The sequence below is a fragment of the Felis catus genome, chromosome E2 (genome assembly GCF_018350175.1).
Source record: "Felis catus isolate Fca126 chromosome E2, F.catus_Fca126_mat1.0, whole genome shotgun sequence".
NCBI lineage: Eukaryota > Metazoa > Chordata > Mammalia > Carnivora > Felidae > Felis > Felis catus.
Window position 1 is genome coordinate 23,414,301 of NC_058382.1, and position 72,089 is coordinate 23,486,389.

A 72,089-nucleotide genomic window follows, 5' to 3' on the forward strand; every position below is an offset into this window, starting at 1 on the left:
GCCAACACCAATATCAAGGAGCTTACCCAGTATGTTTTCTTCTAGTGGCTTTACGATTTCAAGTTTTATGTGTAAGTCTTTAATCTATTTTGAGTTTATTTTTATTTATGATGAGAGATGTGTCCAATTTCATTTCTCTGCATATGGATATACAGTTTTCCCAATCTATTTATTGAAGAAACTATCCCTTCCCCATTGTGTGTTCTTGGCACCCTTGTTGAAGATCAGTTTTGACCATACATGCATGGTTTATTTTGGGGCTTTCTATTCTGTTCCATTGGTCCATATGTCTATTTTTATGCTTGTAGCATACTTTGGAATATACTATGTTTTGATTACCATTCTTTCGTAATATATTTTGAAATCAGGAAGTGTAATACCTCCAGTTTTTTTCTTTCTTAAGATTGCTTTATGTATTTTGATTTTGATTCTTTTGTGGTCCCATATAAATTTTAAGATTTTTGTTATTGTTTGTTTTCTGTAAGGAATGCCATTGGGATTTTGATACGGATTATATTGAATCAGATCAGTTTGGGTAGTATGGACATTTTAGCAATCTTAATTCTTCCAGTTAATGGACACAGGATTTTTTTTGTATGTGTCTTCACTAATTTTCTTATCAATATTTTATAATTTCCAGTGTACAAGTGTTTCACCTCTTTGGTTAAGTTTGTTTCTAAGTATTGTATTTTTCCTATGCTATTATAAATGGAATTTGTTTCTTAATCTCTTTTTCAGATTGCTTGTTATTTGTATGTGGAAACACTATTGATTTGTCTGCTGATTTTGTATCCTGCAACTTTACTGAATTTATTTATTAGTTCTAACAGCTTCTTCTGATAAATCTTTAGTTCTCTACATAGATACTCCTGTCCTTTGCAAACAGATTATCTTACTTCTTTGTTTCTAATTTTAATGACTTTCCTCTTTTTCTTACCTAATTATTCTGGCTAGGACTTCTGGTACTATGTTGAATAGAAGACATGAAAGTGGGCATCCCTGTCTTGTACCAGATCTTAGAGGAAATACTTTCAGTTTTTCACCACTGATTATAAAGTTAGCTGTAGGCTTTCTATATTGGTCTTTATTATGTTGAGATAAGTTCCTTCTATACCTATTTTGTCGAGAGTTTTTATCATAAAAGGATGTTGAATTTTGTCAAATGATTTTCCTGCATATATTGGGATGATCATGTGATTTTAATCTTTCATTATCTTAATATAGTGCATCAGACTGATTGATTTGTGTATGTGGAGCCATTCTTACATCCCAAGGCTAAATCCCACTTAGTCATAGTGTATAATCCTTTCAATGTCCTGTTGAATTTGATGTGTAGTATTTTGTTGAGGATTTTTGCATCTCTGTTTTTCAGAGATCCTGCCCTGTAGTTTTTTTATCTTGTGGTGTGTGTGTCTGGCTTTGGTTTCAGTGTGATACTGGCCTTATAAGATGAGGTCAGAAGTATTCCCTCTTCTTTGATATTTTGGAAAAGTTTAGGGAAGACTGGTTTTAATAAATCTTTGAATATTTGATAGAATTCACTTGTGAAGCCATCTACTACTGTGCTTTCTTTCTTGGAGGTTTTTGATTACTGATTATATCCTATTTATTTGCCTGTTCATGTTTTCTATTTCTTCTTGTTTATTATTTTTTTAACGTTTATTTATTATTGAGAGAGAGAGACAGAGCATGAGCATGGGAGGGGCAGAGAGAGGGGGAGACACAGAATCCGAAGCAGGCTCCAGGCTCTGAGCTGTCAGCCCAGAGCCTGATGCAGGGCTCGAACTCACAAACCGTGAGATCATGACCTGAGTCGAAGTCGAACACTTAACCTACTGAGCCACCCAGGTGCCCCTCTATTTCTTCTTTATTCAGTTTTGAGAGGGCATATATTTCTAGATATTTATCCATCCATTCTAGGTTATACAATTTATTGATATATAATTGTCCATGACAATTTTTATACTTTTTATATATGAAGTATGTGTTATAATATCTCCCTTTAATTTCTGATTTTATTTATTTTAGTGTTCTTTCCTTTTTCTTAATCTATCAAAGTAATTGCCAATTTTGGTGATTTTTTCCAAAAGCCAACTCTTAGTTTTGTTGATTTTTCTATTGTTCTATTCTCTATTATTTCTGCTTTAATATTTATTATTTCCTTCCTCCCACTAACATTGGGCATAGTTTGTTCCTGTTTTCTAATTCCTTGAAGCGTAGGGTTGTTTATGAGATATTTCTTCTTTTTTTAACATGGGTATTTATCACTATAAACTTCCTTCTTATTACTGCTTTTGTTGCATCCTATCCCATGTGTCCTGGTATGTTGTATTTTTGTTTTCATTTGTCTTGAGATATATTTTAAATTCCCTTTTGTTTTCCTCTTTGACTCTTTTTGATTTCTAGTTTCTTTCTATTGTGCTCAGAAAAGGTATTTGGAATGTTTTCAATTTTCTTGAATTCCTAAGATTTGTTTTGTGACCTAACATGCATTATTTCCTGGAGAAACTTCTGTGTATGCTTGAGAAGAATGTGTATTCTTATGTTGGGTGGAAATTCTGTATATGTTAGGGTTATTCAGTTGTTTCTTTATTGATTTTCTCTGTGGATATTCTATCTGTTATTTAACTTGTGGTATTAAAGTCTCCTACTGCTATTACATTGCTGTCATTTTCTTCTTTCTGACTTGTCATTATTTGCTTTACATATTCAGGTACTCTGATGTTCGGTGTGTATGTATTTATAATTATTACATACTCCTGTTAAATTGACCCTTTTTATCATTATAGAATGGCCTTCATTGTCTCTACAGACAGTTTGGACTTAAAGTCTGTTTTGTCTGATATAAATATAACCTCTTCTTTTTTGGTTATCATGGAATATATCATGGAATATTTTTTCGTCCCTTCATTTTCATCCTATGTGTGCTCTTAAATCTAAAATGATTCATTAGTAGACAGTATGTGGCTGGATCTTTCCTCTTTTTAAAACTCATTCAGGGATTCTGTCTCACTCTGTAGTGAGGTACTTTGATTCTTTTCTACTTTTTGTGCTTATAGTTTCTTTTTCTTTGTGTTTACCTTAAAGATTGCATAAAATATCTTGTAGTTATAACCACCTATTTTAAGTTGATGACAACTTAATTTCATAATATATTTTTTAAACATTTATTCATTTCTGAGAGACAGAGACTGAGCATGAGTGGGGGAGGGGCTGAGAGAGAGGGAGACACAGAATCCAAAGCGAGTTCCATGCTCTGAGCTGGCAGCACAGAACCTGACACAGGACTGGAACTCACCAACCACAAGATCATGACTGGAGCTGAAGTCAGACTGAGTGACCCAGGTGCTCCTATAGCAACTTAATTTCAATTGCCTTCCCAAGCTACACTTTCACCCTCACCTGCCAGTCAGAGTTTACTTCTTTTTATATTGTGTATTATGACTTTTTTTCTTTTACCTTTTTTATTCGAGTTAAAAGTAACTCACATACCATCATCACAGTGCTACATTATTCTGTGTTTGTATATTTACCTTTACCGGTGAGATTTATGGTTTCATGTTGCTGTTTAGCATATTTTTGTTTCAATTTGAAGAAATTCCTGAAGTGTTTCTTTTAAGAAAGGTCTAGTGATTATGAGCTTCCTCAGTTTGTGTTTGTCTGGAAAGGCTTTATTCTTTTTAAAGAATAGTGTTTAGTATTCATGGCTGACAGTTTTTCCCTTCAGTACTTTGAATATGTCCTCCAGAAGTGGCACCAGACGCAGGGTCGAGAAGGTCAACCGGTTGCGACTTAATGACAGAATGTCTAGAATAAACACCCACATCCTGGAACTTGTTCCTTTATGTTGTTCCCATGTGCTAAGACAATGTGGTTGGGGCTGTAAAAACTCTACACGCTGGCTGTTTGGGGCCTCACTCTGATCAAGAGTGTCGGTCCCGATCGGTCGGCCTTGCCTCTCATTGCAATAAACTTTGCTGTGACTGTCACTGGTGCCCGTAGCATTCTGTTTCAGGAGTCATGTGGATGCAACATTTGGTGCATTGGCCAGGAAAGTTAAAGGTCTGAACAGGGCCCTTTCCTCGGATTGCTCCACCAACCCCTGGGAGGAGGCTCGGGATTGGGAGAGGTAAGGAATTCTTGGGGTGTGCCATTTGAATGACTCAAGAGGGTCTGCTGGACACAGCTATAGGCCCAGAGTAAGGGCTCCTAATGGGACACCGGTGGACCCCATTTGGTTTGATTTTTTTTTTTTTGTCAAAAAAGATCCTATTTTCAGGTGGCTGCCACGGCCTACTGGCCTCAAGATCTCGAACTTGTGTTCTCTTCGTGTCTTAATTGTTTTCTTCCTGTTGATTGTGTGTCCTTGTCAGTTTTGCCTATCTTTGTCATGGGTCAAAATCACAGTACCCCCACCCCTCTGGCTCTCATACTAACCCATTTCTAGGACTATAGGAGAGCTGCCTCAGTTTTTGGCTTCCACGTCAAGAAGCTTGTCCTTTGAACTCCCTGTGAGGTAGAATGGACCAGCTTTCAGGTCGAATACCCTCTGCAGGGGTCCTTTGACCTGACTTTGGTACATAACGTTCATGCTATTGTCTATTCCAGGCACGAACCAAGTCCCATATATTGAGGCATGGAGAACCCTCATCAAAACCATCCAGATTGGCTAAAACCTTTCCTTCCCCCTCGCCTCCCTAAGGTACAGGATGTGCTGCTCACTGGCCATCCACTTGAAGCTCAAAATCTGAGTCTTGACAGGACTAAGCGGCCACCCCCTCTACAATTGGCACCAGAGGAGGAAGAAGAAACTTACCCCTTGCCGCCCTATAGTTCTCACCTGGAGAATATGGGTCAGGATGCTTCAGACCAGGAGGCAAGCCTAAGTCAGGATACTCCCCTGAGCCCATCTCACACCCAGTCAGGAACCTCCTTCCATCCCTCTCCTGCTGCCCTACCCCTTCGGCCAGGGCCACCTCTGCAGGGTGATGTCTGACCCTTTATGACTTATGTACCCTTTTCCACTAGCGACCTTTATAATTGGAAGCTTCAAAACCCCCCGTTCTCAGAAAAACCACAAGCATTAATTTCTCTCCTTGAAACTATATTTGTGACCCATCAGCCAACTTGGGATGACTGCCAGCAGCTCTTGCAGGTTCTCTTCACTACTGAGGAATGGGATTAGACCTGTCGTGAGGCCTGGAAACTGGTGATGGGGCCAAACGGGTAACCAATGAGGATCCCGCCTTACTCGAGGAAGTCTTTCCTTCCTCGCACCCTGAAGATTGGGACCCAAACACTCCTCACAGTAGGCGATCATTGACCCTATTTCACCAGACTCTACTGGGAGGTCTCCGAGCAGCCGCCCACTGGCCCACAAACATGTCTAAGGTAACTGAAGTAGTTCAAGAAATTGAGGAGAGTCCCTCAGCTTTCTTAGAGAGGCTCATGGAGGCGTACCATACCTCTACCCCTGTAGACCCTGAGGCACCTGAAAATAGAAGGGCATTAAACCTGGCCTTTGTCTCACAGGCAGCCTCAGACATTTGAAAGAAATTACAAAAATTAGATGGGTTTGAAGGAAAAAATTTATCTGAACTAGTTGAAATTGCCCAAAAAGTCTTTAACAACAGAGACTCTCAGGAAGAAAGACAAACAGAAAAAGATGACTAAGGTGGTAGCAGACGTCCTGGATGCCTGTGAAGAAAAGGGACCCAAAGTGACTAGATTTTCAGTCTGGGCAAGAGAAAAAAGACAAACAAAAGATTAAAGCGCCACTAGGAAAAAACCAATGTGCATATTGCAAGCAAGAGGGACACTGGAAAAAAGATTGCCCCGACTTAGCCCAGCGCAAAACTTGGTCACACCAGGCATCTATCATGGAAGTCGATTCCGACTGATGGGGCCATGGCTTGGTGGCCCCTTCTGAGCCATTGGTTACTGTTAATATAGGGGGCCAGCCTAAGACTTTCTTGGTGGATACCGGGGCAAACTTTTCCGTTCTAAAATAGGATCCTGGACCCACCCGGTGAGGAGCAACCTTGGTACAGGGTCTCAGACTTGTAAATGGACCAATGAATGAAAAGTGGATTTGGGCTGCAAGATTGTTACACATTTTTTCTTAATCATGCCTGAATGCCCCTACCCTGGATTACTACGTAGGGACCTATTGCATAAACTAACTTCTTTGAGATTCACTGAAGGGGGTATGCATGTTAAAGTTGGCCAGGATGGCCCAACAAGTCATGGTGACTGTGCCACTTGGGGAAGAGGGCCTGCTCACTCCAGTGCCCAATGAAAGTGTCCATACAGTCGATCCTCTCCTTAAAAGCCTCCAGGTGCACTTTCCCCTGGTATGGGCTGAGACCAATCCACCTGGGCTGGAGATTCATCAAGCTCCGATAATAGTGGAACTTAAGGCGTCCGTGCTTCCAGTAAGACTGAAACAATATCCTATGTCCCGGGAGGCTAGGCGGGGCATCGCCTTTCACATCAAGCGTTTGCGCGACTCGGTCATTTTGATCCCATGCAAGTCTCCATGGAACACTCCACTTCTCCCTGTCCAGAAGCCTAACTCATCCAATTTCTCGCCAGTTCAGGACCTGAGAGCAGTAAACGTCAGGGTAATGGACATTCATCCCACTGTACCCAACCCTTATACTCTCCTTAGTTTGCTTCCCCCTTCTCAGGTGTATTATACAGTTCTAGACTTAAGAGATGCCTTCTTTGCCATCCCGCTGGCCCCACAAAGCCAGCCACTGTTTGCATTTGAATGGACCCATCCTGAAGAGGGAAAAGCCGGACAGCTCACCTGGACGCGACTCCCCCAGGGATTCAAAAATTCTACTACTTTTTTTTAATGAAGCCTTGCACCAGGATTTAGAACCATTTTGAATCTCCAAACCGCAGGTAACTCTGTTGCAGTATGTTGATGGTATCTTGCTGGCGGCCCCCTCTCATTCAGAATGTCTGAGAGCCACCAAAGGACTCTTAAATATCTTCTACAAAAACTGGGGTACCGAGTGTCAGCCAAAAAAGCGCAAATCTGTCGCACTATGGTCATCTATTTAATGTTACAATATTAAAAAAGGTAAGCGCTATCTCAGTGAACAAAGAATTCATGCTATACTTGATATTTCTCAGACTGAAACTCGCAAACAAGTCTGCGAGTTCCTTTGGGTGGCAGACTACTGCAGACTGTGGATACCTGGCTTTGCTGAACGTGGCAGCCCCCTTGTATGCCACTCTTAAGGGATCTCTGGAGTCCTTCACATGGGAAGAGACTCAAACTAAAGCCTGTCAAGCCTTATGAGATGCTCTCATGACCCCACCAGCCTTGGCCCTGCCAGATCCCACTAAGCCATTCCATTTGTTTGTAGCTGAAAAAGGGGGGATAGCCAAGGGAGTTCTGACTCAGAGCCTGGGACCTTGGCGCTAACCAGTGGCCTATTTATCCAAAAGGCTGGACCCAGTTGCTTCTGGGTGGCCCACATGCATTTGACAAATTGCTACCACCGCACTACTAGTCAAAGACGCAGATAAACTAACCCTGGGGCAGACATTGTCTGTTATGGGGCCGCATGAAGTGGAGGCTTTACTGCGGGTTCCCCCAGAATGGTGGCTGTCAAATGCTCGGATTACCCAGTATCAGGCATTGCTGCTCGACCAGCCCCGGATACGTTTTTGTGCCCCTGCAGCCTTAAACCTAGCTACTTTGCTGCCCAAAGGACTAGGTCCCCCTCTGCACTCTTGTCCAGAAACCTTAGTGATGGTCTCATCCCTCCCCTCCGATCTCATGGACATTCCCTTTTGGGACCCTGATATCAACACGTTTTCAGGCGGCAGTAGTTTTGTGTTTCAAGGGCAAAGGCATGCCGGCCCTGCAATTACAACAGACAGTGAAAGGGCGGGCCTACGCCAGCCGACTCCATCTTGTTCTGTGTCCTTCACCTTGACCACACCTCCTCCCCTTGACTCCATCTTGTTCTGTGTCCTTCACCTTGACCACACCTCCTCCCCTTGACTCCATCTTGTTCTGTGTCCTTCACCTTGACCACACCTCCTCCCCTCGAGTAAACCCTCCCTCACCTGCCGGACCCTTCCCCAGGACCCCTCCCCAGCCAATCGGCTGAGGCCATAGCCATTACCTCACCAACTGCCCCCAGGCCCCAATAAAACCTTTGTCCTTTTGAAACTCGCTCTCTTTCCCTAGTATCTCACCGCTGCATCGGTGCAGGTAGGGAATTGAGCTCGAGCTAGCTCGAATAAAGGCTCTTTGCTTTTGCATCGGACTCGGCTCCCTAGTGGTCTTTGGGGATCACGAATTCTGGGCATAACAACAGCAAGGTTTTATGGCAACAGACCCTTCCCCCAGGGAACATCAGCCCAGAGCGCAGAGTTCATCGTGCTAACTAAAGCCCTGAAACTTGGAAAAAACAAGTCAGTTAATATTTATACGGACAGCCTCTATGCCTTTGCAACTGCGCATGTGCACGGATCCATTTATCAAGAGTGCGGCCTCCTCACGGCAGAAGGCAAGGCCATCAAAAATAAAGCTGAAAATCTAGACCTTCTAGCAGCCATCTGGGAGCCTGCAAGACTCGTGATCATTCACTGCCTGGGACATCAAAAAGGTGACCTTAGAGGAAGTTGGAAACTGCCTTGCTGACATGGCAGCCCGAGAAGATGCCCTAACTAAAAGTACTTTGGCACTACCAATCTTGATAGACCCCTTGCTTCTGCTGGAGCCCAGTTACACTCCTGAAGATTTGGAGTGGGTTTCAAGAAAAGGGGGAAGTATGATACCAGGACAAAAGTGGTTTCAGGATCCTGAATGTAAGATATTCTTACCCGCAGCACTCTGGCGATGCATGGTGCATCAGCTCCACCAAGGGACTCATCTGGGAAAAACAAAGATGGCGGAATTGGTGCAGAAAAAGTTCAGGGCACAAGGGCTAGGAAAAGAGATAGAGGAGATAGTTGAAAGACGTGTAAGCTGTGCCCAAGTAAGTCAGGGTGAAAATAAGAAGGTTTTGGAAGCTAAAAGAGATAGAGGAACTGAGCCAGGCAGGTTTTGGGAAGTAGATTTTAGTAAAATTAAACCAGGGAAATACGGATACAAATACCTGCTCGTTTTTGTAGACACCTCCAGGTGGGTTGAAGCGTTCCCCACTAAATCAGAAATGGCTCAGGTGACAGTTAAGAAATTATTAAATGAAATAATTCCTAGATTTGGGCTGCCTCTGAGCATAGGAAGGGACAATGGCCCGGACTTCACAGCACAGGTATCACAGGGTCTAGCCCAGGCATTGGGAATAGATTGGAAATTACATTGCACATATAGACCCCAGAGCTCCGGTCAAGTAGAAAGGATGAATCAGACCCTAAAAGAGACCTTAACCAAATTGTCCCTTGAGATGGGCGAAAATTGGGTTGATGTTCTGCCTTTTACCCTTTTGCCAGTGCATTGTACTCCATTTGTCAAGGGATTTTCCCCTTATGAAATTTTATTTGGCAGACTCCACCTATCCTAGCGAGGCTAGAAGATGATGTAAAGGAACAGCTGGAACAGGACCACTAATACCACTGCGCCAAGTGGGGTTGTGAAACGCTAGCCCCTTGGCTAGCAGGACAGGGACTTGACCCTCTAATTACTCTCCTTAGAACCCTGAAACCCCAATGTGAGACCCCAAGAACCTGTAACCCAACAAAAGTATGTTTAAAAAAGGTTTCTAGTTCCAGTACTTTCTCCTCCTTTTGGGACACCGGACACACTTGCGGTCTCTGGATGTACACTTCAGGAATTGATAAGGTCACTTCCTTTACTATACAGAGGATTAAGAGAAAAACTCCACCCAATCCAATAGGGCCAAACAAGACATGATTTTATCCCCCCCCCCCCGCTCCTTCTGACTGTCCCTTCCCCACCTACCCTGCAATCAGGTGCCCCCACAAAGTCAGAATTACCGACTACAAGTCACCTCCAAAACCCATTCTCCCCTGAGACGCGTTGGTTAGATGTGGTAAATTCTATGTATGCCTCGCTGAATTCATTTCGCACCGAGATTGTACAAGATTGTTGGCTGTGTTTAAACCCTAAACCCCCATATTATGTGGGAGTGGCTACAAATGCTAGCATTGGACAAGACATAGAAAAGCATGTCATAAAATTGCAAAATCCGAGCATGTCATTGTGCCCTTGGGGTTTGCAACCAGTTTTAACCCTAGAAGACCTCCAAGGGCAGGGTTGGTGCATAGTGTCCCAAGAATATAATTGGCAGACCTCCCCTTACAAAAACTCTTGTGCAGAGTGTACGTTCCAAGTAGTTCAGATACCGATAGCACCCAAGATATAGCATGCCAAGCCCCTACTGGAGCCTGGTTTGCTTGTTCATCAGGAATTACCCCCTGCATTGCAGCTGCATACTTTGGAGTTAGCACCCGAGAGATTTGTATCCTAATTCATATTCTCCTGCAAATATACCTACATAGCAGAGAGGCAGGGAGAGAACATTTACTTCTACTAGAAGGACAATCCAGGAAAAAAAAAGGGCAGCCCCAATCCTTATTCCACTTCTGATGGGACTAGGAATTGCGGGATCCACAGCTGTTAGAACTGCTGGACTCATCGTAGGAGACCAAAATTTCAAAACCTTGAGCAAGCAAGTAGACCTAAACGTAGGCTACTTAGAAACTTCAATCTCTCAGCTAGAACAACAGGTGAATTCTTTAGCTGAGGTTGTGTTGCAAAACAGAAGAGGACTTGATTTACTCTTCATGAAGGAGGGAGGCCTTTGTGTGGCCCTCAGGGAAACATGCTGTTTTTATGGCAGTGATTCTGGAGTAATCTGAGACACTCTCAGCCTGGTCAGAGATAACCTTAGAGCTAGAGAACAGGCCAGACAGGCCAACAATAATTGGTACCAAAGCTTGTTCTCTTGGTCCCCCTGGCTCACATCATTGCTCGCTGCCATAGCTGGGCCACTGCTATTGTTACTTCTTGGGTTAATTATCAGCCTGTGCATTATCAATTGGGTAGTACAGTATGTCAAGAGACGAGTTGGTGAAGTAAAAATTATGATGATTAGATCCAATTATGTCCCCTTAGTCCCTAATAATGAATCAAGGGATTGATTCATTAACAAGACAAAGGGAATGTAAGGTTAAATTGTAGTTTAGGGTTAAACTGTAGCTTAACCGCTTTGTTCTGCTTCTGTAAGTAATGCTTCATTGCTCAAGGGATTAAGAGATAGGGGAAGAAGTGGCGCCAGATGCAGGGTCAAGAAGGTCAACCAGTTGCGGCTTAATGACAGAATGTCTAGAATAAACACCCACATCCTGGAACTTGTTCCTTTATGTTGTTCCCACGTGCTAAGACAATGTGTTTGGGGCTATAAAATCTCTATATGCTGGCTGTTCGGGGCCGCACTCTGATCAAGAGTGTCGGTCCTGATCGGTCGGCCTTGCTTCTCATTGCAATAAACTTTGGTGTGACTGTCACTGGTGCCCGTAGCATTGTTTCAGGAGTCGTGTGGATGCAACACTCCCACTCTCTCCAGCCCTACTAGTTTCTCCTGAGGAATCCACTGATAGTCTTATGGTATTCCCTTATATCTGGTGGGTCACTTTTATCTTGCTGTTTTAAAAATTCTTTGACTTCTGTCAATTTTATGCAGTGTCTCAGTGTAGACCTCTTTATGCTCATCCCTATTTGGGATCTTTAGACTTCTTGAATCTGGATATATTTCCTTCCACAGATTTGGGAAGTTTTCAGTCATTCTTTCTTTAAAAAGCTTTCTGCTGCTTTTTAGCTCTTCTTTTTCTGGAAATCTCATAATGTTGTGTTGGTTCATCCAAGAGTATCTCATCTTAGCCCCTTTTCACTCTTTTTCCTTCTTTGTTCTCCTCTGGAAAATTTCAACTATCTTTGTTGATTCTTTCTTCTGCTTGATCAAGTTTGCTTTGAAGCTCTTTATTGCATTTTAAAAATTTCATTTATTAGATTCTTCAGCTCTAGAATTTCTCTTTGGTTCCTTTTTTTAATGATTTCTATCTCTTGTTGAACTTTTCATTATTTTCATGTATAATTTTCCTGATCTCATTTACTTACCTATCTGTATTTTCTCAGTTTATGGGATTCTTTTTCTTCTTTTTTTCCAAGACTTAATTTTTTATAATAGTTTTAATTTTACAACAAAATTGAGAAGAATGTAGACAGATTTCCCATATAACCCTTGCCCCCATATATATGCATAGCACCCCCCATTAAAAACCACTCGTGGGGTGCCTGGGTGGCTCACTTGGTTAAACATCCAACTCTTGATTTTAGCCCAGGTCATAATATCATGGTTTGTGGGATCAACCCCACCTTGGGCTCTGCATTGACAGCACAGAGCCTGCTTGAGATTTGGATTCTCTCTCTCCCTCTTTCTGCTCCTCACCTCTCTCTCTGTTTCTCTCTCGCTATAAATAAATAAATAAACTTAAAATTTTTGAATAAAACAAAAATCGCTCATCAGAATGGTCCATTTGGTACCAAGGATGAACTTATGTTGACACACTGTAACCACTCAGTGTCCATAGTTTACCTTAAGTTTCATGTTTAGTGTTTACATTCATTCAAAGGGTTTGGATAAATATATAATGGCATACAAACATCATTATAATATACAGAGTATTTTCACTTCCCTAAAATTCCTCTGTTTTCTATTTACCTTCTTCCCTTCCCCACTTCTTTTTTTTAATGTTTATTTATTTTTGAAGGAGAGAGAGACAGAATGTGAGTTGGGGAGGGGCAGAGAGAGAGGGAGACACAGAATCCAAAGCAGGCTCCAGGCTCTGAGCTGTCAGCACAGAGCCAACGCAGGGCTCAAACTCACAACTGTGAGATCATGACCTGAGCCCAACTCGGACACTCAACCGACTGAGCCACCCAGGCGCCCCTTCCCTTCCCCACTTCTAGCCCCTGGCAGCCACTGATTTTCTTATTGTCTCCATAGTTTGTCCTTTCCCAGGATGTTATATAGTTGTAATTATACACTATATAGCCTTCTCAGTTTGGCTTTTTTCACTTAGTAATATGCATTTAAATGTCTTCCATGTTTTTCTGTGGCTTAATAGCTCACTTCTTTTTGGTGCTGAATAATATTTCATTGTCTGGATATATAGACATTTATATATCCATTCACCTATCAGAAGATGTCTTGGTTGTTTCTAAGTCTTGACAATTATAAATAAATTTGCTATAAACATGGTGTGTAGGCTTTCGTGTAGATATAAGATTTCAACTTATTTGGGCAAATACCAAGGACCACAAGGACTGGATCATATGATAATAGAGCAGGGGAGGGGCAGAGAGAGAGAGGGAGACACAGAATATGAAGCAGTTTCCAGGCTCTGAGCTGTCAGCACAGAGCCTGACGCGGGGTTCGAACTCAAACCGCGAGATTATGACCTGAGCCGAAGTCGGACGCTTAACCGACTGAGCCACCCAGGCGCCCCAAGAGTTGTTTGTTATTTTAGATAACAGACCTTTATCAGATGTATCTTTTGCAAATATATTCTCCCGGCTTGCTTGTCTTATCATTCTCTGGAGCCGAGCTATTTAAAAACAATTATTTTAAATTTTGTGTCAGATTATTTGTAAGACTCCATTCCTTTGGGATCAACTGCAGGAAATTTATTTTTTCCTTATTGGTGTCATATTTCTCTGATTTTTCATGTTCAGGTAGTCTTGCATTGATGTCTCCACAGTTGAAGAAGGAGTCACCTCTTAGATTTAACAGATTGGCTTTAGTGGGAAAGACCTTTACCAATGGGCAGGCACAATGTAGCAGCTGAGTGGGGTACATGGCAGTGTTAGGTCTTACACTGGTTCTGGAGGCCCATGGGCCACCATTTTCAGGGTTGTGTAATAGTGCCGGCTCCTGTGGCACATGGGGCACTGGGTCAAGAGCACATACTTTCCTTCTCTGAAAGTATCACCCATGAAACAAACCCCAGCTCCTCCTCTTTCATCTGGTGACCCCTGAGAGTCTCTGTTGATTCTGCCATTTATAGGAGATACTTCAGGAAATGAAGAATCTTTGGGGGAAACAATGGAATTGTTTGGCATGTTGACTGTGACAATAATTTCCAATATGCCTTCATCTGTCAAAATCATTGAATTATACAGTTCAAATGAATGCATTATATTATTTGTAAATCATACTTTAAAGAGTTAATTGAAAAATAAGGAAATACCACTCCTCACCTAAAAATATATAAATATTTTTTATTTGGAACTCAGCACTGATCTACAGCAAACTCGTTTCATAGAACTAAGCCAGAAAGTTCTTAATTATGCTGCATGACTTATAGCAGTTAGGAAGCCCTGTAAAGGAGAAGATAGGATTTTCTCTATTCTCTAATTGAGTGGGAGAGATGGAAGCAGAAAAAGTAGTTCTTTGTTCACCCATCAGACACTTGCCAAGACCCTCTTCTGGGCCAGAATGGCACTGGGCTTGTGGGAGCCTAAAAGGGACTAAGGCAAGGATATGCTTTTTAGGGCTTCCCTGTCCAGTGAGGGAGCAGAGTTGGCAACAAGTCCTGGGGAGGGTGTACTGACACTCCCTGGATGGAGAAACCACAGGCTAATGTTAGAAAGCTTCATGGAGGAGAGAGAAGACAAGTTGAGGTTTGAGCTATTATTCAAAAGACAGAGTGGAGGCAAAAGAACTCCTTGTGGATAAGTCAGTGAAGGGCACTAAGATAGAAAAAGGATAGTACCAGGAATATTAATGAAATGTGGTGTGTGGTGGGGGGGATAAAGAGAGGAAGAGAGAGAGAGAAAGAGAGAGAGAGAGAAAGGAGAGAGTGTAGTGGGTAACGAGAATAATGCTATCTGAGAATAAGATAAACATTCCATAAGGGGAGCCCTATTTGGCCTCTAAGTTATATGAACCCATCAACCAGAAAATAACTGATGTTTTCAGGAAGATATGTCACTAATTACCATAAAATCCCACATTGGTGACACATTTAGCATCTGTGCTAAGTGCTGGGTAAACTACAGAGGAATTAATCCTCACAAAAGCTCTACCAGGCACGTGTCATTATCTCATTCTATGACTAAATAACTTGGGGCTCCAGAGTAGGATCCCATAGCCTGAGACCCCATATCTAGGAAGTGGCCAAACCAGGTGTTTGATGCTGGGCTTCTGATCCTCAGCTACTTCTCATCCTCATCCCGGACCTTAGATTTTAGCTCCATTCCACAGTTATAGGGACCCAGGGCAGCTCTCAGCCCATGCCCTCCAAGAAACTTCCTCCTGATCTGTCAGAATCTTTAATAGTTCCCAACAATTAGTGTGCATAAAAATCATCTGGGAGCTCATTAAGTGACAATCCCTAGGGCATTTCCTTAGCAACTCTGACTTGGAGAGTTACACTCAGAGCCTGAGAACCAGCATTTTAGTAAGAATTGGGTGATTCTGCTGAGCTGGACCAGCCTTTGGAGAGCACCAGCCTAGAGTTACTGCTGCATCTGGTGCTAGTGTGGCCTTTATCCAGAGGTTGTCTGAAGAGATATCTGGCTGCAGTTTACATATTACACCCCAGGGTCACAATTTAGGAGGCAGAGATAGCAGAGTCCAGGCCACTGCAGTCATCCAGTTGAGGCAGGATGAGCCACCAGTCAGAGCAATGGAAGTGGTTGGATTGGATAGAAATTGTGCATGTGATATTGGTGTGCTTCTAATGGAATAGAGCAGCATGGAAGCAAAGGCCAACACTGAGATTTAGCCTGGTCATTGTATTGGGAGATTGTGGCACTTAGTGAGATGGAATGCTCCTGGATGAAGTCATTTAGGTATGAGGCAGAATAAAGTGCTGGGTTTGGGACATGTTGAGAGTGTGGGGAGGACAGGAAGGAGCCTAAGTTTAGTGAAGATGGGTGGGAGGTGGGAAACAGTTGAGAAGCTGGGTGACCATTTGTGGGTGAAGACTGGACTGAGAAGAAGTGGCAAATAGCCCAAGGAGAGGAGGGAGCCATATGATGAGATGCAGTGATAGTTGGTGGAGATTTAAAGTCATTGTTGAATAGGGAAAATAACATAGACTTGGGTGATGTCTTGGCTTTTCACCAACTCTGACCTTGAGCAGATTATTTGGGGACTCTGAGCTCAGGATTAATTTTCAACTACAAAAATGAGCTAAGCCTGCACTGTGGTTCCAGCAGGGCTATTGTGAGAATCCAATGTCAAAAAGTATGTAAAAGTTCTGAGAGTGTGTTGCCATGAGAGGACTTGCTCTATATGCACTCCACAGGACCTTTGCTATTAACACCATGGTTACCTCTGGCTGCAGAACCCTGAAATCCTCTGGAAGTGCAAATGGCTTAATCTCTTGGGAGGCAATGGGAGCAGTGCAATATGCTTGGGCTTCAAATCCAATGTGCTGTCTTCAAAGTCTAACTGTGTCTGAGTGAACTTGGGCCACTTTTTGTTTTACCTTTTCAGAGCTCTGGGTCTTCATCCACAGAATGGGAAAATCCATACCAACCTGATCTTAGTGTGAGATCTCTTGAGTGTAGGAAGCAGAAAGTCACTTGGGCTCAATCAAGTAAAGAAAAATTTATTAAAAGGAACAGATATATTTCATAGAATCCACCAGATGGGAAGCACTTTGAGAGCAAGTACTACTGTATACCTGGCCTTGGAATGGAACCTGATACCTGGTACATCTGATTAATATTGATTAAATAAACACACCTAAGGGAAGATTGGTTCTCATGAGGGTTGGGAGATGACAGCCAGGAATTGGCCAAGAGTCCTGGTATTCAACAGCTTCACTACTCTCTCAATCTCTCTCTCTATTTCCCCCTCCTTACCCTCCTCCCCCTCTCTCTTCTCTCTTCTCTCCTGACCTCTGCACATCTGTTTCATGCTCCTCTCTATGGAAGAAGGCTTCCTAGAGATCCCATTTGTGAGTCTTGGCTTAGATCCGCATGGCACTGTCTTGCATCTCACTGGCCTATGTCTCTATTGGGGAAAGTCATCAAGAAGACATGACTCCCTGTTGTCCCATGAACTGGACCCAGATGACCAGCGTCCTTTCATCCCCTCTCCTGTCCTTGAAGTATGGGTTCCACTTGCCTTTCCCACTCCCAGAGGCTGCTCCAAGGACATAGCCTTGAGATAGTGATATGGTGTTGAGTTTATGATACATAAACTTTTAAGATGTGGTGGGCAGGTGTAAGAGTCCCTTCATCTTGGCTGCCACCCAAGATAAGCCTGTATTGTAAGCAGAAATAGTTAGGGGTTCCCAGAAAAAGAAAGATGAGACTTGGATTCTCACAAGAGAAGTCATGTTAGGCCCCCAGCTATTTTCCATGATCTATGTCCTACCAGCTCTACTTGCTTGAGCATACTTCTTATAGAACTTTCTAGGAGATGTCAGAGTTACAAAGAAATGTAAAAACCTCAGGAGTTAAGAATTTTAAGGGAACAAAAATAATGTAAAGACTAACAGTCTCTACCAGGCCAGGAAATAGCTTACCATATCAGAGAGAGTAAATCAGTGGTAAAACTCCCAGTGCTGGTTCAAAAGTAAGAAAGACCCTGCATTCCTTACCTGAGATAATGAGCCTAAGACCCATCCAGTTTATACCAGCTCTCAGAGCATGCCCAAAGTCCCTTTCTCTTGTCAGATAGTTACCTCTGCTTCATTATAATGTTAAAGTCCAGAAGAAACATAAGCATCATTAACATAATATAGGATGCATGGAGAGACATGTTTTCTAAGTGTATGTGTGCAACCTTATTCCCATTTTCACATGCGATGACACAGCTGCCCTTTCTGAATATTCATCCTAAATCATAAATAAAAGGAACCCTCTTACCCCTGCTCAGGGAGTCATGGCCTTTGGAAGTTATCCCTTGTGATCTCTTTATTTGCTGCAAATAAAGTTTCCCTTGTGTGACAACCCCACCTGGGGTAGTCTCTATTTGTAATTCATCAAGAAGACTCCTGTTAGTTCAGTTACAGTACCTTAAGTTCTCTTTGTTTATTAAAACTCCCACCTAGAAACCTGGAGTGGCCTGCTTCTTTTTTCAGTCTCTCCCTGCCTTATTTATTGGGGGGCGAGGGGGGGTGGTCAGTTTTAGATTGTATTTGACAAGCCTCTGAGAAGGTCGTAGTGATAAATAAGCCCACCAACCCAATTGAAGGAGGGACGTAGAGTCTGGGAGCACAGTGAAGTGAGGCTTTAATCAACGTTCTACAAGAGCAGGTGTCTGAAGGACAGGCACACTTGGAGCTGTTACAGCAGACCCATTTATTTCCTAGCATGCAAGTCCCTCCCCTGGTTCCTCATTGGCTTAATACTACAGAGGTTACAGCCTTACCCAGACATCACCCATGTAAGACAAAAAGTCTGATTGGAACAAATGTACATTCCCTGAGGTGACACAGAGTCTTTCAGTCCCTCCTCCCTTTGTTCTTTGGCTCCTGCTCCTTGCAAAGCCTGCAAGAAAGGGAGAGGGGAAGAAGAATCAGGAAGTGAAGTGTCTAAAGGTTGGGAATCCATTGAGAGGATAGGGGTTCATACATACTTCTAATAGGTTGCAAACCTACCCTTAACTAGACAACACAGCTTTTATTTGGTATTTCTGAAAATGAATCATCTCCCTTACTTCTCACAGCTGGGAACCAACAAATAGGAACCCAGCCAGGAGAGTGAAGAAATGAGCCTTGGGAATGAGGCATCTTAGGGGGAAATCTCAAGTTGGCTATTGACCTCTTTGTGGGGAGGAGTGGCCTGTATGTTAGATACTTGTGGACCACCATGTGAATATGGGAATGCTCCCCAGATGCCGGCTGGTCTACCATGCTTGCTAGAGGAAATGTGCACAGGACACCGTGGCAGGGAAGGGGAAGCAGGGAAGGGAGGTACTGGTTTCTGCCATGGGCTGGCCTCTGCTGTGGGCAGTTCAGCTGGCCACCAGAAACAGACTACACACTGACACTCAGGTCAGAAAGTTAGAAGATGAGCTAGGATTAGAGAAGGACATGCAGGCACCCACTGGTCTTCCAGCTTTGGGTGACAGACAACATGAGAGAGCAGGGTAATAAGTGGCAAATCTCAGTGTGCTGTTTTGCAAAGATGCCTTTGGATTAAGATCTGGGCACTATAACACATCCTGATTGGGACACCAAAAGGTGGAATCTCTGAGAAGATGATGAAAGTAAAGAGGAGGATGTTATGGTAATTGATGAGGAAATAGAGGAAATGCCCCCTGTCTTCTGACCCCTAATACAAAGGAAAATTTTAAATAGCAATTACTCAAAACTCCTAGGACAGAATTTGCACTCTTTCTCTGTCCCTTGAACTTGTATGTCCTATCATGTCTTTGAAATGTAAACATACCAGAATATAGCCAAAACATTGTCCAAGGAAACTAAAGAAAAAAGAGGAGGGGGGTAAGGGGGGCTTTTTAAACACAATCTGCAATAGAAGTTTCCTTGTCAATTGCATTATAATGAACTCTCATCAGATTTTTTACCAAGGCCATTTTTTAAGTCTTCTGTCATTTGCAGAGTTATTTTTTACTCTGATGCTTTGGCAAAAAGTGTTTCTGCAAAAGTACTTTATCTATCTTCGAGGACATTCATGGGAAAGACTTTGACAAGTACAGGTTTCTAATAACTAAGTTCAATTTGCCTTCGTGTGAGAGGGACAATGATGAACCTTTCAAGTGTTCCCACAAGGCTACCTGCATAGCCCCACAATATGTCTTTGGATGGTAGCTGGGGATCTGCTCCTGTTCTCCTTTCCCCATACTAGTAAAATGGATCCATTACGTGGATGATATATTGTTAACATAAAAATTTGCCTCTGCAGCAAGATACCCAGTAAGCTTTGCTGGAGCATCTGTGAGGTAGAGGGTGAACAGTGAACCCACAGGCAAATTCAAAGTCCAGCCATGCTGTAAGGTTTTTGGGAGTTGTCTGATTGGGGAAGGCCCATGTTGTCCCATTAGCTGTGATTGATAAGGTGTAAGTTTATCCAACCCCTAAGAATGTGAAAGAAATGCAAACCTTTGTAGAGAATATGGGATTTTGGAGGACTTTTATTCCACATCTGGCACAATGCTTCCATCCCTTTTGCTGCTTGCTAAAGAAGAGGCATGTGTGAGACTGGCGTTCAGAGCAGCAAACTACCTTTGAGAAGGTAAAATTAGTGAAGCAGATGAAGCTTTGGGCATCTTCCAAGCTGGGTTTCCATTTGAATTAGTTGTGTCTGTGACTCTAGAACGTATGGGTTGGGCACTGTGGCAGAAGCAACAGAAGGATAGAGTGCCTATAAGATTTTGATCCCACCTCTGGAAGGGGGCAGAAACCCAATATACCTCCATAGAGCAACAGCTCCTAGGAGTGTACACAGTGCTTCTCTAGGGATAGCATCTCACATAGCAGCCAGTGCAGCAGTCAAGGGACTGAGCTCAGAGTGGTCTGGCTGGTGATTACTCATGAGCCCTGGCCATTAACCCCTTTATGCTGACAGGCTGTTCTAAAGGGATTAACCCTGTGACTCAGACAATAGGAAGCCAAGGGGCGGATGACTATAAATTAGTCCTTATGGAGTCAAGATTTGTAGAAAGACGTTTGGATCTGCCTGCAACAGCCTGAGGCAGATCTCACTGTTTTTCATGTCCCAAGTCATAAGACACTGAGACCCCTGGCAATCAGAAAACTGACACCTTAGCTTGTGTATATGAGCCTTAGCTACTGACCCTTCAATAGATACAGCAGGTTGTATGCATAGAAAGAGTGGTTACTGCAGTGCACAAAGAGAATGGCATATTGCCAAAGATGTCAAATTTCCCTTTAAAGTACAATGACTTGGTTAATGCAGTAACAGCATGTCTTCTTGTGTGTTTTAAGCAATACCCAAAGCAACTGACAAAAGAATCTGGGGCAAAAAGAACCTGGGACAAAAGAATCTGGAGTTCCCAACAGATAAGGGACTGACAAATTGATAATATTTGTCCCTTCCTCTGAGTGAAGGTTCTAAATATGCCTTTGTTTGTCTGGACACTGCACCTGGCTTAACCCAAGCGTTCCCCTGCCTCTGTAAACCACATTGTCACCATTAGGAGACTGGAGAAACTGAGTACCATATACAGATGCTCTGTTGAGCAGATAGTGATTAAGGGTCACGTTTTTCAAAAGTCATGACATGCAAGACTAGGCAGAAGGACATGATATTAAATGGCTGTTCCATCTCCCTTATAACTCATAAGCAGAAGCATTGGTAGGAAAAAAAAAGGAATATTAAAGCAGCAAATTAAATTGTTAACAGGTAAAGAACCACCTTGGCTGCAAGAACTAAATTATTTTCCCAGTCTTTAATACATTGGAATGACCAGTATTGGACTGACCAGTAAGGTCTGTTACCCCATAAACCAGACTGAGGACCCTCACTGAAGCACCAATAACAGAAAGGTATAGTCACGGGAAACAGCCATCATCCCTGCACTCACCAGGGATCAACATGCTACACTGTTGAGAACACCAAGCTCCATCACACCTGGGAAAGGAGTTATCTACTGGAATTTACAATGGGACATCCTACTGAAGTGGGTGAATTACTTAACACTCCTAGGTGAAGGAGAACTAGTCAATCTCTACTGGGATCCCCTTATCCTGCTGCAGGCTGGACCTGTTGAAATGCACTATACCTAGAATGGAACATATGCCTTTAAGAGAGGGGAGAAGGTAGGCATCCTGATATGGTACATCCTGCCCCCAGTCCTATCTTCGCACACCTTGACAGCGTTGCCTTCCTCTCAAACACGCATGGTAGGTACAACCAGGTCAAGTTCCAAAAGCTTCCAGCCTCTCTCTCCTCAAGGCCAGGTCGACACTATTTTTCACTAGCATGATCATGTGGGTGTGATCTTTGTTCACTCTTGACCTGGAGGGCATTATAGAGCACACAGAAGACCTTACTAAATTCATCCAGCAAGCCTCAAATGATAGCCAACAAAGCCTGCTCTTACTGAATACAGAAATGTCTCTGATGAGAAAAGCTGTCTTCCAAAATATGACAATGGCCTTAGACATTATTACTCCTTGCAAGAAGATACCTGTGCCAACACCCAAACAGAATGTGTGTGTTCATGTCTGATTAGCCTACTAGTGTACTATCTTTATCAAATCATATGAGGACACAAGTAAATGTCCTGAGTGATCCAACACCCAATTTAGGGGACCTGTTAAATCAATGGTTTGGATCATGGAGCTATTAGTGGAAAAATTTGTCACTGATTTTGGGAATCATTCTCTTAATTTATGTTTTCTCTTTCATGTGCCTGTATTGTTGCTGTGACATCTACCTCCAATGCAACCGGATAGCTGCCAAAGGAGCCACCTCTATGCCAGTGAGAACACTTGCTGACTGCTCAGGGACCACTGTATAAGAAAAGGGCACCTGAAATTATAAGATCTGGTGACTGAACCTAGTTAAGACCTCTATATAAATTTTTAAGATGTGGCAGGAAGGTGTGGGGATCTATTCATCTTGCTGCCACACAAGATACACTTCATATGTAAGTTCCCTTTTTAACTTTTTAAGACTGCCACCCACAACCTGGAGTGTCCTCCCTCTTTCTACAGTCTCTCCCTGCCTTCTGTGAAGACTACACCCAGGAAGCTCCCCAGGAGGTTATAAACCAATGATTTTGATTTCTGTGTCCAGTTTCAGATCCCTCAGAGAGAAAATCTAAATGGTTTAGCCTGAATCATGTAGTATTTAGTCTTCTCAGACTGATTTCTTTCACTAAGTCATAAGCACTTAAGTTTCCTCCATGTCTTTTCATGACTTGATAACTCATTCATCGATTCACCTATGGGAGGACATGTTGATTGCTTCCAAGTTTTGTAATTATGAATAAAGCTGCTATGAACAGTTATGTGTGGGTTTTGTATGGACATAAGTTTTTAGCACCTTTGGGTAAATACCAAGGAATGAAATTGCTGCATCATATGGTAAGAGTATGTTTAGTTTTGTGAGAAACCACCAAATAATCTTTCAAAGTGGCTGTACAATTTTTCATTCCCATCAACAAAGGTCCTGTTGCTCCACATTCTTGCCAGAATTTGGTGTCAGTGTTCTGGATTTTGGCCATTCTAATAGCTGTGTAGTGGTATCTCATAATTGTGTTGATTTGCATTTTCCTAGTGACATATGATGCTATGCATCTTTTCATATGCTTATTTGCCATCTGTATATATTCTTTGGTGAGGTGTCTATTAAGTTCTTTGGCCCATTTCTAAATTGGGCTGTTTGTTTCCTTATTATTGAGTTTTAAGAATTCTCTGCCTATTTTGGAAGTCAGTCCTTTATCAGATATGTCTTTTGCAAATATTTTCTCCCAGTCTGTAGCTCGTCTTCTAATTCTGTTCATACTGTATTTTGCATAACAGAAGTTTTAATTTCAATGAAGTCTTGCTTATCAGTTATTTCTTTTATAGATTATGACTTTGGTGTTGTATCTAAAAAGGCATCACAATACCCAAGGTCATCTAGATTTTCTCTTGTTATCTTCTAGGAGTTTTATAGTTTTGCACTTTACATTTAGATCTATGCTGCATTTTGAGTCAATTTTTGCAAAAGAGTGTAAGATTCACTCTTTTGCCTAGATTCACTTTTTGTCCCCCTGTGGGTGTCTGGTTGTTCTGGACATATTTATTTCTGGGCTCTCTTCTTTCTCTCTCTCTCTCTCTCTCTCTCTCTCTCCGTGTGTGTGTGTGTGTGTGTGTGTGTGTGTACCACACTATCTTGATTACTGTAGTTGTATAAATAAGTCTTGAAATCTGGTAGTGTCAGTGCTCCAACTGTCCCCCTCAATATTAGTTAGCTACTTGAGTCTTTTGCCTATCCATATAAACTTTAGAATTAGTTTGTCAATATCCATAAAGTGTTTTATTGGGATTTTGATTAGGATTGTATTGAATATATAGACCAAGTTGGGAAGAACTAATATCTTGACAATATTGAGTCTTCCTATTTAGGAATATGAAACATCTCTAGTAATTTAATTCTTCTTTGATTTCTGTCATCAGAGTTTTGTAGTTTTCCTAATATAGATGTTGTACATATTTTGTTATATTTATACATAAGTATTTCATTTTTGGGGTACACATATAAATAAATGGTAGGTTTTTAATTTGAATTAACGCTTGTTCATTGTTATATGGGAAAGCAGTTGACTTTTGTATATAAGCCTTGTAGCTGGCTACCTTACTGTAGTTGCTTATTAGTTCCAGGAGTTTTGTTGTGAATTCTTTCAGATTTTCTACGTAGATGATCATCTGTGAACAAAGGAAGCTTTATCGCTTCCTCTCTAAACTTATTTTCTTTGCATGCCTATTGCATTAGCAAGGACTAGTGGTGAGAGGGGATATTCTTTCTGTGTACCTCATCTTAGGGGGAAAGCTTTTATTTTTCTCACCATTAAGCATGATGTCAGCTGTAGGATTTCATAAATAATCTTTATTAAATTGAGAAATCCCTCCTCTATTCCTAGTTTACTGAGAGTTTTTATCATGAATGGGTGTTGAATTTGTCAGATACTTTTTTCTGCTTCTATTAATATGATTATAAGGTTTTGTTGTTGTTTGTTTTTGTCTATTGATGCAATTGATTATATTAAGTAATTTTCAAATGTTGCACCTGTCTTACACATGTGGGATAAATCTCACTTTGTCATGGTACATAATTCTTTTTATGCTTTTTAGATTTGATTTGTTAATATGTTGCTGAGGATTTTTGCATCTATGTTCATAAGATATATTGCTCTATAGTTTTCCTTTTCTGGTTTTGGAATTATGCTAATGCTGACTTCATAAAATGAGATAGAAAGTATTCCCTCTGCTTATTTCTTCTGGAAGAGATTGTAGAAAACTGGTATGATTTCTTCCTTAAATCTTTTGTAGAAATCACCAGTTAATCTATCTGGGCCTAATGCTTTCTGTTTTAGAAGGTTCATTTTTAGAAGGTTTGTTTTTTCTAATCGATGCAGGCCTATTTAAATTATTTCTTTTTATGCAAGTTTCAGCAAATTGTACATTTCAGAAAATTGGTCCATTTTATCTAAATTACCAAATCTGTGGGCAGAGCATTGTTCATGGTATTATTTTATTGTCCTTTTAATGTCCATGGTATCTATAGTGATGTTTTCTTTTATTTCTAATATTAGTAATTTCTATCTACTGGGTTTGTTTGTTTTTGCTTTTTTTTTTTAAAGTGAGTCTGGTGGGGGGTTGTAAATTTTATCTTTTCAATGCACTTGTTTTTTTATTTGGTTGATTTTCTTTTTTTATTTCCTTTTTCAATTTTGTTGATTTCTGCCCTAATTTTTATCCTTTATTTTCTCTTGCTTATTTTGGATTTAGTATGCTCTTATTCTAGTTTCCTAAGGTAGAAGCCTATATTATTGATTTTATATCTTTTGTTTTTTTTCTAGTATATGCATTCAATGCTATAAATTTCTCTCTAGGTATCACTTTTGCTGCATCCCACAAATTTTGTTATGTTTTCAGATTCTTTTAGTCCCAATATTTAAAAATCTATCTTGAGATTTCTTCTTTGGTCCACGTGTTATTTAGAAGTGTGTTGTTTACTTTTCAAATAGTTTAGGACTTTCCAGATCTTTCTGTCATTAATTTCCAGTTTAATTCCATTGTGGTCTGAGGGCAGACAGTATGTAATTTCTATTCTAAATTTGTTAAGGTTATAATTTATGGCTCAGAATTTAGTCAATCTTGGTGAATGTTTAATGTGTATTTTTGTATTATTTTTGTATGAAGTAGTCGATAAATGTCAATTATATCCTGTTTGCTGATGATGCTATTTAGCTCATCTGTGTGCTTACCAATTTTCTGACTGCTGCACCTGTCTATTTCTGAGAGAGGGGTGTTGATGTCTCTAACTATGATAGTGAATTCATCTATTTTTCCTTGCACTACTGTCAGTTTTTGCCTCAAATATTTTGACACTCTATTGCTAGCTATGTACCCATTGAGAATTGTTATGTCTTCTTGGAGAATCAACCCCTTATCATTATGTATGCCTTTATCCCTAATACTTTTGTTTCCTTTGAAGTCAGCTCTATCTGATATATGCTACTCCTGCTTTCTTTTCTTTAGTGTTGGCATAGTGTGCTTTTTTTCTATGCATATATTTTATTTTTTTAATTTATTATTTTTTATTTTTTAAAATTTACATCCAAATTAGTTAGCATATAGTGCAAAAATGATTTTAGGAGTGGATTCTTTAGTGCCCCTTACCCATTTAGCTCATCCCTCCTCCCACAACCCCTCCAGAAACCCACAGTTTTTTCTCCATATTTATGAGTCTCTTCTGTTTTGTCTCCCTCCCTGTTTTTATAATATTATTTTTGTTTCCCTTCCCTTATTTTCATCTGTTTTGTCTCTTAAAGTCCTCATATGGGTGAAGTCATATGATTTTTGTCTTTCTCTGACTAATTTCACTTAGCATAATACCCTCCAGTTCCATCCATGTAGTCACAAATGACAAGATTTCATTCTTTTTGATTGCCAAATAATACTCCATTGTATATATATACCACATCTTCTTTATCTATTCATCCATCAATGGACATTTGGGCTCTTTCCATACTCTGTCTATTGTTGATAGTGCTGCTATAAACATGGGGGTGCAAGTATCCCTTCAAAACAGCACACCTGTATCCTGGGGATAAATGCCAACAGTGTAATTGCTGGGCTATATGGTAGTTTTATTTGAGTTTTTTGAGGAACCTCCATACTGTTTTCCAGAGTGGCTGCACCAGCTTGCATTCCCACCAACAATGCAAAAGAGATCCTCTTTCTCCACATCCTCACCAACATCTTTTGTTGCCTGAGCTGTTAATGTTAGCCATTCTGACAGGTGTAAGGTGGTATCTCATTGTGGTTTTGATTTGTATTTCCCTGATGATGACTGATGTTGAGCATTTTTTAATGTGTCGGTTGGTCATCTGGATGTTTTTGGAGAAGTATCTATTCATGTCTTTTGCCCATTTCTTCACTGGATTATTTGTTTTTTGGGTGTTGAGTTTGATAAATTCTTGATAGATTTTGGATACTAGCCCTTTATCTGATATGTCCTTTGCAAATATCTTTTCCCATTCTGTCAGTTGCCTTTTAGTTTTGCTGATTGTTACCTTGGCTGTGCAGAAGCTTTTTATTTTGATGAGGTACCAGTAGTTCATTTTTGCTTTTGTTTCCCTTGCCTCTGGAGATGTGTTGAGTAAGAAGTTGCTGTGGCTCTATGCATTTACTTTTTTTTTTAAATTTTTTTCAACGTTTATTTATTTTTGAGACAGAGAGAGACAGAGCATGAACGGGGGAAGGTCAGAGAGAGAGGGAGACACAGAATCTGAAACAGGCTCCAGGTTCTGAACTGTCAGCACAGAGCCCAATGCGGGGATCAAACTCACGGACCGCGAGATCATGGCCTGAGCCGAAGTTAGATGCCCAACCGACTGAGCCACCCAGGTGCCCCTCTATGCATTTACTTTTAATTTAATGTGTCTTTATATTTAAAATGGGTGTCTTTTAGACAATATTAGTAATGTTTTTGGATCCAGATTTGACAATCCTGGTCTCTCAATTGGTGTATTTAGTTCACTGATATGATTATTGATTATTGATTATTGATTATTGATTAGCTGGGTTTATGTCTACCCTATCTGTTGCTGTTTTCTATTCATTTTCTATTTCTTTGTTTCCATTTTTCCTGCCTTTTATGGTTTTAACTGAGCATTTTGTGATTCTTTTTTTCTCCTTTCTTGGCAAACCAGTTACACTTCTTTTTTAACATTTTTAGTGGTTGCCTTAGATTTTGCAATACATTTATAACTAATCTATTTTTTAATAACACTATACCACTTCATGGATGGTGTGGGTACCTTATAATAACAAAGTGATTCTAATTTCCACCTCTCATCCCTTATATCATCATTGTCACTTCACTTAACCATACATAAGCAGGCATCCACACACATGATGTGTGCATAAGCATACTTTTTGCTATTATAGGGATAAGAAAAATAAAAGTTTTTATTTACCTTTATCTCTTCTAGTGATCTTTCCTTATGTGGATCCAAGTTTCTAATCTATATTACTTTTCTTCTCTCTAAAAACTTCTTTTAACACTTTTTGCAAGGCAGATCTACTGTCAACAAATCTCCATTTTTGTTTGTCTGAGAAAGTCTTCACTTTCACTTTTGAAGGATAATTTCACAAAGTATAGAATTCTAGTTTGGTAATTTTTTTCTCTCAACACCTTAAATATTTCACTGCACATTCTTGTTGTTTGCATGGTTTCTGTATAGTAGTTAGATGTCATTCTTACCTTTGTTATTTTGTAGAGGGGTAAGGTGTTTCTTTAAGGATTTTTTTTTATCTTTGATTTTTGTTTTGTAATTTCAAAATTATATGCCAAGGTGCAGGGTCTTTTCAAACACTTATTCTGCTTTCTGTTCTCTGAACTCCCTGAATCTGTGGTTTGGTGTTTGACATTAATTTGGGGAAATTGTCATTATTATTTCAAATATTTCCTCTGTTCCTTTCTGTCTTTCTTCTCCTTCTAGCATACCCATTATGCATATGTTATACCTTTTGCAGTTGTCCTGAGAAGTCGCAGCCCCCACCTTTCCCACCACAAGACAGGTTGCTACAAAAATAACCGCCTCCATTCCGCTTCTGTAAAACTGCTTGCGCACCCCACCCTAGCCGGAGGGTCCCCAGCCGCTTCGCAACCCGGGCCCCAAGTTGCATCAGCCGAAAGAAACTGCATTTCCCAAGTGTCCCCAGGACAAAATTACCCCCACCCCTAGCCACCACCGAAAAGAGAGCCTATCGCCAACCTGTATGCAAATGTAGCCCAAATGCTATAAAAGACCTGTAACCCCGCTTTTCGAGGCTCTCCCGCTTTCTAACACTGGGGAGCCCTGGTGCACCAGTAAAGACTCTCTGCCGACGTCGGAGTGCCGTGTGGTTCTTTGCGCCAACTCTCATTTCATAGGGCCTAGGAGCTTGGTTCCTAACATTTGGTGCATTGGCCGGGAAGCGAGGGAAGGCAAGAGAACCCCGGCCCCGTCGGTGGATGACTCTCCGGCCCGGGCCACTGACGGACTGACTGAAGACAGACTTCTGTGCCTTTGTCTGCACACAGGTATTGTGTTCTATGTTTTGTCTCTGAACTGTGAATTCTGAGGCCGGCCGGCCACCTCAGTAGGAGTGTTGAAGGAGGACAGACGTGTCCTGAACCTTCACACCCCGGCCCCGAGGGACGCCTCGGTGGTGCTTGTAGAGGAGAACTGACAAGTTCGTCAGACTCCCCAAATCCGAAGGCAGGCCTCCCCTGCCATCTGAATCTGAATACCTGGCCGCGGTTGTTGTCTAGTCTGTGTTGTCTGGTCTGTATCGACATTGTAGTCATATTCGTGTGTGTGTGTGTAAGTGTGCGTGTGTGGACGCGTGGACAGGACGACACAGCCATGGGACAGACACTGACTACTCCTCTATCTTTGACTCTGACTCATTTCTCGGACGTCCAAGCAAGAGCTCACAATCTATCCGTTGAGGTTCGAAAAGGTCGATGGCGAACTTTTTGTTCATCAGAGTGGCCCACCCTATCTGTAGGGTGGCCCCGGGACGGGACTTTTGACCTCTCTGTTATATTACAGGTTAAGACGAAGGTAATGGATCGTGGACCACAAGGTCATCCAGATCAAGTAGCCTATATCCTCACCTGGGAGGATCTCATTCGGAATCCTCCGGCATGGGTGAAACCCTTCCTCCCTTCCTGCCCCCTATCTCAGTCTACCCTCCTTCCCCTGAAAACCTCAAAAGACCGAGCCTCAACCCAAGCTTCAGATCCGCCCAAACCAGTTCTTCCCGATGAGTCCCAAAAGGACCCTCTCCTCCTAGACGCTTTGTCCTCGCCGCCCCACAACCCCCTCTTACAACCTCCACCCTATAATTTACCCCTGGCCCCCGCCTTGTCCCCGGTGCCCCCTACTTCCTCTTCTGCCCCTAGTTCCTCCTCCCCCTCTCCAACTTCCTCCCCCGCCTATGCGTCAGCCCCACCCTCCACTCCAGCCCCACCCAACCTAACTTCCCAGACCCCACCTCGGACCCCCGCCTCCGTCTCCGGCGATCAGACGACCCGAACGGCCCTCCCACTTGGCAATCTTCCCTGTTTCCTCTCCGGACTGTCAACCGGACTATCCAGTATTGGCCATTTTCTGCATCTGATCTTTACAATTGGAAAACTCATAACCCTTCCTTTTCCCAAGAACCCCAAGCCCTAACCTCACTGATAGAATCTATCCTCCTCACACACCAGCCCACCTGGGACGACTGCCAGCAGCTCTTACAGGTCCTTTTGACTACCGAGGAAAGGCAACGAGTTCTCCTGGAGGCCCGGAAAAATGTGCCGGGGCCTGGAGGCTTTCCAACCCAGCTCCCCAACGAAATAGATGAGGGGTTTCCCCTCACCCACCCGGACTGGGACTATGAAACGGCTCCAGGTAGGGAGAGTCTCCGAATCTATCGCCAGGCTCTGTTGGCGGGTCTCAAGGGGGCAGGGAAACGGCCCACCAATTTGGCCAAGGTAAGGACCATAATCCAGGGAAAAGAGGAGAGCCCCGCAGCCTTTATGGAACGGCTTCTAGAGGGGTTTCGGATGTATACTCCATTTAACCCCGAAGCTCCAGAACATAAGGCTACGGTGGCCATGTCGTTCATAGATCAGGCAGTGTCTGATATAAAAGGAAAGCTCCAAAGGTTGGATGGGATCCAAACCTATGGGTTACAAGAACTAGTTAGGGAGGCAGAAAAGGTATATAACAAAAGGGAGACCCCAGAGGAGAAAGAGGCTAGGCTAGCAAAAAAGCAGGAAGAGCGGGAGGAACGGAGGGATTGAAAGAGAGATAAACATTTAACCAAAATCCTGGCCGCTGTAGTGACAGAAAACAGAACAGGAAAGTCAGGGGAAACGAAGAGGCGGCCCAAAGTAGGAAAAGACCAGTGTGCCTATTGCAAAGAACGCGGGCACTGGATCAAAGACTGCCCTAAGCGCCCCAGGGACTCAAAGAAATCTACCCCTGTGCTCACCTTGGGCGAAGAGAGCGAATAGGGATGTCAGGGCTCCGGAGCCCCCCCCGAGCCCCGGCTAACTCTATCTGTAGGGGGGCATCCCACCACCTTCCTGGTGGACACAGGAGCTCAACACTCGGTCTTAACCAAGGCAAACGGGCCTCTGTCCTCTCGTACTTCTTGGGTTCAAGGAGCGACAGAAAGAAAAATTCACAAATGGACTAACCACCGTACAGTTGACTTAGGGCAAGGGACAGTGACACACTCTTTTCTGGTAGTACCCGAATGCCCATACCCCCTTTTAGGACGAGACCTCCTAACCAAGCTTGGAGTTCAGATCCACTTCTCCAAAGCGGGGGCCCAAGTGCTAAACCGGGATGGCCAGCCTATCCAAGTCTTAACAGTGTCCTTACAAGACGAACACAGACTTTTTGAAACTCCGGTCACCACTAACCTCCTCGAAGCCTGGCTGCAGGATTTTCCCCAGGCCTGGGCAGAAACGGGAGGGCTCGGACGAGCCAAATGCCAAGCCCCAATCATAATTGACCTAAAACCCACAGCAATGCCTGTGTCTATCAGGCAATATCCCATGAGCAAGGAAGCTCATATGGGCATTCAGCCACACATGACCAGATTTCTAGAGCTTGGGGTCCTGCGACCTTGCCGCTCACCTTGGAATACCCCTCTCTTACCAGTGAAAAAACCTGGTACTCGGGACTACAGGCCCGTCCAAGACTTAAGGGAAGTCAACAAAAGGACTATGGATATCCATCCTACGGTCCCCAATCCCTATAACTTGCTCAGCACCCTGAGCCCAGACCGCACCTGGTACACAGTACTGGACCTAAAAGATGCATTCTTTTGCTTACCCTTGGCCCCCCAGAGCCAGGAACTGTTTGCTTTCGAATGGAGGGACCCTGAAAGAGGAATCTCAGGCCAATTAACCTGGACCCGCTTACCCCAAGGGTTCAAAAACTCCCCCACTCTCTTTGATGAGGCTCTCCACAGGGACCTAACTGACTTCCGGACTCAACATCCAGAAGTAACTCTACTCCAATATGTGGATGACCTTCTTCTGGCCGCCCCCACAAAGGAAGCCTGCATACGAGGTACCAAACATCTGCTTCGGGAATTGGGAGAAAAAGGATACCGGGCATCCGCCAAGAAGGCCCAGATTTGCCAAACCAAGGTAACCTACCTGGGGTACATACTGAGTGAGGGGAAAAGATGGCTCACCCCTGGGCGAATAGAAACTGTGGCTCGCATTCCGCCGCCCCAGAACCCCAGAGAGGTACGTGAATTCCTGGGAACTGCTGGGTTCTGTCGCTTATGGATACCTGGGTTCGCTGAGCTAGCCGCCCCCCTCTATGCCCTCACGAAAGAGAGTGCACCCTTCACCTGGCAGGAAAAACATCAGTCAGCCTTTAAGGCCCTAAAAGAGGCCCTCCTCTCCGCCCCGGCTCTCGGGTTGCCAGACACCTCCAAGCCCTTTACCCTCTTCATAGACGAGAAACAAGGAATTGCCAAAGGAGTTCTAACCCAAAAATTAGGGCCCTGGAAGAGGCCAGTAGCATACCTGTCCAAAAAGTTGGACCCTGTGGCAGCGGGGTGGCCCCCATGTCTTCGTATCATGGCAGCCACTGCTATGCTGGTCAAGGACTCTGCCAAATTAACCCTTGGACAGCCACTAACTGTTATCACCCCGCATGCTTTAGAGGCCATAGTGCGGCAGCCACCGGACCGATGGATAACCAACGCACGCCTAACTCACTACCAGGCCCTCCTACTGGACACAGACCGCGTCCAATTTGGACCTCCGGTTACCTTGAACCCTGCCACGTTGCTACCGGCACCGGAAGACCAACAGAGCGCACACGATTGCCGGCAAGTACTGGCTGAGACCCATGGGACACGGGAAGACCTTAAAGATCAAGAGCTCCCAGATGCGGATCACTCTTGGTATACGGACGGGAGCAGTTACATCGACTCAGGTACCCGGAGGGCGGGAGCAGCGGTAGTAGATGGCCACCACATCATATGGGCACAATCACTACCTCCTGGCACGTCTGCACAAAAGGCTGAGCTGATAGCGCTCACCAAGGCCCTAGAACTATCCGAAGGGAAAAAGGCTAACATATACACGGATAGCCGATATGCCTTTGCAACGGCTCATACACATGGGAGTATTTACGAAAGAAGGGGCCTACTAACCTCAGAAGGAAAAGAAATTAAAAACAAAGCTGAAATCATTGCATTATTAAAGGCCCTTTTTCTTCCCCGAAGAGTAGCCATAATTCATTGCCCCGGGCATCAGAAAGGACAAGACCCAATTGCAACAGGAAATAGACAGGCAGACCAAGTAGCCAGGCAAGTCGCTGTGGCAGAAACGTTGACTTTGACCACAAAGCTTGAAGAAACCAATCTTACGACCAACAAATATGCTTACACCCCAGATGACCAGGAAGAGGCAAAGGCCATAGGGGCTGTACTGAATCAGGACACTAAAGACTGGGAAAAAGAAGGAAAGATAGTCCTTCCCCGAAAGGAAGCCCTGGCAATGATCCAACAAATGCACGCCTGGACGCATTTAAGTAATCGGAAGCTGAAGTCACTGATTGAAAAAACTGACTTCTTAATCCCTAAGGCAGGCACCCTCATAGAACAGGTAACCTCCGCCTCTAAGGTCTGTCAACAGGTAAACGCTGGGGCTACCCGAGTGCCAGAAGGAAAACGGACTCGTGGTAACCGCCCAGGAGTCTATTGGGAAATAGACTTTACTGAAGTAAAGCCTCACTATGCGGGGTATAAGTACTTATTAGTGTTTGTAGACACCTTTTCAGGATGGGTAGAAGCCTACCCCACCCGACAAGAAACGGCACACGTGGTAGCCAAAAAGATTTTAGAAGAAATCTTCCCCAGATTTGGACTTCCCAAGGTAATCGGGTCAGACAACGGGCCGGCCTTCGTTTCCCAGGTAAGTCAGGGGTTCGCCAGGACACTGGGGATTAATTGGAAATTACACTGTGCATATAGGCCCCAGAGCTCAGGACAGGTAGAAAGAATGAATAGAACAATAAAAGAGACCCTTACCAAATTGACCTTAGAGACTGGCTTAAAAGATTGGAGAAGAGCCCGAAATACGCCCAACCGTTTCGGGCTCACTCCATATGAAATCCTTTATGGGGGACCCCCCCTTTGTCAACCTTGCTCAATTCCTTCTCCCCCTCCGATCCTAAGACTGACTTACAGGCCCGACTAAAGGGGCTGCAAGCGGTGCAGGCCCAAATCTGGGCCCCCCTGGCCGAACTGTACCGACCAGGACATCCACAAATTAGCCACCCATTCCAGGTAGGAGACTCCGTGTACGTCCGGCGGCACCGCTCTCAAGGTTTAGAGCCTCGCTGGAGGGGACCTTACATCGTCCTGCTGACCACGCCCACCGCCATAAAGGTTGGCGGGATCGCCGCCTGGATTCACGCATCGCACGCCAAGGCAACCCCAAGGACCCCTGGACCAGAGACTCCTGAAACCTGGAAGCTCCACCGCTCGGAGAACCCTCTTAAGATAAGACTCTCCCATGTCTGACTGCTAATCTACCTTCTCCCCTCGCGCCGCCCGCCCTTATCCCTGTACAAACCCAAAATGAAACTCCCAACTGTAATGGTCATTCTGTGTAACCTAACAGTGGTTCGGGCAGGGTTTGACGACCCCCGCAAGGCTAGGGCATTAGTACAAAAACTACATGGTAAACCCTGTGAGTGTAGCGGGGGGCAAGTATCCGAGGCCCCACCGAACTCCATCCAACAGGTAACTTGCTCAGGCAAGAAGGCCTATTTAATGACCAACCAAAAATGGAAATGCAGAGTTACTCCAAGAGATCTCACCCCCAGCGGGGGGGAACTCCAGGACTGTCCCTGTAACACTTTCCAGGACTCGATGCACAGCTCTTGTTATACTGAATACCGGCAATGCAGGGCAAATAATGAGACATACTACACGGCTACATTGCTTAAAACACGGCCTGGGAGCATCAATGAGATACAGGTATTAGGAAGCTCTAACCAGCCCTTACAATCCCCTTGTAGGGGCTCTATAAATCAGCCCGTTTGTTGGAGTGCCACCGCCCCCATACATATCTCTGATGGTGGGGGGCCCCTAGATACTAAAAGAGTGTGGGCAGTCCAAAAAAGGTTAGAAAAAATTCATAGGGCTATGCATCTTGAACTTCAATACCACCCCTTAGCCCTGCCCAAAGTCAGAGATGACCTTAGCCTTGATGCACAGACTTTTGATATCCTGAATACCACTTTTGGGTTACTCCAGATGTCCAACTTTAGCCTTGCCCAAGATTGTTGGCTCTGTTTAAAACTAGGTATCCCTACCCCTCTTGCGATACCCACAATCCCACCCACTCCCTCCTTAACCTACTCCTTAGCAGACTCCCTAGCGAATGCCTCCTGTCAGATTATTCCTCCCCTCTTGGTTCAGCCGATGCAGTTCTCCAACTCGTCTTGCTTATCTTCCCCTTTCATTAACGGTACGGAACAAACAGACCTAGGTGCAGTCACCTTTACTAACTGCACCTCTGTAGCCAATGTCAGTAGTCCCTTATGTGCCCTAAACGGGTCAGTCTTCCTCTGTGGAAACAACATGGCGTACACCTATTTACCCCAAAACTGGACAGGGCTTTGTGTCCAAGCCTCCCTCCTCCCCGACATTGACATCATCCCGGGGGATGAGCCAGTCCCCATTCCTGCCATAGATCATTACATACGTAGGCCTAAACGAGCTGTACAGTTCATCCCTTTACTAACTGGACTGGGAATCACCGCAGCATTCACCACAGGAGCTACGGGCCTAGGTGTCTCTGTCACCCAGTATGCAAAATTATCCCATCAGTTAATATCTGATGTCCAAATCTTATCTGGTACCATACAAGATTTACAAGACCAGGTAGACTCGTTAGCTGATGTAGTTCTCCAAAATAGGAGGGGACTAGACCTACTAATGGCAGAACAAGGAGGAATTTGTTTAGCCCTACAAGAAAAATGCTGTTTTTATGCTAACAAGTCAGGAATTGTTAGAGACAAAATAAAAACCCTACAAGAAGAATTAGAAAAACGTAGAAAAGACCTAGCATCCAACCCTCTCTGGACCGGGCTACAGGGTTTTCTTCCGTATCTCCTGCCTCTCTTGGGGCCCCTACTCGTCCTCCTACTCATACTAACCGTTGGGCCATGCATTTTCAGACGCCTCATGGCCTTCATTAATGACAGACTCAATGTTGTACATGCTATGGTGCTGGCCCAACAATACCAAGCACTCAAAGCTGAGGAAGAAGCTCAGGATTGAGCTTCTGGGACAAAAGCAGGGGGGAATGAGAAGTCGCAGCCCCCACCTTTCCCACCACAAGACAGGTTGCTACAAAAATAACCGCCTCCATTCCGCTTCTGTAAAACTGCTTGCGCACCCCACCCTAGCCGGAGGGTCCCCAGCCGCTTCGCAACCCGGGCCCCAAGTTGCATCAGCCGAAAGAAACTGCATTTCCCAAGTGTCCCCAGGACAAAATTACCCCCACCCCTAGCCACCACCGAAAAGAGAGCCTATCGCCAACCTGTATGCAAATGTAGCCCAAATGCTATAAAAGACTTGTAACCCCGCTTTTCGAGGCTCTCCCGCTTTCTAACACTGGGGAGCCCTGGTGCACCAGTAAAGACTCTCTGCCGACGTCGGAGTGCCGTGTGGTTCTTTGCGCCAACTCTCATTTCATAGGGCCTAGGAGCTTGGTTCCTAACAGTCCCACATTCCTTGGGATATTCTCTTCTTTTGTTTTTCAGTCTTTGTTCTTTTTGCTTTGTGGCTTTCAAAGAGTCTATTGATACATCCTCTAGTTCAGAGATTCTTTTGTCAGCTATGTCTAATCTACTAAAAAGCTAGTCAAAGGCATTCATTGCTGTTATAGTTTTTTTTTTCTTTAATCTCTAGTATTTCTTTTTGGTTATTTATTGGGATTTTCTTCTCTGTTATTGCATTGCCTAGCTCTTTTGCATGCTGTCTGCTTTATCAATTAGATTCCCTTAGCATATCAATCATAGTTGTTTTAAATTCAAAGTCTGGTAATTCCCACATCCCTGCAATATCTGGTTCTGTTGCTTACTTTGTTTGAATTATGCTTTTTGGTAGGTCTTGTAAATTTGTTTGGCAAACAAATTTTTGTCTTGATAGGCAGACAAGATGTACTGGGGACAAGGAATTGCTATACACATCATTTAGTAATGCGGTAGTAAAATGTGGTGGGAGAAGGAACATTCCATAGTCTTATGATTAGGTCAGTCTTTTAGTGAACATGTGCCTCTGGACTGTAACTTCACAGGTGTTTGTCAGGTCCCCACCTCTCATCTCTCACCTGTCTCCCTTTAGGTAGGACAGGATGGTTAGAAACAGCTGCAGTTGAGCATTTCTCTTCCCATGTGGAAGGCTGGAGCCAGCTGGACCTGGGTATTTTCCTTTCTCAGTCTAGTTAGGCTCTGATAATACCATAAGAGTGTTGTTATTTTGTTGTTATGATTGTTATTATGATTTGTTAGTATTATTTTGTATAATATGTCCCCTAAAAGCAAGGTTACACTTTCCTCAGGTGTTTAGTGGAAGAATATTGGTAATCTTGAAGCTGGGGCAGGGGGGAGGGGGAAAGACTGGGATGGGCTAGTGAATAGAACAGTGGTAGGTGTGTCTCCTCTATGACACCCTTCTTTGGGGAATTCTGTGTATGATTCTTGCCTTATGTGCTGATATTAGAATATAATTCTTTGTCAGATGTGACCCTGCTAAATTTTGTTTGTTTGTTTGTTTGTTTTCTGCTTCTCATGGGCAAGGATGTGATAACTTCTTGCAAACCTTAGCATTACAGACACCTGCAAGAACTTTTCAGTAGGGCAGTTGGTTTCATTAAGGCTGGGCCTCTTCTTCCTTGGATGTCTGATTGAAAGGAAATCCAAATCTCTTGTTGTTCAGGTGGGAAATTCTGAGGCCCAGAGTTGGGAGATGGTTTTCACAGGACCCAGGGTGAGTTTCTAAGAGAAATGGGATGAAACACCACTTCTCATTCTTTCAGCCAAATTCACATTCATTTTACCTGTTTGACATTTTTGACTGGAGGTTCCAACTAAAAATAGTGACCCAGTTACAAGCAGTAACTGGGAAACTCAACCTCAGGCATTGGTAGCTGTATTTTTTCCCCCAGTCTTACTCTGCAGGCGTCATTAACATACACATCACTCTCCAGCTGCCTCTGCAGTGGCAGGATGATTGAAAACAAAAGAAGATAGTGCTGAGGCTTGCCAGGCTTTGTTGAAAGATTCAAACAGTATTCCTCCAGCCTGGTGGTTAATTGCCAGACTCTCAGCAGCTTTGAAGACTTGAGCCTAAGAGCCTTCATCAAAAGTGAGCAGCCACTGCATGAGCCAGTCATGAATATGAGGGTTCTGAGAGGTGCTCCTGCTGTGGGGCTTGGGTGAGATGAGGGGCACAGGAGATAGGAGGCAAAGTAGGGCATTGTAGTGAACCACCCTAGCCAAGACTTACTATTTATTGGACTATTTATTTGGCCAGCTTAGCAAAAATCACTGGGCATAGGTTTTTCTTTCGTTGGTTTTTTTTTTCAGTTTTAATTTAATTCCAGTTAATTAACATATAGTGTTATATTAGTTTCAGGTGTACAAAATAGTGATTCAACAATTCCATACATCACCCAGTGCTCATCACAATGGGTGTAGTCCTTAAACCACATCACCTATCTCACCCATTCCCCACCGACCTCCCCTCTGGTAACCATCAATTTATTCTCTATAATTAATAATCTGCTTCTTGGTTTATCTCTCTTTTTTTTCCCTTTGCTCATTTGTTTTGTTTCTTAAATTCCACATGTGAGTGAAATCGTATGGTATTTGTCTTTCCCTGACTGACTTATTTTGCTTAGCATAACACTCTAGCTCCATCCATGTTGTTGCATATGGCAAGTTTTCATTCTTTTTTATGGATACTTGGGTTGCTTCCATATCTTGGCTATTATAGATAATGCTGCTATAAACATTAGGGTGCATGTATCCTTTTGAATTAGTATTTTTGTAATTTTTGGTAAATACCCAGTAGTGTGATTGCTGGGTTATAAGGTAGTTCTATTTTTTAACTTTTCAAGGGAACTCTATTCTGTTTTCCACAGTGGCTACACCAGTTTGCATTCCTACCAACAATGCATAACTGTTCCCTTTTCTTCACATCCTTGCCAATACCTGTTGTTTCTTGTATTGTTGATTTTAGCCATTTTGACAGGTGAGATGATATCTCATTGTAGTTTTGATTTGCATTTCCCTGATGGTAAGTGATGATGAACATCTTTTCATGTATCTGTTGGTCATCTCAATGTCTCCTTTGGAGAAATATTTGTTCATCTTCTACCTATTTTTTAAATTGTATTATTTGGGGGCACACCTGGGTGGCTCAGTTGGTTAAACGTCTGACTTCGACTTACGTCATGATTTCATGGTTCATGCGTTCAAGCCCTGCATTGGGCTCTGTGCTGACAACTCAGAGCCTGAAGCCTGCTTTGGATTCTCTGCCTCCCTCTTTCCCTGCCCTCCCCCCGTTCTCACTCTGTCTCTCTCTCAAAAATAAATAAACATTAAAACAATTTTTAAGTAAATAAATAAATTGGATTATTTGGTTTTTAGACGTTGAGGATTTTTTGTTGTTGTTGTTAAATTTGTTTATTTATTTTTGAGAGAGAGAGAACAAGCAGAGGATGGACAGAAAGGGGAAAGGGGAACACAGAATCCAAAGCAGGCTCTGAACGGTCAGTGAAGAGCCCAACGCGAGGCTCTAACCCACAAACTGCGAGATCATGACCTGAGGTGAATTTGGATGCTTAACTGACTGAACCACCCAGGTGCCTCTAGATGTTGAGTTTTTTAAGTTCTTTATATATTTTGGATACTAACCCTTTATTGGATATGGTTGCGTTTTAGTTTTGCTGATTATTTCCTTTGCTGTGCAGAAGCTTTCTATTTTAATGTAGTGCAAATCGTTTATTTTTGCTTTTGTTTTCTTTGCCTCAGGAGACATCTAGGGAAAATTTGACCCATGTCAAAGAATTTACTGCTTGTGTTCCCTTCTAAGATATTTATGGTTTTAGGTCTCACATTTAGGTCTTTAATCTGTGGTGGATTTATTTTTGTGTATGGTATAAGAAAGTGGTGAACTGTGCTTTTCATTTAGGAAAAAAGGGTCCCATAGGGGTCTGGGACACTCAGAGTATTAGGAATTTCCCTAGAAGGCAGCATGAAGAGCTCCCAGCCTGTCTTCCCTGAGCACACCTGGGCAATACCTCATTGCCTTTAGGTATGTATCTTAGTCCTTCTTGGGGCCCAAGGCCATGGTTAAGGGTTATAGGGCTTGTGTTCCCCCTCTCCTCTCCGAGGCCAGCACAGGGTGTCATGTCTAAGACACATGCTTTAGTGTATTACAGTCGACTTTTCTATCTTAGAGGAGAGGCTGCTGCCCACTTTCCTACTCATATCCTTGAATACTCCTGAGGTCATCCTAGACCTTGCTTAAAATATGGGCCTGGGTGGAAGAAATGTGAGCAATGGATGTAGAAGAGACTCATTTACTCTCATGATTGTGAAAGACCCCTGCTTAGCTTAATAACACACCCCCACCCTATCTTCAGTTCCGTAACGCCTCACTTGCAGGGCTTGCACTTCCACCAGTTGACAAACAGGATATCTGCAGTTAGACATCCGTACCCTGGGAGAGCTGTACCCCCCACCTTTCCCTACGCAAGACAGGGACAGGTTTTCACATAAATAACGATGACCGCTTTCATCTCGCTTCTGTAAACCTGCTTGCGCTCCCAAACCGGAGGTCCCCTGCCGCTTCGCACCCGGGCTCCAAGTTGCATCTGCCGAGAGAAACTCCATTTCCCAAGCTTTCCCAGGACGAAATTACCCCCAACCCTAACCACCACCGAGCAGAGAGCCTACCACCAGCCTGTATGCAAATGTAACTCAAAATGGTATAAAAGACCTGTAACCCCGTATATCGGGGCTCTCCCGCTTTCCAACACTGGGGAGCCCTGGTGCACCAGTAAAGACTCTCTGCCGACGTCGGAGTGCCGTGTGGTTCTTTGCGCCAACTCTCATTCCATAGGGCTTAGGAGCTTGGCTCCTAACATTTGGTGCGTTGGCCGGGAAACCGAGGGAAGGCAAGAGAACCCCGGCCCCGTCGGTGGATGACTCTCCGGCCCGGGCCACTGACGGACTGACTGAAGACAGACTTCTGTGCCTTTGTCTACACACAGGTATTGTGTTCTATGTTTTGTCTCTGAACTGTGAATTCTGAGGCCGGCCGGCCACCTCAGTAGGAGTGTTGAAGGAGGACAGACGTGTCCTGAACCTTCACACCCCAGCCCCGAGGGACGCCTCGGTGGTGTTTGTAGGGGAGAACTGACAAGTTCGTCAGACTCCCCAAATCCGTAGGCAGGCCTCCCCTGCCATCTGAATCTGAATACCTGGCCGCGGCTCCTTGGTTGTTGTCTAGTCTGTGTTGTCTGGTCTGTATCGACATTGTAGTCATATTCGTGTGTGTGTGTGTAAGTGTGCGTGTGTGGACGCGTGGACAGGACGACACAGCCATGGGACAGACACTGACTACTCCTCTATCTTTGACTCTGACTCATTTCTCGGACGTCCAGGCAAGAGCTCGCAATCTATCCGTTGAGGTTCGAAAAGGTCGATGGCGAACTTTTTGTTCATCGGAGTGGCCCACCCTATCTGTAGGGTGGCCCCGGGACGGGACTTTTGACCTCTTTGTTATATTACAGGTTAAGACAAAGGTAATGGATCCTGGACCACAAGGTCATCCAGATCAAGTGGCCTATATCCTCACCTGGGAGGATCTCATCCGGAATCCTCCGGCATGGGTGAAACCCTTCCTTCCTTCCTGCCCCACTTCTCAGTCTACCCTCCTTCCCCTGAAAACCTCCAAAAACCGAGCCTCAACCCAAACTCCAGATCCGCCCAAACCGGTTTTTCCCGATGAGTCCCAAAGGGACTCCCTCCTCCTAGACGCTTTGTCTTCGCCGCCCCACGCCCCCGAAGAGACTTCACCGCCCCACAACCCCCTCTTACTACCTCCACCCTATAATTCACCCCTGGCCCCCGTCTCCGTCCTGTCCCCGGTGCCCCCTACTTCCCCTCCTGCCTCCAGTTCCTCCTCCCCCTCCCCAACTTCTTCCCCCGCCTGTACGTCAGCCCCATCCTCTACTCCAGCCCCACCCGATCTAACTCCCCAGACCCCACCTCAGACCCCCCGCCTCCGTCTCCGGCGATCGGACGACCCGAACGGCCCTCCCACTTGGCAATCTTCCCTGTTTCCTCTCCGGACAGTCAACCGGACTGTCCAATATTGGCCATTTTCTGCATCCGATCTCTATAATTGGAAAACTCATAACCCTTCCTTTTCCCAAGAACCCCAGGCCCTAACCTCACTAATAGAGTCTATCCTCCTCACACACCAGCCTACCTGGGACGACTGCCAGCAGCTCTTACAGGTCCTTTTGACTACCGAGGAAAGGCAACGAGTTCTCCTGGAGGCCCGGAAAAATGTGCCGGGGCCTGGAGGTCTTCCAACTCAGCTTCCCAATGAAATAGATGAAGGGTTTCCCCTCACCCGCCTGGACTGGGACTATGAAACGGCTCCAGGTAGGGAGAGTCTCCGAATCTATCGCCAGGCTCTGTTGGCGGGTCTCAAGGGGGCAGGGAAACGGCCCACCAATTTGGCCAAGGTAAGGACCATAATCCAAGGAAAAGAGGAGAGCCCCGCAGCCTTTATGGAACGGCTTCTAGAGGGGTTTCGGATGTATACTCCATTTAACCCCGAGGCTCCAGAACATAAGGCTACCGTGGCCATGTCATTCATAGATCAGGCAGCGTCTGATATAAAAGGAAAGCTCCAACGGCTAGATGGGATTCAAACCTATGGGTTGCAGGAACTAGTTAGGGAGGCAGAAAAGATATATAACAAAAGGGAGACCCCAGAAGAAAAGGAGGCTAGGCTAGCAAAAGAGCAGGAAGCACAGGAGGAACGAAGAGATCGAAAGAGAGATAAACATCTAACAAAAATCCTGGCAGCTGTAGTGACAGAAAATAGAACAGGAAAGTCAGGGGAAACGAAGAGGCGGCCCAAAATAGAAAAAGACCAATGTGCCTATTGCAAAGAGCGCGGGCACTGAATCAAAGACTGCCCTAAGCGCCTTAGAGACTCAAAGAAATCTACCCCCATACTCACCTTGGGCGAAGAGAGAGAGTAGGGGCGTCAGGGCTCTGGAGCCCCCCCCGAGCCCCGGCTAACTTTATCTGTAGGGGGGCATCCCACCACCTTCCTGGTGGACACAGGAGCTCAGCACTCGGTCCTAACCAAGGCAAACGGGCCTCTGTCCTCTCGTACCTCTTGGGTTCAAGGAGCGACAGGAAGAAAAATTCACAAATGGACTAACTACCGTACGGTTGATTTAGGGCAAGGGACAGTGACACACTCTTTTCTGGTAGTACCCGAATGCCCATACCCCCTTTTAGGACGAGACCTCCTAACCAAGCTTGGAGTTCAGATCCATTTCTCCAAAGCGGGGGCCCAAGTGCTAAACCGGGATGGCCAGCCTATCCAAGTCTTAACTGTGTCCTTACAAGACGAACACAGACTTTTTGAAACCCCGGTCACCACTAACCTCCTCGAAGCCTGGCTGCAGGACTTTCCCCAGGCCTGGGCAGAAACGGGAGGGCTTGGTCGAGCCAAATGCCAGGCCCCAATCATAATTGACCTAAAGCCCACGGCAATGCCTGTATCTATCAGGCAGTATCCCATGAGCAAGGAGGCTCATATGGGCATTCAGCCACACATTACCAGATTTCTAGAGCTTGGGGTCCTGCGACCTTGCCGCTCACCTTGGAATACCCCTCTCTTACCAGTGAAAAAACCTGGTACTCGAGACTACAGGCCTGTCCAAGACTTAAGGGAGGTCAACAAAAGGACTATGGATATCCATCCTACGGTCCCCAATCCCTATAACTTGCTCAGCACCCTGAGCCCAGACCGTACCTGGTACACAGTACTGGACCTAAAAGATGCATTCTTTTGTTTACCCTTGGCCCCCCAGAGCCAAGAACTGTTTGCTTTCGAATGGAGGGACCCTAAAAGAGGAATCTCAGGCCAATTAACCTGGACCCGCTTACCCCAAGGGTTCAAAAACTCCCCCACTCTCTTTGATGAGGCTCTTCACAGGGACCTAACTGACTTCCGGACTCAACATCCAGAAGTAACACTACTCCAATATGTGGATGACCTTCTTCTGGCCGCCCCCACAAAAGAAGCCTGCATACTAGGTACCAGACATCTGCTCCGGGAATTAGGAGAAAAGGATACCGGGCATCCGCCAAGAAGGCCCAGATTTGCCAAACCAAGGTAACCTACCTGGGGTACATACTGAGTGAGGGGAAAAGATGGCTCACCCCTGGGCGAATAGAAACTGTGGCTCGCATTCCGCCGCCCCAGAACCCCAGAGAGGTACGTGAATTCCTGGGAACTGCTGGGTTCTGTCGCTTATGGATACCTGGGTTCGCTGAGCTAGCCGCCCCCCTCTATGCCCTCACGAAAGAGAGTGCACCCTTCACCTGGCAGGAAAAACATCAGTCAGCCTTTAAGGCCCTAAAAGAGGCCCTCCTCTCCGCCCCGGCTCTCGGGTTGCCAGACACCTCCAAGCCCTTTACCCTCTTCATAGACGAGAAACAAGGAATTGCCAAAGGAGTTCTAACCCAAAAATTAGGGCCCTGGAAGAGGCCAGTAGCATACCTGTCCAAAAAGTTGGACCCTGTGGCAGCGGGGTGGCCCCCATGTCTTCGTATCATGGCAGCCACTGCTATGCTGGTCAAGGACTCTGCCAAATTAACCCTTGGACAGCCACTAACTGTTATCACCCCGCATGCTTTAGAGGCCGTAGTGCGGCAGCCACCGGACCGATGGATAACCAACGCACGCCTAACTCACTACCAGGCCCTCCTACTGGACACAGACCGCATCCAATTTGGACCTCCGGTTACCTTGAACCCTGCCACGTTGCTACCGGCACCGGAAGACCAACAGAGCGCACACGATTGCCGGCAAGTACTGGCTGAGACCCATGGGACACGGGAAGACCTTAAAGATCAAGAGCTCCCAGATGCGGATCACTCTTGGTATACGGACGGGAGCAGTTACATCGACTCAGGTACCCGGAGGGCGGGAGCAGCGGTAGTAGATGGCCACCACATCATATGGGCACAATCACTACCTCCTGGCACGTCTGCACAAAAGGCTGAGCTGATAGCGCTCACCAAGGCCCTAGAGCTATCCGAAGGGAAAAAGGCTAACATATACACAGATAGCCGATATGCCTTTGCAACGGCTCATACACATGGGAGTATTTATGAAAGAAGGGGCCTACTAACCTCAGAAGGAAAAGAAATTAAAAACAAAGCTGAAATCATTGCATTATTAAAGGCCCTTTTTCTTCCTCGAAGAGTAGCCATAATTCATTGCCCCGGGCATCAGAAAGGACAAGGCCCAATTGCAACAGGAAATAGACAGGCAGACCAAGTAGCCAGGCAAGTCGCTGTGGCAGAAACGTTGACCTTGACCACAAAACTTGAAGAAACCGATCTTACGACCAACAAATATGCTTACACCCCAGATGACCAGGAAGAGGCAAAGGCCATAGGGGCTGTACTGAATCAGGACACTAAAGACTGGGAAAAAGAAGGAAAGATAGTCCTTCCCCGAAAGGAAGCCCTGGCAATGATCCAACAAATGCACGCCTGGACACATTTAAGTAATCAGAAGCTGAAGTCACTGATTGAAAAAACTGACTTCTTAATCCCTAAGGCAGGCACCCTCATAGAACAGGTGACCTCCGCCTGTAAGGTCTGTCAACAGGTAAACGCTGGGGCTACCCGAGTGCCAGAAGGAAAACGGACTCGTGGTAACCGCCCAGGAGTCTATTGGGAAATAGACTTTACTGAAGTAAAGCCTCACTATGCGGGGTATAAGTACTTATTAGTGTTTGTAGACACCTTTTCAGGATGGGTAGAAGCCTACCCCACCCGACAAGAAACGGCACACGTGGTAGCCAAGAAGATTTTAGAAGAAATCTTCCCCAGATTTGGACTTCCCAAGGTAATCGGGTCAGATAACGGGCCGGCCTTCGTTTCCCAGGTAAGTCAGGGGCTCGCCAGGACACTGGGGATTAATTGGAAATTACACTGTGCATATAGGCCCCAGAGCTCAGGACAGGTAGAAAGAATGAATAGAACAATAAAAGAGACCCTTACTAAATTGACCTTAGAGACTGGCTTAAAAGATTGGAGACGCCTCCTATCTCTGGCCTTGTTAAGAGCCAGAAATACACCCAACCGTTTCGGGCTCACCCCATATGAAATCCTTTATGGGGGACCCCCCCCTTTTTGTCAACCTTGCTCAATTCCTTCTCCCCCTCCGATCCTAAGACTGATTTACAAGCCCGACTAAAAGGGCTGCAAGCGGTGCAGGCCCAAATCTGGACACCCCTGGCCGAACTGTATCGGCCAGGACATCCACAAACTAGCCACCCATTTCAGGTAGGAGACTCCGTGTAAGTCCGGCGGCACCGCTCTCAAGGATTGGAGCCTCGTTGGAAGGGACCTTACATCGTCCTGCTGACCACGCCCACCGCCATAAAGGTTGACGGGATTGCCGCCTGGATTCACGCATCGCACGCCAAAGCAGCCCCAAAAACCCCTGGACCAGAAACTCCCAAAACCTGGAAGCTCCACCGTTCGGAGAACCCTCTTAAGATAAGACTCTCCCGTGTCTGACTGCTAATCCACCCTGTCCCTGCACGAACCCAAAATGAAACCCCCAGCAGGAATGGTCTTTCTGTGGGTCCTCACAAGCTTGGGGGCGGGAATTGGAGCTAAAATTGTCAAAGAGGGGAACCCACATCAGGTTTACACCTTGACTTGGCAAATCTACTCCCAGAGTGGGGAAGTTGTCTGGGAGGTCCAAGGTAACCATGCGCTTAACACTTGGTGGCCCCCACTTACCCCTGATTTTTGCCAGCTGGCAGCTGGACTAGACACTTGGGATATCCCCCTGGTTTACCACTTTAGTCTCCTCCCTCATGGGCCCCTTAATACTCCTACTATTAATACTGGTGTTCGGACCCTGCATCCTTAACCGCTTGGTACTGTTCATAAGAGAAAGACTCTCTGTCATCCAGGCCTTGGTTCTAACCCAACAGTACCACCAACTAAGACAATTTGATGCAGAAAGGCCAGATACAATCGAATGAAAGGTTTCATTCGACGCCAAAAGAAAATGGGGGAATGAAAGACCCCTGCTTAGCTTAATAACACACCCCCACCCTATCTTCAGTTCCGTAACGCCTCACTTGCAGGGCTTGCACTTCCACCAGTTGACAAACAGGATATCTGCAGTTAGACATCCGTACCCTGGGAGAGCTGTACCCCCCACCTTTCCCTACGCAAGACAGGAACAGGTTTTCACATAAATAACGATGACCGCTTTCATCTCGCTTCTGTAAACCTGCTTGCGCTCCCAAACCGGAGGTCCCCTGCCGCTTCGCACCCGGGCTCCAAGTTGCATCTGCCGAGAGAAACTCCATTTCCCAAGCTTTCCCAGGACGAAATTACCCCCAACCCTAACCACCACCGAGCAGAGAGCCTACCACCAGCCTGTATGCAAATGTAACTCAAAATGGTATAAAAGACCTGTAACCCCGTATATCGGGGCTCTCCCGCTTTCCAACACTGGGGAGCCCTGGTGCACCAGTAAAGACTCTCTGCCGACGTCGGAGTGCCGTGTGGTTCTTTGCGCCAACTCTCATTCCATAGGGCTTAGGAGCTTGGCTCCTAACAATTGGAATCTTGGGAATTCTGTTTCTCCATTTCTTTGGGTGAGTGTAACATTTATTTAGCCTACATTATTCTTGTTTAGCAAACATTTGGAAAAAGGAAAAGTGCATTTTCCTTGAAGACTTCCATTCCTAGGTTTGGTCATCTGGGAAAGATATTTCCTCCTTTTTCACCAGTTAAGCAGAAACAAGAATGCATTTCTGCAGGGAATAAAGAATTCTCCTGGAGGCCAAAACTCCAGAGGAAATCAGTCCAAATGTTCATTTGCATATCTGAGCTTTTTGCATTTTCTTCTTCTCTGTAGGCTGGAAACTGGAAAGAAGTACTGACTCAGTGTTCTTATCACTGCCTTTTATGAAACCCAAACCAAGCTGATTAGTGAATCAGTCACCCAAAAATGTTTTGTACCAGAAATACGTCTCTCAATTCTGGGAGCTAACCTTGAGCTAGGAAGAAAGGATGAAAAGAGAGAGAGAGATTAAATCTGCCTCTACCATTTGCTAGCTATTGTCCTGAGTAAATTTCTTCTCTAAATCTTATCTTCCTCATCTTTAAAATGGGCACACTTTGTTTTCTTGATGTGAAGATACATTTTTTATTTTGGCCAGGTTTTTTTGCAGCTGGCTTTTTGAAGCTGGCTACTTCTCTCCCAGTGTACCAAGCATTCCCTTAATTTGTTTTTCCTGCAAGAGTGCTTCTATGGAAAGAGGTAGCTGGGTCTACATTTGGCAGGATGAGAGCTGGGAGAAGGGAGGCTGAGCCAGTGGTTTCTTCTAGCTTCTTGCTCATTTTCTGGTGATGCCAGAGTCTGATGCTTGAGAGTCGCAGGGGATAGTCATATTATCTCCCAGTTTATGGGTCCTAGTGTGGATTGTGGATGTACCTCCAGACACCTGGGCATTTCCAGGGCTCCATGACATTCTCTATATTTGTGTTGGGGCATAAGACCCCAACTGTTCTCAGAAATACTTATGTGCTTTTAAACATGAAGAATCACCGTGTCTTTGAAACTTGTATTCTTAGATTCCAAGGCAGATTCCAATGTAGCTTCCTCCAGATCTATCCCTAATTCTCCCTGCCCCTCGCCAATTGCTCCTTCTTGCTGTGGGATGTGTGTAAAATTGCAATTTCTGAGGCTCTGGGCTCAGGTGCCATTCCAGGAACCCTGAGCAGCCTTCTCCACATTCCCCTACTCTTCCTGGTACACTAACAAGGATGAAGTGGGTGAAATGATATGATGTTGGCAATTTGTCTTAACAAATGTATGTGTATGGGACAGATGAAAAAAAAGAATGGAAAGTGCTGATAATTGTTGAAAATGAGGGCTTATCATGTTATTTTCTCTACTTTTGAGAGAGAATATTTCCCTAATAAAAAGGAAAGAAACAAAAGAAAGGAAGAAGGGAAGGAAGGGAGGAAGGAAGAATTGAAAGACTATCCTTAGATGTGTGCTCCCATCTGCATTAATAGCTCTTGCTCAGAGCTGGTGGGGCAGTGGGGAGGGGAAGAGGAGGCTGGAATGTCATTTACATTTAATACAGACTAATTGCAGCATGCACAAAAATAGAAAAAGTGATAGGCCAGGGTAGCATTTTACAGGAAGTGAATTAGTACTCCTGCTTTGTTGTCTCTGAGTGAGGTCGCATTTTCCCCTGGGGTGTCCCAAAACAAAGATGCCAAAGACAGCTGTGTTGGCAGGTGATCTTGTCCATGTTCACCTTCTGCCATTTTGGAACCAGAGCCTCTAAGCAGGGATGGTTGTGGTGAAAATGTCAATGCTAATGAGAGTGGCCCACCTATTGTGAACACCTGCTGTGTGCAAACCTCTGGCTATCTCTTCTATATAAGCAGTCCTGCAAGGTGTCACCACCACCAAGGCTTGCAGGGGAGGAGTCAGAGCCTCAGAGGGACTGAGAAGTCATCCTTGGCAGTATTTGCATCCAGCTCTTGGGGACCTACCCATTGTCCAGATGGCTTGAGTCTGAACTGGGACAAGAACCAGGTTTGACAGCAACTCTGGGCCTGTCTCTGGAGGGAAGAAGGCCTCAGCCTGAAGGAAGCGGGGCAGATTCTCCAGGAGCCATTGCTCTGTCCCTGACAAGGTGGCAAATTATCTTAAAAACTACCCTGAAGCTACATGGTTCTGGTGAAGGCCCCAAGTGGGACTCCCTCAGCTCACCAATGAGTCCCTGGGGAGACTAGCACCTTCCATGTATACCTGCCTGTGGGGCTGGTGTTCAGAAAGCCCTGACAGCTTGAGTTTGAACATGTGCCAAGAGTGCCTGGTGGTGTGTGCCATGTATGCCTACTTTGAGCAAGACTGATAAGCTCTGACATTATAGGGTATTATATCTGACCTAACATATATTAGGAGAATAGTTATAAAAATCTCTGCACCGTCAACAGCCCTAGCCAAATCCTGATCACCCGCCAACACGGACGGCTGTTATTATTCAGCTGTTACAAAGCACTTTATATTTGCAAAGTCCAGACAGGAAAGGTTATTGTGTTTTCTCTGTCTTATTAGGCTGTCAGTACTTGCCCTAAAACAGAGATCAGCCAGTAGGGGGTGGTATAGAAGGATGCCTGGGTGTGGGGCTGGGCCTGATGAAGTTCAAGTTCTAATTATCACACTTATGGGCCATGAAATCTTGGCTGGTCACCTTCCTTTTTCTGTCCATAAAAGGGAAATGACTCTAGACTCTCCCAAAAGTTTTGCTGTGAAGACCAAATGACCTAACTTTCAAGCAGTAACTTCCTGAAGTCTTTGTGCTATTTTCATGTTACATCTGTCAAATGCCCTTTATATAAATGGACTGATACACATGCATGTTCTCTCCTCTGGGTAGTTAGAGGGCCGTGGGAGAAACAAGACATAAATGTGTGATGGTTCCTATTAATCGCAAGAAATTTATATTTCAAGGTAGAATAAATTATCAACCCAAGAGTAATGGACTTCATGAGTCAAGGCTTAAATTACACAGAAGCAAGTGGTATAATTAGGGTGATGGTATAATTTATTATTCAAATGGAAACACTGCTAAGAGTGGAAGGGGGCACTCTTAGTCATCAATGCTAGGGCAATATGTGCATACTGGGACTGACCAGGCACCCTGAGACATAGTGACATGCTAAGGACAGCACATGTTGCTTCATCTATGGTATTGATGTGTACATGTTTAAACCATCACCAGGGTGTCTTCCAGGCCCAAACTCATATCTTTTCCTGTATAATCTAGGCCTTTGTTGACAGAAGTGTCCATGGAGAAGCCTAGATCAGGATTTCAGAACTTGTTTCCTGGGAACTGTTCCCAGAGTCACAAGCTTCTCCTCTTGCTTAGAATAAGATCAAATTCCTGATCATGGCCTGATTAAGGCCATACCTTAATCTGGTCTCTGCCTCCAATGCTACCTCTGTCCTCTCCCACCAGGCTCTGGCCATAGCATGCTCCCATCGTAAGCCATTGAACTTGCCCTTCTTCCACCTGAGATACTTTTCCCTGAGGTCTTCTCACAGTGTCTTGTCTTCATAATTCATATCTTAGCTAGAATGTTACTCATTGCAGAGGGTTCTTATGGACATCCAATCCCAACCAGCCTCCCCAACCTCTCTCTTACTTGTATCATTGTCTCCAAAACACTCAGCATAGACAATACACGCTTTAAAAAAACAAAAATAAAAACAAACAAAAAAATTTTCTTTGCTTGACAAGACTTCAAACAAGACAAAATCATGCCAGTGCTTGCTTTCTGTGATATCTCAATGCCTAAAGTGGGCCTAGCCCACCTGAAAGCCTTGATGAGTGGGTGGACCAGTGGCATATAGGGGAGTCTTTAATTAGAAGTACAAGGATGTCATCTGGAGAATCCATCATCACTCACATTAGCAAGCCAAGAGAATAGTGAACAGGAGATAAAGGGAGACTCTGATGCAGAATTGTGAGAAGTGTAAGGGGCTCTTGGAAAGAAAAAGCATAAGAATCAGGAGCATTGTCATGATCTGATCACTGGCTTTAGGCAAGACACTTTCCCTCTCCATCAGTTTCACAGTCTGTAGAATGGATAGGGTGGGGTTGGACTGGAACAGGGCTCTGTTAACCTTTCCTGCCAAGGGCCATATCATAAATGCTTTGGGCTTGTGAGCTGTATGAGCTCTGTCACAACTATTCAACTTAGGTGTTGCAATGCAAAGACAGCTGCAGACAGCCAGTAAGTGATTGGTTTGTCTGTGCTCCAGAGAAACTTACACAAATAGGCGGCCTGCCACATTATTCCCATGGGTCTTAATTTCCAAACCTTGCTCTAAAATAGCAATTCCAAAACTATTTTATTTCAAAAGAAATTCAAAGAAATTTGGGGAAATTGAGATATACAGATTTCTTTATTTCAGAGCTTCTCAGAATCTTTACTCTGCTGGTGAACACTTGTGACTTTCTAAGAAGGGATGTAGGTGGGGTCGGGGAGGGGACTGTTCTTTATCTCCTTTGACCACAGAAATCTTGGGGTAAGATGCTGTCAGACCCTGTCAGTGCCCCGCACACACTCCTCAGTAGTAACTATCCCTGTGTATGCTTGGTGTCCCACTGCAAGTGTTCAATGCTCTGCCTCAATGACCTTCTCTCCACCTACACAGAATCAGGCCACATGTGTTGGACAATCACTGCTCCTGGATGCTGCCCTCAGCCAATGATGAAAGGCAACTGGGTGATGAATATCCCAGCTTCTTGGGAATGGAGGTTGGGGGCAACTTCTAAGTCTGATCCTGGGACCAGCAACATCAGTGTCACCTGGGAGCCCAATGAATCAGGAACTCTGAGGGTTCAGCTCAAATTCTGTTCTAACAATCCATCTAGGTGATTCTGATGTGCTGCAGTTTGACGACCATGGCCCTATACTGTCTGTCAGAGGTCTTCAGTGGGTAGAGTCCCACTTGCTCATTAAAACACCCTTTTTTTGGCTTGTTTCCTTCCCTATCACACCTCACTTCCTTACTGGTCACTCTAATAAACCACTTTGCATACAAAGTGGGTCTGCTTCTGAGAACCCCCAATAAAATACACCTTCATAATGTCTCCTGGGAGAAGTACTCCTTAAATTCTGATATAGAAGCCCTGAAGGTCTCTCCTAGCCATAGGTATATAGTGATTATGGCTTTTGCATAGCCTGATCAATGTGCTTCATCAAACAACCAGTGTGCATTGGTTAAGTTCCTATTGTTTGCTTGGTATTATACTAGTTAGAAAAAAGTAGAGGAAGAACCTAAGCAGATCTATAATTTCCCCTACAACTGAAGTTTCAAAGGAAGCATCCATGGTTGAGCATGTAGCCATGTGCCACTAACAGTTTATTGGATTTGTCTGAGTATGCTGCTGAGTGTGTGGCAAATAATGGGTGAGCAAATCATTTTAAAATGTTTTATTATTATTTAGGTATGATGAGGTCAACAGATCAGGAGATTATTGCCATTGAAAAGATGGTTTGTTATAGTTCCCAAGAGGTGGTGGTACACCACACCACACAGGGCCTCCCAGGTAGGCACCAGAGTGGATCAGGAAGTAGAGTGAGTGAAGGGAAAACACAGGCAGGAGCCTTTATTTTGGTTTCCACAGGAAAGGCAAGGCAGGATAAGCAGATTTAGGATTGGTAGATTTGAATAATTTCAGGAAGCTCTGGGGCATAGAGGCTGTTTCTAGTTGTCTGGTGCCTGACTCTGGTGATGATAGTGGCCCAGAGTGGGACAGCCTGATAAAGGAGGAAGTAGGGGCATAGGGTATCTGGATTGGTTAGTTTGCATATGAAAGCCGCCCTAATTTACTATCTCTAAGAATTGGCTAGGCTTGGAAGGGACAGTCTCTCCAAGGTCCACAAGACCCCAGATATCAAAGCATTAGAAATGCAGAAAATGAAAAGGCATGATTAATACATAAAGCTATAATTTCCAGAGAAAGGTGTGCTGGGCCCTGGCAGGCAGGATTCATACAGATTAAAGCTAATAAAACATATAGGTGGGAACTTCTCTTGGGCTTGAAGTACAGAAGATAAGTAGTATTGTTTATTTTTTAAAGTAATATCATTTAAAAGTTAGAAATACCTTTATTTTTCTTTCTAAAATGTAATCTATACCTATTAGAGAGAAACCAGGGAATTTAGAGCATGAAAAGGAAATTGTAAAACAACATCATGATTTTACCATTCAGTAATAATCCACAGGGAAACTGCATTATAGTCCACTGTATGGATTTACAGTTCTTTCAGTCACAAGAAACAGAAAACCCAACCTAAACTGGCCTAAAAAACCAAACTAATGTGTATAATAAATCCAGAAGTTGAGCTGGCTTTAGGTGTAGTTTGATTCAGAGATTCAAAATTCCCTGAGATTCTCTCATTGGGTCAATTTGTCTTCATATCAGCTGCTCTTTTTATGCCTGCAGGATGATTTTGATGGTCTCAAATCCCATGGTGCAAAAGTCAGTGAAAAAAGGGACTATGTCCCACCATTTCTATAGAAAAGTCCTGGATTTCCTCTTACCAGACAAGGTTGGGTCACATGCTCATCTGTGAATTAAGAAGTGATAGCCATTAGGGATCCCTGTAATTGAGGGTGTTTTTTTAAATCACATGGAAACCAGGGATGCCTGGGTGGTCCCAAGTTGGGCTCCATACTGAGCATGGAGCCTGCCTGGGATCCTCTCTCTCTCTCTCTCTCTCTCTCTCTCTCTCTCTCTCTTGCTCTCTGTCCCTCTCCCCCATTCACACTGTCTTTATCTCTCTAAAATCAATCAATCACATGGAAACCATTGTACCCAGAATTATCTTTGAATTCCAGTCCTATTTTCTGAACAGGGGAAATGGATACTGGGAAGCCAACAACAAATGTGTGTTGCACATTATGATACCAGTGTCTTTTTAGTTAGTTATTTTCTTATTGTGAATCAACTTACAGATAAATCTTCACACCCATGGTTTTTTAGGAACTACTCTATTTTTCCCCCTTTTGATTCAAGTAATGGAGTTATAAGAAAGTCTCTTGATGCTCACCAAGGACAGAGGAAAACTTAAATGTCAGGTACAAATTCCATGACCAAGGATAAATCTTCCCACTGACAAACATATGCTCTGGAGAGGCCCTGGCTGCAGGGTGTCAGGGAGGAGTGTGGCTTGCTGGGCACTGACGGACTAAGAAAAGCCCACCTGTCAACTTTCTTCTCCAGCATACTCCCTCTGGCCTCCTAGTCAGCATGCACATGGCTCTTCTGTGCCATGGAAGGGACCAGCTGCTGCTGTCACCCAGTCCTGTGCCTGCAATAAGACTGGGCTGGAAGGAGAGATTACATGCTTCCTCCTTAAACCATATGGGCAGCTAAGTGGCACAGTCAGAAGGCAGGCTGATTTGTCACAATGATGGCTTTGCTTTCTAACAGATGAGGGACCCTCATATAGGTGACAGTCCACAAGGTGTCAGAGTTTCTGGTGCTGTTGATGCTGCCTGGGCCCTGCCAGCTTCCAATTCCCCTGGGCTCTGGCACATGTGCCGTGTACCCTATAATGCTACCAAGGAAACTCTTATGTGTTGTAAGTCCGTGTTAGCCTCAGTTTTAATTTGGGAGTTTGGCCACAGAAACAAAGGCTGCTGGTTTAGTAACTTTTGACCTTGGATCTTGAGGGCACATAGAAGTAGAACTCCAATCTCACTCTGCAGTCTGCAGTGTCTTGTCCCAAATAGGAATAAAATATTGGAGAAAGAAAGGAAACCCCCAGAGATACTGTGGAGCTCAATTCAGTATGTGGGGCATTGGTCAACATGGCTTGAAAATCCCTTAGACAGATGCCTTGTTGGATACCTTCTCAGTTCATCCAGACAATTGGATTTTCTTCTTTGACTGAACTGTTTGCTATTCCTTCTTTGGGGCAATAAATGAAATAATTGGCTTTTGTTTCAGGGCCACATATAAGGTTGTCACACAAGACAATGGAGGGGCAGCAGATTCACTCTCTTACCTTAAGCCTTCCCAAGTGGAATGGCAAGCATAGCTGTCCATGTTTATGTTACATTTCACCCCTGCTCCTTTTCTTTATTTTTTCCCCCTGCTCCTTTATTTTCTTAATTTTTTGACAGTTGATACACTTTTTTAAAATATTGAGATAATTTTAAAGTTACCAAAGAGTTGAAAAAGGAGTGTATAGAGTTTCTCTAGATCCTTCACCCAGCTTCTCTTTGGGGTAACTCTTTACATGGCCATAGACTATCAAAACCAAGATGGTAACCTAGGTGCAGTACTTACTGGTAACCAAAGTACATGATTTATTCAGATTTCCCCAGTTTTTCTTCTGACAATCTTTCTGTTCCAATAATACAGGCTCTCACACTTTATTTTGACATCCTTTTCCCTCAGTGTCCTTCAATCTGTGGCAGTTATTCATTCTTTCCTTGTCTTTCTTGGCTTTGAAAGTTTTGAAGTAGACAAGTTATTTTGTAGAAAGTCCCCCCAATTTGGGTGTGTCTGATGATTTCTACTTAGTAGATTTAGGTTATGGTTTATTGAAGAGGATCCCATGGAAATGGCGTGCCCTTCTCAGTGCATTGCACTGTGGGTTCGTGATGATGATGTCTATTACTGCTTATTTCTTCATCACATCACTAAGATGGTATCTACCAGGATTCTGTGCTGTAATTTTTTTTCTTTGAAATTACTAAGTGTTTGAGGGTAGATATTTGGAGACTGTGTAAATATCTTGTTTCTGCTTAAATTTTCATCCGTTCATTTTAATATCCATCAGCAGATCTTGGCTATGGCAATTATTACTCTGGTGCACTATTGATGATTTTCTATTTCCTTCACTCCTTCTATATTTATTAATTGGAATTCTTCTGTAAGGAAGAGCGCTGCTTCTCCCTCATTTATTGATTTACTCATTTGTTTATCAGTATGGTCTCATGGATATTTATATTGTTCTTTGGGTTATAATTTAATACTTTAGTTATTTATTTTGCTCAAGTTGTTCTAATGTTGGCCATTGGGAGCTCTTTCAATTTGGCTTGTGTCCTTTGAAATGCACACACACACACACACACACACTTATTTTTGTTGTTATTTTTTGTTTGTTTGCTTTCAACATTCATTGCTGTCTGGTCCTACATGATACATTAGGCCTTTCTTGTATTTTCTCTGCCTCATCCCTGACTCAACCAGTTCTCCAAGGCCATTGCCTTATTTTTATTTCATTCATCATGTATGGCCTCTGTATTCCTTCTTCTCAGAAGCATGTTGGAGGGTGTTTGGGGAATGGGAGATGCTGGGAGAACACACACCCTTTGTCTTTGACACCATATGAGAGAGGTCTTGGGTAGGCCTGTAGCATGACCACCAAGGGTTTGTAGCTGAGCATTAGGGGACTGCTATTTCCAAAGTCCAAAGTTCTGAGATGAGACCTCAGAGAGACTATCATGTATCTGCAGCTCAGGATCTATTTCTCCACTTGGAAGATCCATCCAGGGGGACCTGCCAGGTTAACTCCCAGATAAGGGTGAGGCAGATGGCCCTGTTCCTGAGCTAACTCCTCCCCCTGCCTGTGACCACCCATGAAGGAGACAGGGCAGTAAAATTCCAGTCTTGCCATGAGTGGGGTAGGATTACATGTGACAAGGATAGGTTACTGTTGGTTGGCAGGTCTTCCTGTCTTAGAGTTTTGACTCCTTCCAGAAAGCAGAGCCTAGGACAAGGGATTTTGTGCAGGAAGTTGGTTTTTGGAAGTGATTTCAGGGAACAGAAGTGGGGCACTGAGAAGAGTAGATAAAGGAAGGAAAGTCAATATATAGTGCCTTCCTGAGTTGATTACCACTAATTGGGCTCAGTCCTGCTGGGACCCTTTGAGCAGCCATGTAGAATTCAGCTCATAATTTCATGCCCAAAAGGCAGAAGAAAGGCATATTTGTCCACTAGCCCCATCCCTCATTGGTCAAGGGCTATCTCAAGGTGTTAGCTCCCTCACACTTCCAGATTGTATGTGCAGCAGAATGGCCAAATAGGTTCCTGCAAAAGCCCTGTGCAATGGTGACAGAGAAGCTCTCAAGCTGAGAGAAAAATGCCCAGTACAACTGAGTCTGGGAGCTGTCAGGTCATACTTTTGTATAGTGGTCAAAACAAAAAGTGTCCCACAAGCATAGGTGGTGTGTCACAGATGTGTCAGGGAAAACCTGCAAGAAGCAGGAGGTGGCAAAAGTCCAAACAGATTCCAGATTACAATACCAACTGCATGCCTGGTGAAAGGTGATAAAACGCTGGGCTGGAGAATGTCATTAGGGTGACTGGATGAGGAACCCAAGGCAGTAGGGTAAGTAAAGAAATGGGCAACTGTATCACAGGTTTGGCTTATTGATCACCATCATTTGCTTTAAGCCATTATATATACATATAATGTATATACATATATACATATATATATACATATATATATAAGCATCCCTTCTTAATCTAATTCTCACCAATTGACATAACGCTCCATGGACAATGTTCTTCCAGCCCCATATCAATGGGTACCACTTTTCAATATGAATTAGAGCCAAGACTAATTTCTCTAGGGTTTTGCAAAATTTACATCCAATTTCCCTAATTGGATCAGACTATTTCAGCCATTCTTTATCATTGAGTCATTGCCAAGCCCTCCCTCCACCCAACTCCCTTGGAAAAGTGATCCTGGGTTTCCAAGACCAGTAGAAAAATGCAACTGTGCAATTAAAGATTTTGAGAAAGAACTTTTCAGGCATAGTTTCCCAAGGACCCTTGAAAGGTGTTGAGTTCTAAGCCCTGGCAGGTCAGGGGCTTTGATAGTTGAACCCCACTAACAGAAGCCCACAACCAAAGAGACAGGGTGGAATCTAAGTTTGTGCTCCTTGAGTGACCTCAGCTTATGCACAGCGCAGGGCCCTTGCACTTGCTATCTCTCTCCTGTAATGCTCTCTGACGAGGTCTCCCAGGGGGCTTCCTCTCCTTTCTTTAATTGCCTCTTCAGGGCAGCGTTCCCTTACCAACCAGCTTAAAGTACCTCCACCATTTTCACCTAAGTCCTTCTCAGTCACTCCCCCTGTTTTGTTTTGTTTCTTCCTCCAAGGATCTTATCACTCTGTGATGTTGTCTTGTTGACTTATTTGTTTACTTATTTATTGTTGTCTTCCTCAAATCTAAGGGAAACTCCTAGAAGGCAAGGGTCTTTGCCTATTTTGCTCCCAGCTATGCAGAGAATGAAGTCTAACACTTGGCTCAGTAACTGCTACGTGACTGACCATCCCTTGCATCACATGGGATCTTGTTAGAAGAGCAGAACCTTGGGTCCACATTAGATCTATTGAACCAGAATCTGCATTTGGCAAATACTGAGTGATTTGTAGGCATATTAAAGTTTAGGAAGTGCTGTCTTGTGTGTCCTTCAAGTTAGCCAACAGCAGGGAGCCCTGCTGTAATAACCCTGGGGCACATGTTCTATGGTTCTCTGGAGTACTGCACTCTGTCAGACTCCCATCAACTAGTCCCTAATTCATCCTGCAAGACCTAGGGAAGTTCTCCACACTATTCTAGCACCATATGAGATTGTGTGGAGCACACATACGGCTAAGCAAGGCCCTTGGCCCCAGGGTGGAGCCCCTGCACCGCACCTCCAAGGGGCATACACTCACATGGTCCTGAGGGCATTTTCTTCTCTATTTCAGAAGGAAAGGGCTACTTCATCTCAGATATAATCCTATGAAGGAGAATTAAAATAAAAACAGAGACAGTTTTCTTGGTGAGTTTTTAAGCTAGCCTGCTGGGGGAAAATTAGTAGGCTGGGGGATGCTCCCAGGGCTCTTAGGAAGTACAGGCACAATACTGATAACCAAGGAGTTCTTCAAATGCATGGTGTATGGATGTCCAGAGAAAGTCAGGAACCACCCACTTACTGGGCTGCTGCTTCCTGTCCAGCCCTGCAGTGAGCTCTTGGGTAGGAAGATTCAATGTATTTTTTAACTCACTTTGATGTTTAACTACTTCCCTTTCCACATTTTTATACCCTCACCTGACTGACACCTACATTTTCTCTTAAGGGTCATTTGCTCAAGAATGCACAGGCCTCCTTAAACTCTGTGTTGGAATGATTATTTTGTCTATCTTACTTGGTCTTGTCCCCAATTGAAGCTCTGCAAAAACAAATGTGACAGGTACGTAAGAGACCACAATTTGAGTGCCCATGATACTTCCTGGGTCTGAAATGTCTCTTTCATTTGTCCTCATGGAAATCTTACTTATTCTTGAAGGCTGTGAAAAAGCCACCCCCTTTGGGGAGCTGCCTTCCGCTCCTTTTGCCTCTCCTTAATGATCCCACCACTCTGGTCTGCACCTTGTTTTATGATGTTTATCTGGAGATGTGTCTTCTCCACAAGTTTCTGAGTTTCTTGAGTGCTTCTTATCTTTGTATGCTGAGAGCTGCCCATTTACAGAAAGTACTCCAAGACAGTTTGTGTCATTATCACATTTAATCCCTTCAATGACCTTGTAATGTAGATATTTTTAACTTCCATTTCACAGAAGAGGAAACTGAGGTTCAGAGAGTTGACAAATTATCCACAAAGGGAAGACCTAGTGGTTTGCACCTAGGTCTGTGGGTGCCCTGGTGGCAAGCAGGTTTACATAAGTGCCAGTCACATGTCCACTCTGGCTCCTAAATGCCTCTAAACTCCAGGTGGCTTCTTCCAGCCTTGGACTTGCAGAATGCCATTTGCTCCAGCAAAATGAGCTTGGATTTCCAATTCACAGCACACTCTGCAAAAGAGTGGCCCTTGTGCTCAGCATGATTCAGCCTTTCAGCCAGTCAGCTATCTCAGACCCCTTCAAAAGAAGAATGAAATGGGGTTTGCTGCTCGTAGCACCTCATATGTGCCCAACCTTTCAAAGGAAACACTCTACCCTTCCTCTTCAGTGTGAGAAGCATGAAAAGTGAGTACCTGATAGCCAAACCAGCCCTGCCCAGCACTCTCCACAGACTTCAGAGCACAGGGCTCTGATGCTCTGATGCTGAGATCCACTGGATCCGAATGTCTGAGCATTGCCTGAACTTCTTTGGAAAATATCTAGCTGTGCACTTGGACTCCTGCCTCACTCCTTTTGACTGAAATATGGGAGGTTACATTAAGAGTCAGATTGGGGGAATGTTTGTCACCATGGCCTCTCAGGCTTTGGGCAAGATCATTCCCTGATAGGCTGGTGGTGCAGATTGTGTGGTCTGTGGAACACTTGATCCTAATCCCATTATTCCTGCTTTGTCCTCCTCTGCTCAAAAGGCATAACTTAACCTGGAAAGAGTGACACACACTCATACCTTAGTGTGCTTACATGGTCAGACCTTACCTTTTCCATGGAAAAAAAAAATGCAGATACCCTGAAGGAGCTGGACTTCAAAGGGGCAGAGGCAGGAGCCAAAGGGAAGCCCCATCAAAGTTCTCCCTGTGGAGTTCTCTTCCTGGCTCTTCACTGTGGATGCCATTTCTGGGGGTGGGGGGTGGGGGGTAGGGGCTTTTGAATGCATACTCACCTGTGCTAAGGGCTTGTTCCTGCCCAGATTCTGATCTACTTTGGTGTCCTCCCAGGGGTTTTCAATGTGGGAGCCAACTGGCCTGGTAGCAGCGGGCTTGGGCCTACAGCAACTGCTGTGTAACCTTGGGCAAGCCACTTCTTCCCTCTGGGCTCTGTTTTCTACTCTGACCACAGTGAGACGGGTTAAGGAACATGACAGAGACCAGAGGATCTCTGTGGACCTCCCTAGTGCTAAGGACCAGGTCCTAGAGATATAGGAAATGATCCTAGTCTTCCATAAACTTCCTGCAGGGAGGCAGAAGGACATAAGAGATAAGCTGCCTTCCTATCTGCCTATTCTCCAATGACTGCTGTGGCAATTGTCTCTAGAAAGAGGACTTGATGCGAATTCATGAATCCTATCATCTGTTCTATACATACTACCGAAGGAGGCTTGTTTTTCTGTCAAACAGAGTTTCATCAAAACAGCAAGCTCAGTTCTGTACTTTCCAAAGTCCTAGCTGGCTAGCTTGGTGTTTTGGGGATAATGACATTTAGGTATGTGGCAGAGTATCTTTCAAATGGTGAGTTTCTGTGGCAGTGCATGGTCAGGATCTAGAAACCAAAAACTTCAACCATTCATTCACAAATACCTGAGGCCTGTAGGGCTGCCCAACTGCATACTGTATGCTGTTACGTCATGACTTTCCTGGCCATGCCCTGTCAGATCAGCTCTTCCTGTCCCCAGCAGATGCTTCATCTCCATTTTCCTTCACACCTTTGGGCTTGTTGGTTCAGACCCTGGCTCTGTCTTGTGCAGCTATGTGACTCTTTTTCTTCTTCATAGCTGTATGTGCATAGCCTCATCTGCAAAGTGAGGTGGGAGATACCATGTCACCACAAGACTCCAGCCCCCACCCTAAACCCATCCTTCCTTCTCCTTCTCCAGCTGCCTCTCCTCCTCTCCCCTAGGCTTCCTGTCCCCAGCTCTTCCTCTCCTGTCCCTTCTTCTTCCATTTTTCTCCTTCCTCCGTTTTCCCCTCATCCTCCCCACCCTGCTCCTGAAGGTACCTCCCTGACACAAAAGGCCTCTGTGTTTCCAGGTCTAGGCTCATGCGGTTTTAACCTTTTAGCAAAGGTCAGAGTCATTTGTTGCCTCTCTGTTCACAGTGGATAAGGCATCATTTGTGTAAATGCCAGTTGTGCAGGACAAAGGTCAACCCTCACTGGGAATGGGTGCAGGGTTGCATTTGCTGCTTTCTGCTACTGCTTGTTTTGTGGATTGTTCTTTATTACAGGCTAGAGTAAATTTACTCATTAGTCTTTAACTCTTTCATTCACAGATCTATTCACACATTCATCTGTCAAGTATGCATAATGTATTTCCTGTCCTAGTTCAGTGATTTGAAAATACAATCTAGTCTTTAAGAGCTGTGATCCATAGTGAGAATGTGGACAGCTTCCCAAGCTCCCCTTCCTCTTGGTCAGTCTCTTGGTCAGACATCATGCCCAGACCCCATCCCTAGAGCTCTTTCTACCCACCCACCCACCCGCCTCCTTCTGGTCAGAGCCAGACAGTCACCAGAGCAGGCCATTTCCTGTGGTACCCTGGGCATTAGGCTGCAATTTAGATGGCTACTTGCTTAAAACACATTTCTGGAAGGAATCCTTTTCTTTCTCACTTCATAGCATGTAATTAAAAACAAAAAAGTCAATGCAAGTTTCTTTTAATAAAATTTGAAAAATTCAAAAGTGTTAATAATAATGTAAAAAGTAATAAGTTATTCTACTGCACAGATGTAACCAGTGTTACCATTTTAGTGCATTTATTTACTTTTAAATACCTTGCTGGGCAGAGAAATTCACAAAATTGAGATTACCAAAATATATAATTTTGCATCTGGTTTTTGGTTTTCCACTTTATCTGTATGGCAGTGAAATTTTCTTCTCCTCAACCTTTTTCTGAAACATTATTTTAATAGCTTTGTGATGATTTCTGTATTTAAAAATGTGCTATTTTGGGACATTAATGTAGGTTTCATTTTTTAGTACTGTTGATTTCATTCAACAGTGTTGAATTTTCTACCTATTAATTTCAGGCACTGGAGCCCAGCAGTGAGGACAATGTGGTTGGAGATGATCCCACACTGAGGGAGCTGAGACAGACAATAAAGAATAAGATAAGCAATTTTAGGTTGTGGTCAGTGTTATGATGAAAACTAAAATAGGGTAGGGACTAGAGGGTGATGGAAATAGGAGGAGAAGGGAGAAGAACTTTGGACCTAGGAGCTAAGAATGTTCATCTTGCTAAATCTGGAGGAGGATTATTCTAGGCAAGTGCAAATGCCTGGAGGTGGGAATAGATTTGGGCCATTGAAAGGATATGATGATAGGACAGTGTGGTTGGAGAGGGTGAGTGAGAGAGAACATGGTATGGGATGAGCTTGGTAAAGTGAGTGGAGACTGCATAATACAGTTCTTTTGGGACAATGAAATGAATTCAGATTTCATTCTAAGTGTTGAGGAAGCTTAGGAGTCGAGATCTGGTGTGTTTTTAAGTAACTCACTGTGGCTGCAGACAGAGTGGTATGGTTGGGGAGCACTGGCTTGGGTAGGTGCAGAAAGCCCAGGTGGGAGCTTGGAGAAGTTCTTCCATGAAGATTGGGGGGGGGGCTGTATTCATGACTTACCTGGAAGGGGAGTGCACAGAAGAGGACTCAGTGATTACCTGTAGCCCTTTGATCTAAACAGTTGGGTAAATTGCAATACCACTTACTGAAAAGGTAAGACATTGGAGAGACAGGTTGGGGAAGGGGACCAGAAGTTTGATTCTCAGAACCTGTTAAGTTGGAGATGTTTATTAAATATTCAAGTAGAGAAGATTGGTAGGTAGTCAGATAAATAGGCCTGGAGCTCAGAGGAGAATCAGGGACTGGATACATACAGTTGGAAGTCATCAGGGTATAGATGGTTTTTAAAACTGTGAGACAGTAATAGATCCCTTAGGATAAAGAAACAAAAAGTAGTGCTAGGGATCCTCGGTTCCCCCGCATTTAGAATCAGGTAGAGGAGGAGGAATCAGAAGGATGGGAATACCCAGGAGTTAGGAAGAAAACCCAAAGCTATGCTAGAGAAGAACAGACATTCTCTATTTATTTTTATTATTTATTTAGAATAGACTCTTGCTAAAAGTTGTCAGGTCATTCTCCAAAAATGACGCCTCAGTTTATATTTCTATTATCAGTACATGGCTTTGTCCACAGCAGAGAACCATTATATCTTTGCCAATTTAAAAGGCAAAAAATAAGACATCCTGATTTTAACTTGCAATTCTTGGCACTTAAAAAAATCCTATACTTGATGCTTATTTGTGTTTCTTGTATGGATTATCTCATAATGCACCTTTTCTATTATAGTTATATATATTTTTAATAATTAGAAATTTTTATATAAAAAAACATCATTTGCTGTATTGTTAAATGTTTATTTGGTTTTGAGGGAGAGAAAGAGAGCAAGCAGAGGAGGAGCAGAGAGAGAGAGGGAGACAAAATCCGAAACAGGCTCCAGGCTTTGAGCTGTTTGCATAGAGCCTGATGTGGGGCTTGAACTCACAAATGGAGAGATCATGACCTGAGCTAAAGGATGCTTACCCAACTGAGCCACCCAGGCACCACCCCCCCATGTTTCCCTACTAATTTTACTATGGTGTTTTCTGATATGTTTCACTTTTTTTTGTTTCAAGTTTTCATTTAAATTCTAGTTAGTTAACATACAGTATAATATTGGATTCAGGAGTATAATTTAGTGATTCATCACTCATATATAACACCCAGTGCAGATCACAAGTGCCCTCTTTAATATGCATCACCCACTTAGCCCATTGCCTACTGTCCTCTCTCCATCAACCCTCAGTTTGTTCTCTATACTTAACAGTCTCTCATAGTTTGCCTTCTTCTCTTTTTCTTTCCTTCCCTTTGCTCATCTGTTTTGCTTCTTAAATTCCACATATGAATGAAATTACATGATATTTTCCTGCCTAACTTATTTTACTTAGCATAATACATTCTAGCTCCATCCACATCGTTGCCAAAGGCAAGATTTCATTCTTTTCTATTGTGGTGTGTGTGTGTGTGTGTGTGTGTGTGTGTGTGTGTATGCCACATCCTCTTTATCCATTCATCAGTAGATGGGCATCTGGGCTCTTCCCATAATTTGGCTGTTGTTGATAATGCTGCTATAAATATTGGGGTGCATGTTCAACTTTGAATTAGTATTTTTGTATCCTTTGGGTAAATACCTAGTAGTGCAATTGCTGGATTATAGGATAGTTCTATGTTTAACTTTTTGAGGAACCTCCATATTGTTTTCCAGAGTGGCTTCAACCAGTTCGCATTCTCACCAATAGCATAAGAGTGTTCCCATTTCTCTACATCCTTGCCAACATCTGTTGTTTCCTGTGTTGTTAATTTGAGCCACTCTGACAGGTGTGAAGTGATATCTCATCATAGTTTTGATTTGTACTTCCCTGATGATGAGTGATGTTAAGAATTTTTTCATGTGTCTGTTAACCATCTGGATATCTTCTTTGAAAAAAAATGTCTATTTATGTCTTTCTTAACTGCATTATTTTTGGGGGGGAGTGTTGAGTTTGACAAGTTTTTTATAGGTTTTGGATAGTAACCCTTTATCAGATGTGTCTTTTGCAAATATCTTCTCCCATTCTACAGGTTGTCTTTTAGTATCATTGATTGTTTCCTTCACTGTGCAGAAGATTTTTATCTTGATGAAGTCCCAATAGTTCATATTTGCTTTTGCTTCCCTTGCCTCTGGTGATGTGTCTAGTAAGAAGTTGCTATGGCTTATGTCAAAGACTGTGTTTTACTCAAGGATTTTGATGGTTTCTTGTCTAACATTTACATCTTTCATCCATTTTGAATTTATTCTTCTGTATGATGTAAGAAAGTGGTCCAGTTTCATTCCTCTGCATGTTGCTGTCTAATTTTCCCAACACCATTTGTTGAAGAGATTGTCTTTTCTATGGTTTCCTGCTTTTTCAAAAATTAGTTGACCATATAATTGTGAGTCCATTTCTGGGTTTCTATTCTGTTCCATTGATCTGTGTAGTCTCTTTTTGTGCTAGTACCACACTGTTCTGATGACTACAGCTTTGTAATATAGCTGGGATACATAGCTTTGAATATAGCTGGAATTGTGATGCTTCCAGCTTTGCTTTTCTTTTTCAAGATTGCTTTAACTATTTGGGGTCTTTTGTGGTTCCATACAAATTTCAGGATTATTTGTTGTAGCTTGTGAAAAAAACTGGTGGTATTTTGATAAGGAGTACATTAAATATGTAAATTGCTTTGGGTAGTGTAGACATTTTAACAATGTTCTTACAATCCACAAGCATGAAATGTTTTTCCATTTTTGTGTGTCATCTTCAATTTCTTTTATAAGTGTTCAATAGTTTTCATAGTATAGATCTTTGTACCTCTTTGGTTAGCTTTATTTCTAGCTATCTTATGGTTTTGGTGCAATTATAAATGGGATAAATTCATTGGTTTCTTTCTTTGCTGCTTCATTATTGGTGTATGGATATGCAACAGATTTCTGTATGTTGATTTCGTATCCTTTGACTTTACTGAATTCGTGTAACAGTTCTAGCACTTTTTGGTGCAGTCTTTCAGGTTTTCTATATAGAGTATCATGTTGTCTGCAAACAGTGAAGGTTGTATTTCTTGCCAATTTGGTTGCCTTTTATTTCTTTTTGTTGACTGATTGCTGAGGCTAGCACTTAGAGCACTATGTTAAATAACAATGACATTGGACATCCTTGTCTTATTCCTGACCATATAGGAAAATCTCTTAGTTTTTCCCTATTGAGAATGGTATTAGTTATGAGTGTTTGGTATGTAGCCTTTATGATTTTGAGATACATTCCTTCTATCCCTACTTTGTTGAGAGTTTTTATTGAGAATGGATGTTATATTTTGTCAAATGTTTTTTTTTTCTGCAGGAATTGAAAGGATCATATGGTTCTTATCCTTTCTTTTATTATTTTGGTATATCATGTTTGTAGGTCTGCAAATATTGAAACACTCCTGCAACCCCGGAATAAATTACACTTGATTGTGGTGAATAAATAATTTAATGTGCTGCTGGATTTAATTTGCTAGTATCTTGTTGAGAAATTTTGTGTCCATGTTCATCAGAGATATTGGTCTGTAACTCTCCTTTTTAGTAGGGTCTTTGTCTGAATTTGGAATCAAGGCAATGCTGGCCTCATAGAATGAGTTTGGAAGTTTTCCTTCCATTTCATTTTTTTTGTTTTTGAATAGTTTGAGGAGAATAGGTATTAAGTCTTCCTTAAATGGTTGGTGAAATTCCCTTGGGAAGCTACCTGGCCCTGGACTTTTGTTTCCTGGGAGATTTTTTATTACTGATTCAATTGCATTGCTGGTTAGGGGTCTGTTCACATTTTCTATTTTGTCCTGTTTCAGTTTTGGTAGTTTGTGAGTTTCTAGGAATTTTTCCATTTTGTCCAGATTGCCCAATTTGTTGGCATATAATTTTTTATAATATTATCTTATAATTGTTTGTATTTTTGAGTTGTTGGTTGTGATCTCTCTTCTGTCATTTGTGATTTTATTTGGGTTATTTCTCTTTTCTTTTTGATAGTCTTACTAAGGGTTTATGAGTTTTATTAATTCTTTGAAAGAACCAGTCACTAGGTTCATTGATATATCTACTGGGATTTTTTTTTTCTATATCATTTATTTCTGCTCTAATCTTTATTATTTCTGTTCTGCTGGTTTTAGGCTCCATTTGCTGTTCCTTTTCTAACTCCTTTAGGTGTAAGGTTAGGTTGTGTATTTGAGATTTTTCTTGCTTCCTGAGATAGGGCTGTGCTGCATTCCAAAAGTTTTGGGCTGTTACGATTTCATTTTCATTTGCTCCCATGTATTTTTAAATTTCTTCCTTGATTTCCTGGTTAACCCTTTAATTCTTTTGTAGAGTGTTCTTTAATCTCCATGTATTTGTGGTCTTTCTAAATTTTTTCTTGTAATTGACTTCAAGTTTCATAGTGTTGTGGTCAGAAAATATGCATGGTACGATCTCAATCTTTTTGTATTTATTGGGTCCTGATTTGTGACCCAGTGTGTGATCTATTCTGGAGAATGTTCCATGTACATTTGAAAATAATGTACATTCTGCTGCTTTAGTATGAAATGTTCTGAATATATCTGTTAAGTCCATCTGGTCCAGTGTGTCATTCAAAGCCATTGTCTCCTTGTTGATTATCAGATGATCTGTCCATCGTTATAAGCAGGGTGTTAAATTCCTCTACTACTATTGTGTTATTATCAATAAGTTTAGTTATGTTTTTTATTAATTGATTTGTATATTTGGGTGTTCTAAGTTGGGGGCATAAATATTTACAATTGTTAGATCTTCTTGATGGATATACTCCTTAATTATGATATAGTGCCTTTTTTCATCTCTTGTTATATTCTTCTGTTTAAAATCTAGTTTGTCTGGTATAAGTATGGCTACTGTAGCTTTCTTTTGATCTCCATTATCATGATAAATGGTTTTCATCCCTTCACTTTCAATCTGCAGGTGTCTTTAGGTCTAAAATTAGTCTCTTGTAAAGCAGCATATGATGGGTCCTTTTTAAAAAATCCATTCTGATAGCCTATGTCCTTTGATTGGAGCATTTAGTCCATTTACACTCAGAATGATTACTGATAGTATTTTTTTAATGTTTATTTATTCCTGAAAGAGAGAGAGGCAGAGCTTGAAGGGGGAGGGGCAGAGACAGAGAGGGAGACACAGAATCTGAAACAGGCTCCAGGCTCTGAGCTGTCAGCACAGAGCCCGAGGTGGGGCTCGAACTCATGAATGATGAGATCATGACCCGAGCCGACACTTAACCGACTGAGCCACCCAGATGCCCCTGATTATTGATAGTATTAAATAGTGTCATTGTATTACCTGTAAAGTTGTTATTTATGGAGATTTTCTCTGTTCCTTTGTAGTCTTTGTTGCTTATGGTCTTTCTTTCCTACTCAAAGAGTCCCATTTAATATTCCTTGCAGATTTGGTTTAGTGGTCACCAACTCTTTTAATTTTTGTCTGGGAAGCTCTTTCTCTCATATTCTGAATGACAGCCTTACTGGATAAAATATTATTGGCTGCCTATTTTCTCACTGTGCATGTTGAATGTATCATGCCCCTCCCTTCTGGCCTGCCAAGTTTCTATGGATAGATCTGCTATTAACCTTATTTGTCTTCCCCTGAAAATAGGGATTTCTTTTCCCTTGCTGCTTTAAGGATTTTTCCCTTATCCTGTATTTTGCAAATTTTACCATGATATGCCTTGGTGTTGGCTTCCTTTTGTTGATTTTCAATTTTTTTAAGTTTATTCAATTTGAGAGAGTGAGAGAGAGAGGCAGAGAAAGGGGAAGAGAGAATCCTAAGCTCTTTGCTGTCAGCACAGAGCCCTGCATCAGGCTGTGCGCTGATGGCTCACAGTCTAACATGGGGTTCAAACTCACAAACCATGAGGTCATGACCTGAGCCAAAATCAAATGTCAGACATTTAACTGACTGAGCCACCCAGGCACCCCTTTGTTGATTTTGATGTGAGTTCTCTGTGCCTCCTGGATTTGGATATCTGTTTCCTTCCTCAGGTTAGGGAAGTTTTCTGTTAATTTGTTCAAATATATCTTCAGCTCTTTTTCACTGCTCTTCTTCTAGGACCCCTATGATACAATGTTATTATGGTTTATGGAATTGCTGAGTTTCTCAAGTCTACATTTGCGATCCAATATTTTTCTTTCCCTCTTCTTTTCAGCTTCATTATTTTCCATAATGTTATTTTCTATATCATTTATTCATTCCTCTGCTTCTTCCATCCTTGCGATCATTACATTCTGTCAGTTTTGAATCTCAGATATAGCATTTTTTATTTTGGCTTGACTAGCTTTTACATCTTTTATCTCTGTGATAAGGAACTCCCTGATGTCTTCAATGCTTTTCTCAAGCTCAGCTAATATCCTTATGATTGTTGTTTTAAATTCTGGATCAGGCATATTACTTATATCTGTTTTGATTAGATCCTGGCTGTGACTTTTTCTTGTCCTTTCTTTTGGGATGCATTCCTCCAGTCTAGGTTCTGTCTTCTCTGTGGTAGGAAAGCCAATTATGTTTCCTGTTTCTGAGAGTAATGGCTTTATTAAGAAGACATCATATGCTGGGGCACCTGGGTGGCTCAGTCAGTTAAGTATCCAACTTTGGCTCAAGTCATGATCTTGTGATTTGTGGGTTCGAGTCCCATGCCAGGAGCCTGCTTCACATTCTGACTCCATCTCTCTCTCCCCCTCCCTCACTCACAGTCTGCTTGTCTCTTTCTCTCAAAAGTAAATTTTTTTTTAATTTTTAAAAATTAAAAAAAAAGAAGAAGAAGACATCATATACTGTCCAGGGCCTGGTGCTTCAAGAAGTTTTCCTGGCATAGGCTGTGTGCACTGTGCTGTTGTGTTTTGGCTGTTCATTCTCTCAAGTCAGTCCTCTGCAGAGTTTCTCCTTGCATACAGTGGGGAAGAGTGTTTGGACCTTGTCCAGTTTGTGGCGAGTTTTAACTAGGCATTCTTTGGTCTACCTGTTAAAAGAAACCACATCCTATTTCCACTAGAGTTGAAGCTTTGCAGAACTCTATGGTCAGTGGACTTGGTGCAAGTGGGGGCTTTGTGCTGGTCTTCTAGGGGAGGGGCCTGCTGTGCCATTTCTCAGGCCAACTTGCCCTAGTAAAGAAGCACCTGTAGAATGCAAGGAGGTGGGGTTTTGTGTAAGCAGCTCGGGACTCCACTGTGGGTGCTTACTGAGGTCCAGCAGTGCTGATGGGTAGAGAATAAAAATGGTGTCAGCTCACTCTCTCATTCCTGGAGATGGCAGTTTGTGCCTACCACTATCCAGGAAGTCCTCGCAGAAGAACAATCTCCCCTTGTGTTGCCAAGGCATCCCTCAGATCCCTGCTTTTGTCTTGTTTGTGTCTGGGCCATCTGCCCACCCAGAGGCGCAGTTCTTCTGTGATTTATCTCAGGCATGCAAGCTGAGTTTCAAAAATCCAAATTTAAGGGAATTGGTGCAGTGTGGACCCACACTGATCCTCTGGGGGAGGGCCTTCCCTTACTGCGGCTAGTGCTTGTTTGTCCCAGAAGGGTAGTCACACTAATGCACAGGGGCTTGGAGTTTAGAGTAAAGTGTGGCAAAAAGCTGGCATCCAGGTTAGCTGCCCTCATCAGGTGTCTCTTCCCTATGCTAATGAACACAGCAGTGGAATTGTCCCCACAGGCTCTTTTGTCCCCTGAGAAGCAGT

At 43.6% G+C, this 72,089-nt stretch overlaps 1 protein-coding gene across 1 annotated transcript; it reads left to right on the plus strand.

Annotated features, from left to right (window-relative positions):
- Positions 1-6,230: 6,230 nt before the first annotated feature.
- LOC123382218 lies at positions 6,231-46,421 on the plus strand (the record flags this gene model as incomplete). Its single annotated transcript, XM_045045853.1, is given in 7 exon segments — positions 6,231-6,623; positions 6,910-7,015; positions 8,857-9,005; positions 30,110-31,633; positions 43,985-44,636; positions 44,639-46,390; positions 46,393-46,421. Coding segments are annotated over 7 exon segments (4,605 nt in total), but the record flags the coding sequence as incomplete, so codon positions are not given.
- Positions 46,422-72,089: the final 25,668 nt, after the last annotated feature.